This window comes from Strix aluco, chromosome 32 (genome assembly GCF_031877795.1).
Source record: "Strix aluco isolate bStrAlu1 chromosome 32, bStrAlu1.hap1, whole genome shotgun sequence".
In the NCBI taxonomy this organism is placed as follows: domain Eukaryota; kingdom Metazoa; phylum Chordata; class Aves; order Strigiformes; family Strigidae; genus Strix; species Strix aluco.
The window spans coordinates 1,633,662-1,703,070 of NC_133962.1; positions in this window are offsets into that span (position 1 = coordinate 1,633,662).

Genomic DNA, 69,409 nt, shown 5'->3' on the forward strand with positions numbered 1-69,409 from the left:
CACAAAAGCGATTCTGCGAAGCAATGTGAACACTTCTGCTTCCCAGGCACAGAGAAGGTGCTAGCAGGGAATTCTCTGCCTGCCTTTCCCCAGTGCTCTGCAAGCTCTCCAGGACAACAGCAAATCTGGGGCTCTCTGCTTTCTTTTCTTCTGAACAAGTGTTACTGTTTTCTGCACAAAAGCGATTCTGCGAAGCAATGTGAACACTTCTGCTTCCCAGGCACAGAGAAGGTGCTAGCAGGGAATTCTCTGCCTGCCTTTCCCCAGTGCTCTGCAAGCTCTCCAGGACAACATCAAATCTGGGGCTCTGTGCTTTCTTTTGTTCTGAACAAGTGTTACTGTTTTCTGCACAAAAGCGATTCTGCGAAGCAATGTGAACACTTCTGCTTCCCAGGCACAGAGAAGGTGCTAGCAGGGAATTCTCTGCCTGCCTTTCCCCAGTGCTCTGCAAGCTCTCCAGGACAACAGCAAATCTGGGGCTCTGTGCTTTCTTTTCTTCTGAACAAGTGTTAGTCTTTTCTGCACAAAAGCGATTCTGCGAAGCAATGTGAACACTTCTGCTTCCCAGGCACAGAGAAGGTGCTAGCAGGGAATTCTCTGCCTGCCTTTCCCCAGTGCTCTGCAAGCTCTCCAGGACAACATAAAATCTGGGGCTCTGTGCTTTCTTTTGTTCTGAACAAGTGTTACTGTTTTCTGCACAAAAGCGATTCTGCGAAGCAATGTGAACACTTCTGCTTCCCAGGCACAGAGAAGGTGCTAGCAGGGAATTCTCTGCCTGCCTTTCCCCAGTGCTCTGCAAGCTCTCCAGGACAACATCAAATCTGGGGCTCTGTGCTTTCTTTTGTTCTGAACAAGTGTTACTGTTTTCTGCACAAAAGCGATTCTGCGAAGCAATGTGAACACTTCTGCTTCCCAGGCACAGAGAAGGTGCTAGCAGGGAATTCTCTGCCTGCCTTTCCACAGTGCTCTGCAAGCTCTCCAGGACAACATAAAATCTGGGGCTCTGTGCTTTCTTTTGTTCTGAACAAGTGTTACTGTTTTCTGCACAAAAGCGATTCTGCGAAGCAATGTGAACACTTCTGCTTCCCAGGCACAGAGAAGGTGCTAGCAGGGAATTCTCTGCCTGCCTTTCCCCAGTGCTCTGCAAGCTCTCCAGGACAACAGCAAATCTGGGGCTCTCTGCTTTCTTTTCTTCTGAACAAGTGTTACTGTTTTCTGCACAAAAGCGATTCTGCGAAGCAATGTGAACACTTCTGCTTCCAGGGCACAGAGAAGGTGCTAGCAGGGAATTCTCTGCCTGCCTTTCCCCAGTGCTCTGCAAGCTCTCCAGGACAACATCAAATCTGGGGCTCTGTGCTTTCTTTTGTTCTGAACAAGTGTTACTGTTTTCTGCACAAAAGCGATTCTGCGAAGCAATGTGAACACTTCTGCTTCCCAGGCACAGAGAAGGTGCTAGCAGGGAATTCTCTGCCTGCCTTTCCCCAGTGCTCTGCAAGCTCTCCAGGACAACATAAAATCTGGGGCTCTGTGCTTTCTTTTGTTCTGAACAAGTGTTAGTCTTTTCTGCACAAAAGCGATTCTGCGAAGCAATGTGAACACTTCTGCTTCCCAGGCACAGAGAAGGTGCTAGCAGGGAATTCTCTGCCTGCCTTTCCACAGTGCTCTGCAAGCTCTCCAGGACAACATAAAATCTGGGGCTCTGTGCTTTCTTTTGTTCTGAACAAGTGTTACTGTTTTCTGCACAAAAGCGATTCTGCGAAGCAATGTGAACACTTCTGCTTCCCAGGCACAGAGAAGGTGCTAGCAGGGAATTCTCTGCCTGCCTTTCCCCAGTGCTCTGCAAGCTCTCCAGGACAACATCAAATCTGGGGCTCTGTGCTTTCTTTTGTTCTGAACAAGTGTTACTGTTTTCTGCACAAAAGCGATTCTGCGAAGCAATGTGAACACTTCTGCTTCCCAGGCACAGAGAAGGTGCTAGCAGGGAATTCTCTGCCTGCCTTTCCCCAGTGCTCTGCAAGCTCTCCAGGACAACAGCAAATCTGGGGCTCTCTGCTTTCTTTTCTTCTGAACAAGTGTTACTGTTTTCTGCACAAAAGCGATTCTGCGAAGCAATGTGAACACTTCTGCTTCCAGGGCACAGAGAAGGTGCTAGCAGGGAATTCTCTGCCTGCCTTTCCCCAGTGCTCTGCAAGCTCTCCAGGACAACATCAAATCTGGGGCTCTGTGCTTTCTTTTGTTCTGAACAAGTGTTACTGTTTTCTGCACAAAAGCGATTCTGCGAAGCAATGTGAACACTTCTGCTTCCCAGGCACAGAGAAGGTGCTAGCAGGGAATTCTCTGCCTGCCTTTCCCCAGTGCTCTGCAAGCTCTCCAGGACAACATCAAATCTGGGGCTCTGTGCTTTCTTTTGTTCTGAACAAGTGTTACTGTTTTCTGCACAAAAGCGATTCTGCGAAGCAATGTGAACACTTCTGCTTCCCAGGCACAGAGAAGGTGCTAGCAGGGAATTCTCTGCCTGCCTTTCCCCAGTGCTCTGCAAGCTCTCCAGGACAACAGCAAATCTGGGGCTCTCTGCTTTCTTTTCTTCTGAACAAGTGTTACTGTTTTCTGCACAAAAGCGATTCTGCGAAGCAATGTGAACACTTCTGCTTCCAGGGCACAGAGAAGGTGCTAGCAGGGAATTCTCTGCCTGCCTTTCCCCAGTGCTCTGCAAGCTCTCCAGGACAACATCAAATCTGGGGCTCTGTGCTTTCTTTTGTTCTGAACAAGTGTTACTGTTTTCTGCACAAAAGCGATTCTGCGAAGCAATGTGAACACTTCTGCTTCCCAGGCACAGAGAAGGTGCTAGCAGGGAATTCTCTGCCTGCCTTTCCCCAGTGCTCTGCAAGCTCTCCAGGACAACATAAAATCTGGGGCTCTGTGCTTTCTTTTGTTCTGAACAAGTGTTAGTCTTTTCTGCACAAAAGCGATTCTGCGAAGCAATGTGAACACTTCTGCTTCCCAGGCACAGAGAAGGTGCTAGCAGGGAATTCTCTGCCTGCCTTTCCACAGTGCTCTGCAAGCTCTCCAGGACAACATAAAATCTGGGGCTCTGTGCTTTCTTTTGTTCTGAACAAGTGTTACTGTTTTCTGCACAAAAGCGATTCTGCGAAGCAATGTGAACACTTCTGCTTCCCAGGCACAGAGAAGGTGCTAGCAGGGAATTCTCTGCCTGCCTTTCCCAGTGCTCTGCAAGCTCTCCAGGACAACATCAAATCTGGGGCTCTGTGCTTTCTTTCGTTCTGAACAAGTGTTAGTCTTTTCTGCACAAAAGCGATTCTGCGAAGCAATGTGAACACTTCTGCTTCCAGGGCACAGAGAAGGTGCTAGCAGGGAATTCTCTGCCTGCCTTTCCCCAGTGCTCTGCAAGCTCTCCAGGACAACATCAAATCTGGGGCTCTGTGCTTTCTTTTGTTCTGAACAAGTGTTAGTCTTTTCTGCACAAAAGCGATTCTGCGAAGCAATGTGAACTCTTCTGCTTCCCAGGCACAGAGAAGGTGCTAGCAGGGAATTCTCTGCCTGCCTTTCCCCAGTGCTCTGCAAGCTCTCCAGGACAACAGCAAATCTGGGGCTCTGTGCTTTCTTTCGTTCTGAACAAGTGTTACTGTTTTCTGCACAAAAGCGATTCTGCGAAGCAATGTGAACACTTCTGCTTCCCAGGCACAGAGAAGGTGCTAGCAGGGAATTCTCTGCCTGCCTTTCCCCAGTGCTCTGCAAGCTCTCCAGGACAACATCAAATCTGGGGCTCTGTGCTTTCTTTCGTTCTGAACAAGTGTTACTGTTTTCTGCACAAAAGCGATTCTGCGAAGCAATGTGAACACTTCTGCTTCCAGGGCACAGAGAAGGTGCTAGCAGGGAATTCTCTGCCTGCCTTTCCCCAGTGCTCTGCAAGCTCTCCAGGACAACATCAAATCTGGGGCTCTGTGCTTTCTTTTGTTCTGAACAAGTGTTAGTCTTTTCTGCACAAAAGCGATTCTGCGAAGCAATGTGAACTCTTCTGCTTCCCAGGCACAGAGAAGGTGCTAGCAGGGAATTCTCTGCCTGCCTTTCCCCAGTGCTCTGCAAGCTCTCCAGGACAACAGCAAATCTGGGGCTCTGTGCTTTCCTTCGTTCTGAACAAGTGTTAGTGTTTTCTGCACAAAAGCGATTCTGCGAAGCAATGTGAACAGGCACAGAGAAGGTGCTAGCAGGGAATTCTCTGCCTGCCTTTCCCCAGTGCTCTGCAAGCTCTCCAGGACAACATAAAATCTGGGGCTCTGTGCTTTCTTTTGTTCTGAACAAGTGTTACTGTTTTCTGCACAAAAGCGATTCTGCGAAGCAATGTGAACACTTCTGCTTCCCAGGCACAGAGAAGGTGCTAGCAGGGAATTCTCTGCCTGCCTTTCCCCAGTGCTCTGCAAGCTCTCCAGGACAACATCAAATCTGGGGCTCTGTGCTTTCTTTTGTTCTGAACAAGTGTTACTGTTTTCTGCACAAAAGCGATTCTGCGAAGCAATGTGAACACTTCTGCTTCCCAGGCACAGAGAAGGTGCTAGCAGGGAATTCTCTGCCTGCCTTTCCCCAGTGCTCTGCAAGCTCTCCAGGACAACAGCAAATCTGGGGCTCTCTGCTTTCTTTTCTTCTGAACAAGTGTTACTGTTTTCTGCACAAAAGCGATTCTGCGAAGCAATGTGAACACTTCTGCTTCCAGGGCACAGAGAAGGTGCTAGCAGGGAATTCTCTGCCTGCCTTTCCCCAGTGCTCTGCAAGCTCTCCAGGACAACATCAAATCTGGGGCTCTGTGCTTTCTTTTGTTCTGAACAAGTGTTACTGTTTTCTGCACAAAAGCGATTCTGCGAAGCAATGTGAACACTTCTGCTTCCCAGGCACAGAGAAGGTGCTAGCAGGGAATTCTCTGCCTGCCTTTCCCCAGTGCTCTGCAAGCTCTCCAGGACAACATAAAATCTGGGGCTCTGTGCTTTCTTTTGTTCTGAACAAGTGTTAGTCTTTTCTGCACAAAAGCGATTCTGCGAAGCAATGTGAACACTTCTGCTTCCCAGGCACAGAGAAGGTGCTAGCAGGGAATTCTCTGCCTGCCTTTCCACAGTGCTCTGCAAGCTCTCCAGGACAACATAAAATCTGGGGCTCTGTGCTTTCTTTTGTTCTGAACAAGTGTTACTGTTTTCTGCACAAAAGCGATTCTGCGAAGCAATGTGAACACTTCTGCTTCCCAGGCACAGAGAAGGTGCTAGCAGGGAATTCTCTGCCTGCCTTTCCCCAGTGCTCTGCAAGCTCTCCAGGACAACATCAAATCTGGGGCTCTGTGCTTTCTTTCGTTCTGAACAAGTGTTACTGTTTTCTGCACAAAAGCGATTCTGCGAAGCAATGTGAACACTTCTGCTTCCAGGGCACAGAGAAGGTGCTAGCAGGGAATTCTCTGCCTGCCTTTCCCCAGTGCTCTGCAAGCTCTCCAGGACAACATCAAATCTGGGGCTCTGTGCTTTCTTTTGTTCTGAACAAGTGTTAGTCTTTTCTGCACAAAAGCGATTCTGCGAAGCAATGTGAACTCTTCTGCTTCCCAGGCACAGAGAAGGTGCTAGCAGGGAATTCTCTGCCTGCCTTTCCCCAGTGCTCTGCAAGCTCTCCAGGACAACAGCAAATCTGGGGCTCTGTGCTTTCTTTCGTTCTGAACAAGTGTTACTGTTTTCTGCACAAAAGCGATTCTGCGAAGCAATGTGAACACTTCTGCTTCCCAGGCACAGAGAAGGTGCTAGCAGGGAATTCTCTGCCTGCCTTTCCCCAGTGCTCTGCAAGCTCTCCAGGACAACAGCAAATCTGGGCCTCTCTGCTTTCTTTTGTTCTGAACAAGTGTTACTGTTTTCTGCACAAAAGCGATTCTGCGAAGCAATGTGAACACTTCTGCTTCCCAGGCACAGAGAAGGTGCTAGCAGGGAATTCTCTGCCTGCCTTTCCCCAGTGCTCTGCAAGCTCTCCAGGACAACAGCAAATCTGGGGCTCTCTGCTTTCTTTCGTTCTGAACAAGTGTTACTGTTTTCTGCACAAAAGCGATTCTGCGAAGCAATGTGAACACTTCTGCTTCCAGGGCACAGAGAAGGTGCTAGCAGGGAATTCTCTGCCTGCCTTTCCCCAGTGCTCTGCAAGCTCTCCAGGACAACATCAAATCTGGGGCTCTGTGCTTTCTTTTGTTCTGAACAAGTGTTAGTCTTTTCTGCACAAAAGCGATTCTGCGAAGCAATGTGAACTCTTCTGCTTCCCAGGCACAGAGAAGGTGCTAGCAGGGAATTCTCTGCCTGCCTTTCCCCAGTGCTCTGCAAGCTCTCCAGGACAACAGCAAATCTGGGGCTCTGTGCTTTCTTTCGTTCTGAACAAGTGTTACTGTTTTCTGCACAAAAGCGATTCTGCGAAGCAATGTGAACACTTCTGCTTCCCAGGCACAGAGAAGGTGCTAGCAGGGAATTCTCTGCCTGCCTTTCCCCAGTGCTCTGCAAGCTCTCCAGGACAACAGCAATTCTGGGCCTCTCTGCTTTCTTTTCTTCTGAACAAGTGTTACTGTTTTCTGCACAAAAGCGATTCTGCGAAGCAATGTGAACACTTCTGCTTCCCAGGCACAGAGAAGGTGCTAGCAGGGAATTCTCTGCCTGCCTTTCCACAGTGCTCTGCAAGCTCTCCAGGACAACATCAAATCTGGGGCTCTGTGCTTTCTTTTGTTCTGAACAAGTGTTAGTGTTTTCTGCACAAAAGCGATTCTGCGAAGCAATGTGAACACTTCTGCTTCCCAGGCACAGAGAAGGTGCTAGCAGGGAATTCTCTGCCTGCCTTTCCCCAGTGCTCTGCAAGCTCTCCAGGACAACATAAAATCTGGGGCTCTGTGCTTTCTTTTGTTCTGAACAAGTGTTAGTCTTTTCTGCACAAAAGCGATTCTGCGAAGCAATGTGAACACTTCTGCTTCCCAGGCACAGAGAAGGTGCTAGCAGGGAATTCTCTGCCTGCCTTTCCCCAGTGCTCTGCAAGCTCTCCAGGACAACATAAAATCTGGGGCTCTGTGCTTTCTTTCGTTCTGAACAAGTGTTACTGTTTTCTGCACAAAAGCGATTCTGCGAAGCAATGTGAACACTTCTGCTTCCAGGGCACAGAGAAGGTGCTAGCAGGGAATTCTCTGCCTGCCTTTCCCCAGTGCTCTGCAAGCTCTCCAGGACAACATAAAATCTGGGGCTCTGTGCTTTCTTTTGTTCTGAACAAGTGTTACTGTTTTCTGCACAAAAGCGATTCTGCGAAGCAATGTGAACACTTCTGCTTCCAGGGCACAGAGAAGGTGCTAGCAGGGAATTCTCTGCCTGCCTTTCCCCAGTGCTCTGCAAGCTCTCCAGGACAACATAGAATCTGGGGCTCTGTGCTTTCTTTTGTTCTGAACAAGTGTTACTGTTTTCTGCACAAAAGCGATTCTGCGAAGCAATGTGAACACTTCTGCTTCCCAGGCACAGAGAAGGTGCTAGCAGGGAATTCTCTGCCTGCCTTTCCCCAGTGCTCTGCAAGCTCTCCAGGACAACAGCAAATCTGGGGCTCTGTGCTTTCTTTCCTTCTGAAAAAGTGTTACTGTTTTCTGCACAAAAGCGATTCTGCGAAGCAATGTGAACACTTCTGCTTCCCAGGCACAGAGAAGGTGCTAGCAGGGAATTCTCTGCCTGCCTTTCCCCAGTGCTCTGCAAGCTCTCCAGGACAACATAAAATCTGGGGCTCTGTGCTTTCTTTTGTTCTGAACAAGTGTTACTGTTTTCTGCACAAAAGCGATTCTGCGAAGCAATGTGAACACTTCTGCTTCCCAGGCACAGAGAAGGTGCTAGCAGGGAATTCTCTGCCTGCCTTTCCCCAGTGCTCTGCAAGCTCTCCAGGACAACATCAAATCTGGGGCTCTGTGCTTTCTTTCGTTCTGAACAAGTGTTACTGTTTTCTGCACAAAAGCGATTCTGCGAAGCAATGTGAACACTTCTGCTTCCAGGGCACAGAGAAGGTGCTAGCAGGGAATTCTCTGCCTGCCTTTCCCCAGTGCTCTGCAAGCTCTCCAGGACAACATCAAATCTGGGGCTCTGTGCTTTCTTTTCTTCTGAACAAGTGTTAGTCTTTTCTGCACAAAAGAGATTCTGCGAAGCAATGTGAACTCTTCTGCTTCCCAGGCACAGAGAAGGTGCTAGCAGGGAATTCTCTGCCTGCCTTTCCCCAGTGCTCTGCAAGCTCTCCAGGACAACAGCAAATCTGGGGCTCTGTGCTTTCTTTCGTTCTGAACAAGTGTTACTGTTTTCTGCACAAAAGCGATTCTGCGAAGCAATGTGAACACTTCTGCTTCCCAGGCACAGAGAAGGTGCTAGCAGGGAATTCTCTGCCTGCCTTTCCCCAGTGCTCTGCAAGCTCTCCAGGACAACAGCAAATCTGGGCCTCTCTGCTTTCTTTTCTTCTGAACAAGTGTTACTGTTTTCTGCACAAAAGCGATTCTGCGAAGCAATGTGAACACTTCTGCTTCCCAGGCACAGAGAAGGTGCTAGCAGGGAATTCTCTGCCTGCCTTTCCACAGTGCTCTGCAAGCTCTCCAGGACAACATCAAATCTGGGGCTCTGTGCTTTCTTTTGTTCTGAACAAGTGTTAGTGTTTTCTGCACAAAAGCGATTCTGCGAAGCAATGTGAACTCTTCTGCTTCCCAGGCACAGAGAAGGTGCTAGCAGGGAATTCTCTGCCTGCCTTTCCCCAGTGCTCTGCAAGCTCTCCAGGACAACAGCAAATCTGGGGCTCTGTGCTTTCTTTCGTTCTGAACAAGTGTTACTGTTTTCTGCACAAAAGCGATTCTGCGAAGCAATGTGAACACTTCTGCTTCCCAGGCACAGAGAAGGTGCTAGCAGGGAATTCTCTGCCTGCCTTTCCCCAGTGCTCTGCAAGCTCTCCAGGACAACAGCAAATCTGGGCCTCTCTGCTTTCTTTTCTTCTGAACAAGTGTTACTGTTTTCTGCACAAAAGCGATTCTGCGAAGCAATGTGAACACTTCTGCTTCCCAGGCACAGAGAAGGTGCTAGCAGGGAATTCTCTGCCTGCCTTTCCACAGTGCTCTGCAAGCTCTCCAGGACAACATCAAATCTGGGGCTCTGTGCTTTCTTTTGTTCTGAACAAGTGTTAGTGTTTTCTGCACAAAAGCGATTCTGCGAAGCAATGTGAACACTTCTGCTTCCCAGGCACAGAGAAGGTGCTAGCAGGGAATTCTCTGCCTGCCTTTCCCCAGTGCTCTGCAAGCTCTCCAGGACAACATAAAATCTGGGGCTCTGTGCTTTCTTTTGTTCTGAACAAGTGTTAGTCTTTTCTGCACAAAAGCGATTCTGCGAAGCAATGTGAACACTTCTGCTTCCCAGGCACAGAGAAGGTGCTAGCAGGGAATTCTCTGCCTGCCTTTCCCCAGTGCTCTGCAAGCTCTCCAGGACAACATCAAATCTGGGGCTCTGTGCTTTCTTTCGTTCTGAACAAGTGTTACTGTTTTCTGCACAAAAGCGATTCTGCGAAGCAATGTGAACACTTCTGCTTCCAGGGCACAGAGAAGGTGCTAGCAGGGAATTCTCTGCCTGCCTTTCCCCAGTGCTCTGCAAGCTCTCCAGGACAACATCAAATCTGGGGCTCTGTGCTTTCTTTTGTTCTGAACAAGTGTTAGTCTTTTCTGCACAAAAGCGATTCTGCGAAGCAATGTGAACTCTTCTGCTTCCCAGGCACAGAGAAGGTGCTAGCAGGGAATTCTCTGCCTGCCTTTCCCCAGTGCTCTGCAAGCTCTCCAGGACAACATAAAATCTGGGGCTCTGTGCTTTCTTTCGTTCTGAACAAGTGTTACTGTTTTCTGCACAAAAGCGATTCTGCGAAGCAATGTGAACACTTCTGCTTCCCAGGCACAGAGAAGGTGCTAGCAGGGAATTCTCTGCCTGCCTTTCCCCAGTGCTCTGCAAGCTCTCCAGGACAACAGCAAATCTGGGCCTCTCTGCTTTCTTTTCTTCTGAACAAGTGTTACTGTTTTCTGCACAAAAGCGATTCTGCGAAGCAATGTGAACACTTCTGCTTCCCAGGCACAGAGAAGGTGCTAGCAGGGAATTCTCTGCCTGCCTTTCCACAGTGCTCTGCAAGCTCTCCAGGACAACATCAAATCTGGGGCTCTGTGCTTTCTTTTGTTCTGAACAAGTGTTACTGTTTTCTGCACAAAAGCGATTCTGCGAAGCAATGTGAACACTTCTGCTTCCCAGGCACAGAGAAGGTGCTAGCAGGGAATTCTCTGCCTGCCTTTCCCCAGTGCTCTGCAAGCTCTCCAGGACAACATAAAATCTGGGGCTCTGTGCTTTCTTTTGTTCTGAACAAGTGTTAGTCTTTTCTGCACAAAAGCGATTCTGCGAAGCAATGTGAACACTTCTGCTTCCCAGGCACAGAGAAGGTGCTAGCAGGGAATTCTCTGCCTGCCTTTCCCCAGTGCTCTGCAAGCTCTCCAGGACAACATAAAATCTGGGGCTCTGTGCTTTCTTTCGTTCTGAACAAGTGTTACTGTTTTCTGCACAAAAGCGATTCTGCGAAGCAATGTGAACACTTCTGCTTCCAGGGCACAGAGAAGGTGCTAGCAGGGAATTCTCTGCCTGCCTTTCCCCAGTGCTCTGCAAGCTCTCCAGGACAACATAAAATCTGGGGCTCTGTGCTTTCTTTTGTTCTGAACAAGTGTTACTGTTTTCTGCACAAAAGCGATTCTGCGAAGCAATGTGAACACTTCTGCTTCCAGGGCACAGAGAAGGTGCTAGCAGGGAATTCTCTGCCTGCCTTTCCCCAGTGCTCTGCAAGCTCTCCAGGACAACATAGAATCTGGGGCTCTGTGCTTTCTTTTGTTCTGAACAAGTGATAGTCTTTTCTGCACAAAAGCGATTCTGCGAAGCAATGTGAACACTTCTGCTTCCCAGGCACAGAGAAGGTGCTAGCAGGGAATTCTCTGCCTGCCTTTCCCCAGTGCTCTGCAAGCTCTCCAGGACAACAGCAAATCTGGGGCTCTGTGCTTTCTTTCCTTCTGAAAAAGTGTTACTGTTTTCTGCACAAAAGCGATTCTGCGAAGCAATGTGAACACTTCTGCTTCCCAGGCACAGAGAAGGTGCTAGCAGGGAATTCTCTGCCTGCCTTTCCCCAGTGCTCTGCAAGCTCTCCAGGACAACAGCAAATCTGGGCCTCTCTGCTTTCTTTTCTTCTGAACAAGTGTTACTGTTTTCTGCACAAAAGCGATTCTGCGAAGCAATGTGAACACTTCTGCTTCCCAGGCACAGAGAAGGTGCTAGCAGGGAATTCTCTGCCTGCCTTTGCCCAGTGCTCTGCAAGCTCTCCAGGACAACAGCAAATCTGGGCCTCTCTGCTTTCTTTTCTTCTGAACAAGTGTTACTGTTTTCTGCACAAAAGCGATTCTGCGAAGCAATGTGAACACTTCTGCTTCCAGGGCACAGAGAAGGTGCTAGCAGGGAATTCTCTGCCTGCCTTTCCCCAGTGCTCTGCAAGCTCTCCAGGACAACATCAAATCTGGGGCTCTGTGCTTTCTTTCGTTCTGAACAAGTGTTACTGTTTTCTGCACAAAAGCGATTCTGCGAAGCAATGTGAACACTTCTGCTTCCCAGGCACAGAGAAGGTGCTAGCAGGGAATTCTCTGCCTGCCTTTCCCCAGTGCTCTGCAAGCTCTCCAGGACAACATCAAATCTGGGGCTCTGTGCTTTCTTTTGTTCTGAACAAGTGTTAGTCTTTTCTGCAGAAAAGCGATTCTGCGAAGCAATGTGAACACTTCTGCTTCCCAGGCACAGAGAAGGTGCTAGCAGGGAATTCTCTGCCTGCCTTTCCCCAGTGCTCTGCAAGCTCTCCAGGACAACATAAAATCTGGGGCTCTGTGCTTTCTTTTGTTCTGAACAAGTGTTAGTCTTTTCTGCACAAAAGCGATTCTGCGAAGCAATGTGAACACTTCTGCTTCCCAGGCACAGAGAAGGTGCTAGCAGGGAATTCTCTGCCTGCCTTTCCCCAGTGCTCTGCAAGCTCTCCAGGACAACATAAAATCTGGGGCTCTGTGCTTTCTTTTCTTCTGAACAAGTGTTAGTCTTTTCTGCACAAAAGCGATTCTGCGAAGCAATGTGAACTCTTCTGCTTCCCAGGCACAGAGAAGGTGCTAGCAGGGAATTCTCTGCCTGCCTTTCCCCAGTGCTCTGCAAGCTCTCCAGGACAACATCAAATCTGGGGCTCTGTGCTTTCTTTCCTTCTGAACAAGTGTTAGTCTTTTCTGCACAAAAGCGATTCTGCGAAGCAATGTGAACACTTCTGCTTCCCAGGCACAGAGAAGGTGCTAGCAGGGAATTCTCTGCCTGCCTTTCCCCAGTGCTCTGCAAGCTCTCCAGGACAACATCAAATCTGGGGCTCTGTGCTTTCTTTCGTTCTCAACAAGTGTTACTGTTTTCTGCACAAAAGCGATTCTGCGAAGCAATGTGAACACTTCTGCTTCCCAGGCACAGAGAAGGTGCTAGCAGGGAATTCTCTGCCTGCCTTTCCCCAGTGCTCTGCAAGCTCTCCAGGACAACATAAAATCTGGGGCTCTGTGCTTTCTTTTGTTCTGAACAAGTGTTACTGTTTTCTGCACAAAAGCGATTCTGCGAAGCAATGTGAACACTTCTGCTTCCCAGGCACAGAGAAGGTGCTAGCAGGGAATTCTCTGCCTGCCTTTCCCCAGTGCTCTGCAAGCTCTCCAGGACAACATAAAATCTGGGGCTCTGTGCTTTCTTTTCTTCTGAACAAGTGTTAGTCTTTTTCTGCACAAAAGCGATTCTGCGAAGCAATGTGAACACTTCTGCTTCCCAGGCACAGAGAAGGTGCTAGCAGGGAATTCTCTGCCTGCCTTTCCCCAGTGCTCTGCAAGCTCTCCAGGACAACAGCAAATCTGGGCCTCTGTGCTTTCTTTTGTTCTGAACAAGTGATAGTCTTTTCTGCACAAAAGCGATTCTGCGAAGCAATGTGAACACTTCTGCTTCCCAGGCACAGAGAAGGTGCTAGCAGGGAATTCTCTGCCTGCCTTTCCACAGTGCTCTGCAAGCTCTCCAGGACAACATGAAATCTGGGGCTCTGTGCTTTCTTTCGTTCTCAACAAGTGTTACTGTTTTCTGCACAAAAGCGATTCTGCGAAGCAATGTGAACACTTCTGCTTCCCAGGCACAGAGAAGGTGCTAGCAGGGAATTCTCTGCCTGCCTTTCCCCAGTGCTCTGCAAGCTCTCCAGGACAACAGCAAATCTGGGGCTCTGTGCTTTCCTTCGTTCTGAACAAGTGTTAGTGTTTTCTGCACAAAAGCGATTCTGCGAAGCAATGTGAACAGGCACAGAGAAGGTGCTAGCAGGGAATTCTCTGCCTGCCTTTCCCCAGTGCTCTGCAAGCTCTCCAGGACAACATAAAATCTGGGGCTCTGTGCTTTCTTTTGTTCTGAACAAGTGTTACTGTTTTCTGCACAAAAGCGATTCTGCGAAGCAATGTGAACACTTCTGCTTCCCAGGCACAGAGAAGGTGCTAGCAGGGAATTCTCTGCCTGCCTTTCCCCAGTGCTCTGCAAGCTCTCCAGGACAACAGCAAATCTGGGGCTCTCTGCTTTCTTTTCTTCTGAACAAGTGTTACTGTTTTCTGCACAAAAGCGATTCTGCGAAGCAATGTGAACACTTCTGCTTCCCAGGCACAGAGAAGGTGCTAGCAGGGAATTCTCTGCCTGCCTTTCCCCAGTGCTCTGCAAGCTCTCCAGGACAACATCAAATCTGGGGCTCTGTGCTTTCTTTTGTTCTGAACAAGTGTTACTGTTTTCTGCACAAAAGCGATTCTGCGAAGCAATGTGAACACTTCTGCTTCCCAGGCACAGAGAAGGTGCTAGCAGGGAATTCTCTGCCTGCCTTTCCCCAGTGCTCTGCAAGCTCTCCAGGACAACAGCAAATCTGGGGCTCTCTGCTTTCTTTTCTTCTGAACAAGTGTTACTGTTTTCTGCACAAAAGCGATTCTGCGAAGCAATGTGAACACTTCTGCTTCCAGGGCACAGAGAAGGTGCTAGCAGGGAATTCTCTGCCTGCCTTTCCCCAGTGCTCTGCAAGCTCTCCAGGACAACATCAAATCTGGGGCTCTGTGCTTTCTTTTGTTCTGAACAAGTGTTACTGTTTTCTGCACAAAAGCGATTCTGCGAAGCAATGTGAACACTTCTGCTTCCCAGGCACAGAGAAGGTGCTAGCAGGGAATTCTCTGCCTGCCTTTCCCCAGTGCTCTGCAAGCTCTCCAGGACAACATCAAATCTGGGGCTCTGTGCTTTCTTTTGTTCTGAACAAGTGTTACTGTTTTCTGCACAAAAGCGATTCTGCGAAGCAATGTGAACACTTCTGCTTCCCAGGCACAGAGAAGGTGCTAGCAGGGAATTCTCTGCCTGCCTTTCCCCAGTGCTCTGCAAGCTCTCCAGGACAACATCAAATCTGGGGCTCTGTGCTTTCTTTTGTTCTGAACAAGTGTTACTGTTTTCTGCACAAAAGCGATTCTGCGAAGCAATGTGAACACTTCTGCTTCCCAGGCACAGAGAAGGTGCTAGCAGGGAATTCTCTGCCTGCCTTTCCCCAGTGCTCTGCAAGCTCTCCAGGACAACAGCAAATCTGGGGCTCTCTGCTTTCTTTTCTTCTGAACAAGTGTTACTGTTTTCTGCACAAAAGCGATTCTGCGAAGCAATGTGAACACTTCTGCTTCCAGGGCACAGAGAAGGTGCTAGCAGGGAATTCTCTGCCTGCCTTTCCCCAGTGCTCTGCAAGCTCTCCAGGACAACATCAAATCTGGGGCTCTGTGCTTTCTTTTGTTCTGAACAAGTGTTACTGTTTTCTGCACAAAAGCGATTCTGCGAAGCAATGTGAACACTTCTGCTTCCCAGGCACAGAGAAGGTGCTAGCAGGGAATTCTCTGCCTGCCTTTCCCCAGTGCTCTGCAAGCTCTCCAGGACAACATAAAATCTGGGGCTCTGTGCTTTCTTTTGTTCTGAACAAGTGTTAGTCTTTTCTGCACAAAAGCGATTCTGCGAAGCAATGTGAACACTTCTGCTTCCCAGGCACAGAGAAGGTGCTAGCAGGGAATTCTCTGCCTGCCTTTCCACAGTGCTCTGCAAGCTCTCCAGGACAACATAAAATCTGGGGCTCTGTGCTTTCTTTTGTTCTGAACAAGTGTTACTGTTTTCTGCACAAAAGCGATTCTGCGAAGCAATGTGAACACTTCTGCTTCCCAGGCACAGAGAAGGTGCTAGCAGGGAATTCTCTGCCTGCCTTTCCCCAGTGCTCTGCAAGCTCTCCAGGACAACATCAAATCTGGGGCTCTGTGCTTTCTTTTGTTCTGAACAAGTGTTACTGTTTTCTGCACAAAAGCGATTCTGCGAAGCAATGTGAACACTTCTGCTTCCCAGGCACAGAGAAGGTGCTAGCAGGGAATTCTCTGCCTGCCTTTCCCCAGTGCTCTGCAAGCTCTCCAGGACAACAGCAAATCTGGGGCTCTCTGCTTTCTTTTCTTCTGAACAAGTGTTACTGTTTTCTGCACAAAAGCGATTCTGCGAAGCAATGTGAACACTTCTGCTTCCAGGGCACAGAGAAGGTGCTAGCAGGGAATTCTCTGCCTGCCTTTCCCCAGTGCTCTGCAAGCTCTCCAGGACAACATCAAATCTGGGGCTCTGTGCTTTCTTTTGTTCTGAACAAGTGTTACTGTTTTCTGCACAAAAGCGATTCTGCGAAGCAATGTGAACACTTCTGCTTCCCAGGCACAGAGAAGGTGCTAGCAGGGAATTCTCTGCCTGCCTTTCCCCAGTGCTCTGCAAGCTCTCCAGGACAACATCAAATCTGGGGCTCTGTGCTTTCTTTTGTTCTGAACAAGTGTTACTGTTTTCTGCACAAAAGCGATTCTGCGAAGCAATGTGAACACTTCTGCTTCCCAGGCACAGAGAAGGTGCTAGCAGGGAATTCTCTGCCTGCCTTTCCCCAGTGCTCTGCAAGCTCTCCAGGACAACAGCAAATCTGGGGCTCTCTGCTTTCTTTTCTTCTGAACAAGTGTTACTGTTTTCTGCACAAAAGCGATTCTGCGAAGCAATGTGAACACTTCTGCTTCCAGGGCACAGAGAAGGTGCTAGCAGGGAATTCTCTGCCTGCCTTTCCCCAGTGCTCTGCAAGCTCTCCAGGACAACATCAAATCTGGGGCTCTGTGCTTTCTTTTGTTCTGAACAAGTGTTACTGTTTTCTGCACAAAAGCGATTCTGCGAAGCAATGTGAACACTTCTGCTTCCCAGGCACAGAGAAGGTGCTAGCAGGGAATTCTCTGCCTGCCTTTCCCCAGTGCTCTGCAAGCTCTCCAGGACAACATAAAATCTGGGGCTCTGTGCTTTCTTTTGTTCTGAACAAGTGTTAGTCTTTTCTGCACAAAAGCGATTCTGCGAAGCAATGTGAACACTTCTGCTTCCCAGGCACAGAGAAGGTGCTAGCAGGGAATTCTCTGCCTGCCTTTCCACAGTGCTCTGCAAGCTCTCCAGGACAACATAAAATCTGGGGCTCTGTGCTTTCTTTTGTTCTGAACAAGTGTTACTGTTTTCTGCACAAAAGCGATTCTGCGAAGCAATGTGAACACTTCTGCTTCCCAGGCACAGAGAAGGTGCTAGCAGGGAATTCTCTGCCTGCCTTTCCCCAGTGCTCTGCAAGCTCTCCAGGACAACATCAAATCTGGGGCTCTGTGCTTTCTTTCGTTCTGAACAAGTGTTAGTCTTTTCTGCACAAAAGCGATTCTGCGAAGCAATGTGAACACTTCTGCTTCCAGGGCACAGAGAAGGTGCTAGCAGGGAATTCTCTGCCTGCCTTTCCCCAGTGCTCTGCAAGCTCTCCAGGACAACATCAAATCTGGGGCTCTGTGCTTTCTTTTGTTCTGAACAAGTGTTAGTCTTTTCTGCACAAAAGCGATTCTGCGAAGCAATGTGAACTCTTCTGCTTCCCAGGCACAGAGAAGGTGCTAGCAGGGAATTCTCTGCCTGCCTTTCCCCAGTGCTCTGCAAGCTCTCCAGGACAACAGCAAATCTGGGGCTCTGTGCTTTCTTTCGTTCTGAACAAGTGTTACTGTTTTCTGCACAAAAGCGATTCTGCGAAGCAATGTGAACACTTCTGCTTCCCAGGCACAGAGAAGGTGCTAGCAGGGAATTCTCTGCCTGCCTTTCCCCAGTGCTCTGCAAGCTCTCCAGGACAACATCAAATCTGGGGCTCTGTGCTTTCTTTCGTTCTGAACAAGTGTTACTGTTTTCTGCACAAAAGCGATTCTGCGAAGCAATGTGAACACTTCTGCTTCCAGGGCACAGAGAAGGTGCTAGCAGGGAATTCTCTGCCTGCCTTTCCCCAGTGCTCTGCAAGCTCTCCAGGACAACATCAAATCTGGGGCTCTGTGCTTTCTTTTGTTCTGAACAAGTGTTAGTCTTTTCTGCACAAAAGCGATTCTGCGAAGCAATGTGAACTCTTCTGCTTCCCAGGCACAGAGAAGGTGCTAGCAGGGAATTCTCTGCCTGCCTTTCCCCAGTGCTCTGCAAGCTCTCCAGGACAACAGCAAATCTGGGGCTCTGTGCTTTCCTTCGTTCTGAACAAGTGTTAGTGTTTTCTGCACAAAAGCGATTCTGCGAAGCAATGTGAACAGGCACAGAGAAGGTGCTAGCAGGGAATTCTCTGCCTGCCTTTCCCCAGTGCTCTGCAAGCTCTCCAGGACAACATAAAATCTGGGGCTCTGTGCTTTCTTTTGTTCTGAACAAGTGTTACTGTTTTCTGCACAAAAGCGATTCTGCGAAGCAATGTGAACACTTCTGCTTCCCAGGCACAGAGAAGGTGCTAGCAGGGAATTCTCTGCCTGCCTTTCCCCAGTGCTCTGCAAGCTCTCCAGGACAACATCAAATCTGGGGCTCTGTGCTTTCTTTTGTTCTGAACAAGTGTTACTGTTTTCTGCACAAAAGCGATTCTGCGAAGCAATGTGAACACTTCTGCTTCCCAGGCACAGAGAAGGTGCTAGCAGGGAATTCTCTGCCTGCCTTTCCCCAGTGCTCTGCAAGCTCTCCAGGACAACAGCAAATCTGGGGCTCTCTGCTTTCTTTTCTTCTGAACAAGTGTTAGTCTTTTTCTGCACAAAAGCGATTCTGCGAAGCAATGTGAACACTTCTGCTTCCAGGGCACAGAGAAGGTGCTAGCAGGGAATTCTCTGCCTGCCTTTCCCCAGTGCTCTGCAAGCTCTCCAGGACAACATCAAATCTGGGGCTCTGTGCTTTCTTTTGTTCTGAACAAGTGTTACTGTTTTCTGCACAAAAGCGATTCTGCGAAGCAATGTGAACACTTCTGCTTCCCAGGCACAGAGAAGGTGCTAGCAGGGAATTCTCTGCCTGCCTTTCCCCAGTGCTCTGCAAGCTCTCCAGGACAACATAAAATCTGGGGCTCTGTGCTTTCTTTTGTTCTGAACAAGTGTTAGTCTTTTCTGCACAAAAGCGATTCTGCGAAGCAATGTGAACACTTCTGCTTCCCAGGCACAGAGAAGGTGCTAGCAGGGAATTCTCTGCCTGCCTTTCCACAGTGCTCTGCAAGCTCTCCAGGACAACATAAAATCTGGGGCTCTGTGCTTTCTTTTGTTCTGAACAAGTGTTACTGTTTTCTGCACAAAAGCGATTCTGCGAAGCAATGTGAACACTTCTGCTTCCCAGGCACAGAGAAGGTGCTAGCAGGGAATTCTCTGCCTGCCTTTCCCCAGTGCTCTGCAAGCTCTCCAGGACAACATCAAATCTGGGGCTCTGTGCTTTCTTTCGTTCTGAACAAGTGTTACTGTTTTCTGCACAAAAGCGATTCTGCGAAGCAATGTGAACACTTCTGCTTCCAGGGCACAGAGAAGGTGCTAGCAGGGAATTCTCTGCCTGCCTTTCCCCAGTGCTCTGCAAGCTCTCCAGGACAACATCAAATCTGGGGCTCTGTGCTTTCTTTTGTTCTGAACAAGTGTTAGTCTTTTCTGCACAAAAGCGATTCTGCGAAGCAATGTGAACTCTTCTGCTTCCCAGGCACAGAGAAGGTGCTAGCAGGGAATTCTCTGCCTGCCTTTCCCCAGTGCTCTGCAAGCTCTCCAGGACAACAGCAAATCTGGGGCTCTGTGCTTTCTTTCGTTCTGAACAAGTGTTACTGTTTTCTGCACAAAAGCGATTCTGCGAAGCAATGTGAACACTTCTGCTTCCCAGGCACAGAGAAGGTGCTAGCAGGGAATTCTCTGCCTGCCTTTCCCCAGTGCTCTGCAAGCTCTCCAGGACAACAGCAAATCTGGGCCTCTCTGCTTTCTTTTCTTCTGAACAAGTGTTACTGTTTTCTGCACAAAAGCGATTCTGCGAAGCAATGTGAACACTTCTGCTTCCCAGGCACAGAGAAGGTGCTAGCAGGGAATTCTCTGCCTGCCTTTCCCCAGTGCTCTGCAAGCTCTCCAGGACAACAGCAAATCTGGGGCTCTCTGCTTTCTTTCGTTCTGAACAAGTGTTACTGTTTTCTGCACAAAAGCGATTCTGCGAAGCAATGTGAACACTTCTGCTTCCAGGGCACAGAGAAGGTGCTAGCAGGGAATTCTCTGCCTGCCTTTCCCCAGTGCTCTGCAAGCTCTCCAGGACAACATCAAATCTGGGGCTCTGTGCTTTCTTTTGTTCTGAACAAGTGTTAGTCTTTTCTGCACAAAAGCGATTCTGCGAAGCAATGTGAACTCTTCTGCTTCCCAGGCACAGAGAAGGTGCTAGCAGGGAATTCTCTGCCTGCCTTTCCCCAGTGCTCTGCAAGCTCTCCAGGACAACAGCAAATCTGGGGCTCTGTGCTTTCTTTCGTTCTGAACAAGTGTTACTGTTTTCTGCACAAAAGCGATTCTGCGAAGCAATGTGAACACTTCTGCTTCCCAGGCACAGAGAAGGTGCTAGCAGGGAATTCTCTGCCTGCCTTTCCCCAGTGCTCTGCAAGCTCTCCAGGACAACAGCAATTCTGGGCCTCTCTGCTTTCTTTTCTTCTGAACAAGTGTTACTGTTTTCTGCACAAAAGCGATTCTGCGAAGCAATGTGAACACTTCTGCTTCCCAGGCACAGAGAAGGTGCTAGCAGGGAATTCTCTGCCTGCCTTTCCACAGTGCTCTGCAAGCTCTCCAGGACAACATCAAATCTGGGGCTCTGTGCTTTCTTTTGTTCTGAACAAGTGTTAGTGTTTTCTGCACAAAAGCGATTCTGCGAAGCAATGTGAACACTTCTGCTTCCCAGGCACAGAGAAGGTGCTAGCAGGGAATTCTCTGCCTGCCTTTCCCCAGTGCTCTGCAAGCTCTCCAGGACAACATAAAATCTGGGGCTCTGTGCTTTCTTTTGTTCTGAACAAGTGTTAGTCTTTTCTGCACAAAAGCGATTCTGCGAAGCAATGTGAACACTTCTGCTTCCCAGGCACAGAGAAGGTGCTAGCAGGGAATTCTCTGCCTGCCTTTCCCCAGTGCTCTGCAAGCTCTCCAGGACAACATAAAATCTGGGGCTCTGTGCTTTCTTTCGTTCTGAACAAGTGTTACTGTTTTCTGCACAAAAGCGATTCTGCGAAGCAATGTGAACACTTCTGCTTCCAGGGCACAGAGAAGGTGCTAGCAGGGAATTCTCTGCCTGCCTTTCCCCAGTGCTCTGCAAGCTCTCCAGGACAACATAAAATCTGGGGCTCTGTGCTTTCTTTTGTTCTGAACAAGTGTTACTGTTTTCTGCACAAAAGCGATTCTGCGAAGCAATGTGAACACTTCTGCTTCCAGGGCACAGAGAAGGTGCTAGCAGGGAATTCTCTGCCTGCCTTTCCCCAGTGCTCTGCAAGCTCTCCAGGACAACATAGAATCTGGGGCTCTGTGCTTTCTTTTGTTCTGAACAAGTGATAGTCTTTTCTGCACAAAAGCGATTCTGCGAAGCAATGTGAACACTTCTGCTTCCCAGGCACAGAGAAGGTGCTAGCAGGGAATTCTCTGCCTGCCTTTCCCCAGTGCTCTGCAAGCTCTCCAGGACAACAGCAAATCTGGGGCTCTGTGCTTTCTTTCCTTCTGAAAAAGTGTTACTGTTTTCTGCACAAAAGCGATTCTGCGAAGCAATGTGAACACTTCTGCTTCCCAGGCACAGAGAAGGTGCTAGCAGGGAATTCTCTGCCTGCCTTTCCCCAGTGCTCTGCAAGCTCTCCAGGACAACATAAAATCTGGGGCTCTGTGCTTTCTTTTGTTCTGAACAAGTGTTACTGTTTTCTGCACAAAAGCGATTCTGCGAAGCAATGTGAACACTTCTGCTTCCCAGGCACAGAGAAGGTGCTAGCAGGGAATTCTCTGCCTGCCTTTCCCCAGTGCTCTGCAAGCTCTCCAGGACAACATCAAATCTGGGGCTCTGTGCTTTCTTTCGTTCTGAACAAGTGTTACTGTTTTCTGCACAAAAGCGATTCTGCGAAGCAATGTGAACACTTCTGCTTCCAGGGCACAGAGAAGGTGCTAGCAGGGAATTCTCTGCCTGCCTTTCCCCAGTGCTCTGCAAGCTCTCCAGGACAACATCAAATCTGGGGCTCTGTGCTTTCTTTTCTTCTGAACAAGTGTTAGTCTTTTCTGCACAAAAGAGATTCTGCGAAGCAATGTGAACTCTTCTGCTTCCCAGGCACAGAGAAGGTGCTAGCAGGGAATTCTCTGCCTGCCTTTCCCCAGTGCTCTGCAAGCTCTCCAGGACAACAGCAAATCTGGGGCTCTGTGCTTTCTTTCGTTCTGAACAAGTGTTACTGTTTTCTGCACAAAAGCGATTCTGCGAAGCAATGTGAACACTTCTGCTTCCCAGGCACAGAGAAGGTGCTAGCAGGGAATTCTCTGCCTGCCTTTCCCCAGTGCTCTGCAAGCTCTCCAGGACAACAGCAAATCTGGGCCTCTCTGCTTTCTTTTCTTCTGAACAAGTGTTACTGTTTTCTGCACAAAAGCGATTCTGCGAAGCAATGTGAACACTTCTGCTTCCCAGGCACAGAGAAGGTGCTAGCAGGGAATTCTCTGCCTGCCTTTCCACAGTGCTCTGCAAGCTCTCCAGGACAACATCAAATCTGGGGCTCTGTGCTTTCTTTTGTTCTGAACAAGTGTTAGTGTTTTCTGCACAAAAGCGATTCTGCGAAGCAATGTGAACTCTTCTGCTTCCCAGGCACAGAGAAGGTGCTAGCAGGGAATTCTCTGCCTGCCTTTCCCCAGTGCTCTGCAAGCTCTCCAGGACAACAGCAAATCTGGGGCTCTGTGCTTTCTTTCGTTCTGAACAAGTGTTACTGTTTTCTGCACAAAAGCGATTCTGCGAAGCAATGTGAACACTTCTGCTTCCCAGGCACAGAGAAGGTGCTAGCAGGGAATTCTCTGCCTGCCTTTCCCCAGTGCTCTGCAAGCTCTCCAGGACAACAGCAAATCTGGGCCTCTCTGCTTTCTTTTCTTCTGAACAAGTGTTACTGTTTTCTGCACAAAAGCGATTCTGCGAAGCAATGTGAACACTTCTGCTTCCCAGGCACAGAGAAGGTGCTAGCAGGGAATTCTCTGCCTGCCTTTCCACAGTGCTCTGCAAGCTCTCCAGGACAACATCAAATCTGGGGCTCTGTGCTTTCTTTTGTTCTGAACAAGTGTTAGTGTTTTCTGCACAAAAGCGATTCTGCGAAGCAATGTGAACACTTCTGCTTCCCAGGCACAGAGAAGGTGCTAGCAGGGAATTCTCTGCCTGCCTTTCCCCAGTGCTCTGCAAGCTCTCCAGGACAACATAAAATCTGGGGCTCTGTGCTTTCTTTTGTTCTGAACAAGTGTTAGTCTTTTCTGCACAAAAGCGATTCTGCGAAGCAATGTGAACACTTCTGCTTCCCAGGCACAGAGAAGGTGCTAGCAGGGAATTCTCTGCCTGCCTTTCCCCAGTGCTCTGCAAGCTCTCCAGGACAACATAAAATCTGGGGCTCTGTGCTTTCTTTCGTTCTGAACAAGTGTTACTGTTTTCTGCACAAAAGCGATTCTGCGAAGCAATGTGAACACTTCTGCTTCCAGGGCACAGAGAAGGTGCTAGCAGGGAATTCTCTGCCTGCCTTTCCCCAGTGCTCTGCAAGCTCTCCAGGACAACATAAAATCTGGGGCTCTGTGCTTTCTTTTGTTCTGAACAAGTGTTACTGTTTTCTGCACAAAAGCGATTCTGCGAAGCAATGTGAACACTTCTGCTTCCAGGGCACAGAGAAGGTGCTAGCAGGGAATTCTCTGCCTGCCTTTCCCCAGTGCTCTGCAAGCTCTCCAGGACAACATAGAATCTGGGGCTCTGTGCTTTCTTTTGTTCTGAACAAGTGATAGTCTTTTCTGCACAAAAGCGATTCTGCGAAGCAATGTGAACACTTCTGCTTCCCAGGCACAGAGAAGGTGCTAGCAGGGAATTCTCTGCCTGCCTTTCCCCAGTGCTCTGCAAGCTCTCCAGGACAACAGCAAATCTGGGGCTCTGTGCTTTCTTTCCTTCTGAAAAAGTGTTACTGTTTTCTGCACAAAAGCGATTCTGCGAAGCAATGTGAACACTTCTGCTTCCCAGGCACAGAGAAGGTGCTAGCAGGGAATTCTCTGCCTGCCTTTCCCCAGTGCTCTGCAAGCTCTCCAGGACAACATAAAATCTGGGGCTCTGTGCTTTCTTTTGTTCTGAACAAGTGTTACTGTTTTCTGCACAAAAGCGATTCTGCGAAGCAATGTGAACACTTCTGCTTCCCAGGCACAGAGAAGGTGCTAGCAGGGAATTCTCTGCCTGCCTTTCCCCAGTGCTCTGCAAGCTCTCCAGGACAACATCAAATCTGGGGCTCTGTGCTTTCTTTCGTTCTGAACAAGTGTTACTGTTTTCTGCACAAAAGCGATTCTGCGAAGCAATGTGAACACTTCTGCTTCCAGGGCACAGAGAAGGTGCTAGCAGGGAATTCTCTGCCTGCCTTTCCCCAGTGCTCTGCAAGCTCTCCAGGACAACATCAAATCTGGGGCTCTGTGCTTTCTTTTGTTCTGAACAAGTGTTAGTCTTTTCTGCACAAAAGCGATTCTGCGAAGCAATGTGAACTCTTCTGCTTCCCAGGCACAGAGAAGGTGCTAGCAGGGAATTCTCTGCCTGCCTTTCCCCAGTGCTCTGCAAGCTCTCCAGGACAACAGCAAATCTGGGGCTCTGTGCTTTCTTTCGTTCTGAACAAGTGTTACTGTTTTCTGCACAAAAGCGATTCTGCGAAGCAATGTGAACACTTCTGCTTCCCAGGCACAGAGAAGGTGCTAGCAGGGAATTCTCTGCCTGCCTTTCCCCAGTGCTCTGCAAGCTCTCCAGGACAACAGCAAATCTGGGCCTCTCTGCTTTCTTTTCTTCTGAACAAGTGTTACTGTTTTCTGCACAAAAGCGATTCTGCGAAGCAATGTGAACACTTCTGCTTCCCAGGCACAGAGAAGGTGCTAGCAGGGAATTCTCTGCCTGCCTTTCCACAGTGCTCTGCAAGCTCTCCAGGACAACATCAAATCTGGGGCTCTGTGCTTTCTTTTGTTCTGAACAAGTGTTACTGTTTTCTGCACAAAAGCGATTCTGCGAAGCAATGTGAACACTTCTGCTTCCCAGGCACAGAGAAGGTGCTAGCAGGGAATTCTCTGCCTGCCTTTCCCCAGTGCTCTGCAAGCTCTCCAGGACAACATAAAATCTGGGGCTCTGTGCTTTCTTTTGTTCTGAACAAGTGTTAGTCTTTTCTGCACAAAAGCGATTCTGCGAAGCAATGTGAACACTTCTGCTTCCCAGGCACAGAGAAGGTGCTAGCAGGGAATTCTCTGCCTGCCTTTCCCCAGTGCTCTGCAAGCTCTCCAGGACAACATAAAATCTGGGGCTCTGTGCTTTCTTTCGTTCTGAACAAGTGTTACTGTTTTCTGCACAAAAGCGATTCTGCGAAGCAATGTGAACACTTCTGCTTCCAGGGCACAGAGAAGGTGCTAGCAGGGAATTCTCTGCCTGCCTTTCCCCAGTGCTCTGCAAGCTCTCCAGGACAACATAAAATCTGGGGCTCTGTGCTTTCTTTTGTTCTGAACAAGTGTTACTGTTTTCTGCACAAAAGCGATTCTGCGAAGCAATGTGAACACTTCTGCTTCCAGGGCACAGAGAAGGTGCTAGCAGGGAATTCTCTGCCTGCCTTTCCCCAGTGCTCTGCAAGCTCTCCAGGACAACATAGAATCTGGGGCTCTGTGCTTTCTTTTGTTCTGAACAAGTGATAGTCTTTTCTGCACAAAAGCGATTCTGCGAAGCAATGTGAACACTTCTGCTTCCCAGGCACAGAGAAGGTGCTAGCAGGGAATTCTCTGCCTGCCTTTCCCCAGTGCTCTGCAAGCTCTCCAGGACAACAGCAAATCTGGGGCTCTGTGCTTTCTTTCCTTCTGAAAAAGTGTTACTGTTTTCTGCACAAAAGCGATTCTGCGAAGCAATGTGAACACTTCTGCTTCCCAGGCACAGAGAAGGTGCTAGCAGGGAATTCTCTGCCTGCCTTTCCCCAGTGCTCTGCAAGCTCTCCAGGACAACATCAAATCTGGGCCTCTCTGCTTTCTTTTCTTCTGAACAAGTGTTACTGTTTTCTGCACAAAAGCGATTCTGCGAAGCAATGTGAACACTTCTGCTTCCCAGGCACAGAGAAGGTGCTAGCAGGGAATTCTCTGCCTGCCTTTGCCCAGTGCTCTGCAAGCTCTCCAGGACAACAGCAAATCTGGGCCTCTCTGCTTTCTTTTCTTCTGAACAAGTGTTACTGTTTTCTGCACAAAAGCGATTCTGCGAAGCAATGTGAACACTTCTGCTTCCAGGGCACAGAGAAGGTGCTAGCAGGGAATTCTCTGCCTGCCTTTCCCCAGTGCTCTGCAAGCTCTCCAGGACAACATCAAATCTGGGGCTCTGTGCTTTCTTTCGTTCTGAACAAGTGTTACTGTTTTCTGCACAAAAGCGATTCTGCGAAGCAATGTGAACACTTCTGCTTCCCAGGCACAGAGAAGGTGCTAGCAGGGAAGTCTCTGCCTGCCTTTCCCCAGTGCTCTGCAAGCTCTCCAGGACAACATCAAATCTGGGGCTCTGTGCTTTCTTTTGTTCTGAACAAGTGTTAGTCTTTTCTGCAGAAAAGCGATTCTGCGAAGCAATGTGAACACTTCTGCTTCCCAGGCACAGAGAAGGTGCTAGCAGGGAATTCTCTGCCTGCCTTTCCCCAGTGCTCTGCAAGCTCTCCAGGACAACATAAAATCTGGGGCTCTGTGCTTTCTTTTGTTCTGAACAAGTGTTAGTCTTTTCTGCACAAAAGCGATTCTGCGAAGCAATGTGAACACTTCTGCTTCCCAGGCACAGAGAAGGTGCTAGCAGGGAATTCTCTGCCTGCCTTTCCCCAGTGCTCTGCAAGCTCTCCAGGACAACATAAAATCTGGGGCTCTGTGCTTTCTTTTCTTCTGAACAAGTGTTAGTCTTTTCTGCACAAAAGCGATTCTGCGAAGCAATGTGAACTCTTCTGCTTCCCAGGCACAGAGAAGGTGCTAGCAGGGAATTCTCTGCCTGCCTTTCCCCAGTGCTCTGCAAGCTCTCCAGGACAACATCAAATCTGGGGCTCTGTGCTTTCTTTCCTTCTGAACAAGTGTTAGTCTTTTCTGCACAAAAGCGATTCTGCGAAGCAATGTGAACACTTCTGCTTCCCAGGCACAGAGAAGGTGCTAGCAGGGAATTCTCTGCCTGCCTTTCCCCAGTGCTCTGCAAGCTCTCCAGGACAACATCAAATCTGGGGCTCTGTGCTTTCTTTCGTTCTCAACAAGTGTTACTGTTTTCTGCACAAAAGCGATTCTGCGAAGCAATGTGAACACTTCTGCTTCCCAGGCACAGAGAAGGTGCTAGCAGGGAATTCTCTGCCTGCCTTTCCCCAGTGCTCTGCAAGCTCTCCAGGACAACATAAAATCTGGGGCTCTGTGCTTTCTTTTGTTCTGAACAAGTGTTACTGTTTTCTGCACAAAAGCGATTCTGCGAAGCAATGTGAACACTTCTGCTTCCCAGGCACAGAGAAGGTGCTAGCAGGGAATTCTCTGCCTGCCTTTCCCCAGTGCTCTGCAAGCTCTCCAGGACAACATAAAATCTGGGGCTCTGTGCTTTCTTTTCTTCTGAACAAGTGTTAGTCTTTTTCTGCACAAAAGCGATTCTGCGAAGCAATGTGAACACTTCTGCTTCCCAGGCACAGAGAAGGTGCTAGCAGGGAATTCTCTGCCTGCCTTTCCCCAGTGCTCTGCAAGCTCTCCAGGACAACAGCAAATCTGGGCCTCTGTGCTTTCTTTTGTTCTGAACAAGTGATAGTCTTTTCTGCACAAAAGCGATTCTGCGAAGCAATGTGAACACTTCTGCTTCCCAGGCACAGAGAAGGTGCTAGCAGGGAATTCTCTGCCTGCCTTTCCACAGTGCTCTGCAAGCTCTCCAGGACAACATGAAATCTGGGGCTCTGTGCTTTCTTTCGTTCTCAACAAGTGTTACTGTTTTCTGCACAAAAGCGATTCTGCGAAGCAATGTGAACACTTCTGCTTCCCAGGCACAGAGAAGGTGCTAGCAGGGAATTCTCTGCCTGCCTTTCCCCAGTGCTCTGCAAGCTCTCCAGGACAACAGCAAATCTGGGGCTCTGTGCTTTCCTTCGTTCTGAACAAGTGTTAGTGTTTTCTGCACAAAAGCGATTCTGCGAAGCAATGTGAACAGGCACAGAGAAGGTGCTAGCAGGGAATTCTCTGCCTGCCTTTCCCCAGTGCTCTGCAAGCTCTCCAGGACAACATAAAATCTGGGGCTCTGTGCTTTCTTTTGTTCTGAACAAGTGTTACTGTTTTCTGCACAAAAGCGATTCTGCGAAGCAATGTGAACACTTCTGCTTCCCAGGCACAGAGAAGGTGCTAGCAGGGAATTCTCTGCCTGCCTTTCCCCAGTGCTCTGCAAGCTCTCCAGGACAACAGCAAATCTGGGGCTCTCTGCTTTCTTTTCTTCTGAACAAGTGTTACTGTTTTCTGCACAAAAGCGATTCTGCGAAGCAATGTGAACACTTCTGCTTCCCAGGCACAGAGAAGGTGCTAGCAGGGAATTCTCTGCCTGCCTTTCCCCAGTGCTCTGCAAGCTCTCCAGGACAACATCAAATCTGGGGCTCTGTGCTTTCTTTTGTTCTGAACAAGTGTTACTGTTTTCTGCACAAAAGCGATTCTGCGAAGCAATGTGAACACTTCTGCTTCCCAGGCACAGAGAAGGTGCTAGCAGGGAATTCTCTGCCTGCCTTTCCCCAGTGCTCTGCAAGCTCTCCAGGACAACAGCAAATCTGGGGCTCTCTGCTTTCTTTTCTTCTGAACAAGTGTTACTGTTTTCTGCACAAAAGCGATTCTGCGAAGCAATGTGAACACTTCTGCTTCCCAGGCACAGAGAAGGTGCTAGCAGGGAATTCTCTGCCTGCCTTTCCCCAGTGCTCTGCAAGCTCTCCAGGACAACATCAAATCTGGGGCTCTGTGCTTTCTTTTGTTCTGAACAAGTGTTACTGTTTTCTGCACAAAAGCGATTCTGCGAAGCAATGTGAACACTTCTGCTTCCCAGGCACAGAGAAGGTGCTAGCAGGGAATTCTCTGCCTGCCTTTCCCCAGTGCTCTGCAAGCTCTCCAGGACAACATAAAATCTGGGGCTCTGTGCTTTCTTTTGTTCTGAACAAGTGTTAGTCTTTTCTGCACAAAAGCGATTCTGCGAAGCAATGTGAACACTTCTGCTTCCCAGGCACAGAGAAGGTGCTAGCAGGGAATTCTCTGCCTGCCTTTCCCCAGTGCTCTGCAAGCTCTCCAGGACAACATCAAATCTGGGGCTCTGTGCTTTCTTTTGTTCTGAACAAGTGTTACTGTTTTCTGCACAAAAGCGATTCTGCGAAGCAATGTGAACACTTCTGCTTCCAGGGCACAGAGAAGGTGCTAGCAGGGAATTCTCTGCCTGCCTTTCCCCAGTGCTCTGCAAGCTCTCCAGGACAACAGCAAATCTGGGGCTCTGTGCTTTCTTTCGTTCTGAACAAGTGTTACTGTTTTCTGCACAAAAGCGATTCTGCGAAGCAATGTGAACACTTCTGCTTCCAGGGCACAGAGAAGGTGCTAGCAGGGAATTCTCTGCCTGCCTTTCCCCAGTGCTCTGCAAGCTCTCCAGGACAACATAAAATCTGGGGCTCTGTGCTTTCTTTTGTTCTGAACAAGTGTTACTGTTTTCTGCACAAAAGCGATTCTGCGAAGCAATGTGAACACTTCTGCTTCCAGGGCACAGAGAAGGTGCTAGCAGGGAATTCTCTGCCTGCCTTTCCCCAGTGCTCTGCAAGCTCTCCAGGACAACATAGAATCTGGGGCTCTGTGCTTTCTTTCGTTCTGAACAAGTGTTACTGTTTTCTGCACAAAAGCGATTCTGCGAAGCAATGTGAACACTTCTGCTTCCAGGGCACAGAGAAGGTGCTAGCAGGGAATTCTCTGCCTGCCTTTCCCCAGTGCTCTGCAAGCTCTCCAGGACAACATAAAATCTGGGGCTCTGTGCTTTCTTTCGTTCTGAACAAGTGTTACTGTTTTCTGCACAAAAGCGATTCTGCGAAGCAATGTGAACACTTCTGCTTCCAGGGCACAGAGAAGGTGCTAGCAGGGAATTCTCTGCCTGCCTTTCCCCAGTGCTCTGCAAGCTCTCCAGGACAACATAAAATCTGGGGCTCTGTGCTTTCTTTTGTTCTGAACAAGTGTTACTGTTTTCTGCACAAAAGCGATTCTGCGAAGCAATGTGAACTCTTCTGCTTCCCAGGCACAGAGAAGGTGCTAGCAGGGAATTCTCTGCCTGCCTTTCCCCAGTGCTCTGCAAGCTCTCCAGGACAACAGCAAATCTGGGGCTCTGTGCTTTCTTTCGTTCTGAACAAGTGTTACTGTTTTCTGCACAAAAGCGATTCTGCGAAGCAATGTGAACACTTCTGCTTCCCAGGCACAGAGAAGGTGCTAGCAGGGAATTCTCTGCCTGCCTTTCCCCAGTGCTCTGCAAGCTCTCCAGGACAACAGCAAATCTGGGCCTCTCTGCTTTCTTTTCTTCTGAACAAGTGTTACTGTTTTCTGCACAAAAGCGATTCTGCGAAGCAATGTGAACACTTCTGCTTCCCAGGCACAGAGAAGGTGCTAGCAGGGAATTCTCTGCCTGCCTTTCCACAGTGCTCTGCAAGCTCTCCAGGACAACATCAAATCTGGGGCTCTGTGCTTTCTTTTGTTCTGAACAAGTGTTAGTGTTTTCTGCACAAAAGCGATTCTGCGAAGCAATGTGAACACTTCTGCTTCCCAGGCACAGAGAAGGTGCTAGCAGGGAATTCTCTGCCTGCCTTTCCCCAGTGCTCTGCAAGCTCTCCAGGACAACATAAAATCTGGGGCTCTGTGCTTTCTTTTCTTCTGAACAAGTGTTAGTCTTTTTCTGCACAAAAGCGATTCTGCGAAGCAATGTGAACACTTCTGCTTCCCAGGCACAGAGAAGGTGCTAGCAGGGAATTCTCTGCCTGCCTTTCCCCAGTGCTCTGCAAGCTCTCCAGGACAACAGCAAATCTGGGGCTCTGTGCTTTCTTTCGTTCTGAACAAGTGTTACTGTTTTCTGCACAAAAGCGATTCTGCGAAGCAATGTGAACACTTCTGCTTCCAGGGCACAGAGAAGGTGCTAGCAGGGAATTCTCTGCCTGCCTTTCCCCAGTGCTCTGCAAGCTCTCCAGGACAACATAAAATCTGGGGCTCTGTGCTTTCTTTTGTTCTGAACAAGTGTTACTGTTTTCTGCACAAAAGCGATTCTGCGAAGCAATGTGAACACTTCTGCTTCCAGGGCACAGAGAAGGTGCTAGCAGGGAATTCTCTGCCTGCCTTTCCCCAGTGCTCTGCAAGCTCTCCAGGACAACATAGAATCTGGGGCTCTGTGCTTTCTTTTGTTCTGAACAAGTGTTACTGTTTTCTGCACAAAAGCGATTCTGCGAAGCAATGTGAACACTTCTGCTTCCCAGGCACAGAGAAGGTGCTAGCAGGGAATTCTCTGCCTGCCTTTCCACAGTGCTCTGCAAGCTCTCCAGGACAACATCAAATCTGGGGCTCTGTGCTTTCTTTTGTTCTGAACAAGTGTTAGTGTTTTCTGCACAAAAGCGATTCTGCGAAGCAATGTGAACACTTCTGCTTCCCAGGCACAGAGAAGGTGCTAGCAGGGAATTCTCTGCCTGCCTTTCCCCAGTGCTCTGCAAGCTCTCCAGGACAACATAAAATCTGGGGCTCTGTGCTTTCTTTTGTTCTGAACAAGTGTTACTGTTTTCTGCACAAAAGCGATTCTGCGAAGCAATGTGAACACTTCTGCTTCCCAGGCACAGAGAAGGTGCTAGCAGGGAATTCTCTGCCTGCCTTTCCCCAGTGCTCTGCAAGCTCTCCAGGACAACATAAAATCTGGGGCTCTGTGCTTTCTTTCGTTCTGAACAAGTGTTACTGTTTTCTGCACAAAAGCGATTCTGCGAAGCAATGTGAACACTTCTGCTTCCAGGGCACAGAGAAGGTGCTAGCAGGGAATTCTCTGCCTGCCTTTCCCCAGTGCTCTGCAAGCTCTCCAGGACAACATAAAATCTGGGGCTCTGTGCTTTCTTTTGTTCTGAACAAGTGTTACTGTTTTCTGCACAAAAGCGATTCTGCGAAGCAATGTGAACACTTCTGCTTCCAGGGCACAGAGAAGGTGCTAGCAGGGAATTCTCTGCCTGCCTTTCCCCAGTGCTCTGCAAGCTCTCCAGGACAACATAGAATCTGGGGCTCTGTGCTTTCTTTTGTTCTGAACAAGTGATAGTCTTTTCTGCACAAAAGCGATTCTGCGAAGCAATGTGAACACTTCTGCTTCCCAGGCACAGAGAAGGTGCTAGCAGGGAATTCTCTGCCTGCCTTTCCCCAGTGCTCTGCAAGCTCTCCAGGACAATAGCAAATCTGGGGCTCTGTGCTTTCTTTCCTTCTGAAAAAGTGTTACTGTTTTCTGCACAAAAGCGATTCTGCGAAGCAATGTGAACACTTCTGCTTCCCAGGCACAGAGAAGGTGCTAGCAGGGAATTCTCTGCCTGCCTTTCCCCAGTGCTCTGCAAGCTCTCCAGGACAACATAAAATCTGGGGCTCTGTGCTTTCTTTTGTTCTGAACAAGTGTTACTGTTTTCTGCACAAAAGCGATTCTGCGAAGCAATGTGAACACTTCTGCTTCCCAGGCACAGAGAAGGTGCTAGCAGGGAATTCTCTGCCTGCCTTTCCCCAGTGCTCTGCAAGCTCTCCAGGACAACAGCAAATCTGGGGCTCTCTGCTTTCTTTTCTTCTGAACAAGTGTTACTGTTTTCTGCACAAAAGCGATTCTGCGAAGCAATGTGAACACTTCTGCTTCCAGGGCACAGAGAAGGTGCTAGCAGGGAATTCTCTGCCTGCCTTTCCCCAGTGCTCTGCAAGCTCTCCAGGACAACATAAAATCTGGGGCTCTGTGCTTTCTTTTGTTCTGAACAAGTGTTACTGTTTTCTGCACAAAAGCGATTCTGCGAAGCAATGTGAACACTTCTGCTTCCCAGGCACAGAGAAGGTGCTAGCAGGGAATTCTCTGCCTGCCTTTCCCCAGTGCTCTGCAAGCTCTCCAGGACAACATAAAATCTGGGGCTCTGTGCTTTCTTTTGTTCTGAACAAGTGTTAGTCTTTTCTGCACAAAAGCGATTCTGCGAAGCAATGTGAACACTTCTGCTTCCCAGGCACAGAGAAGGTGCTAGCAGGGAATTCTCTGCCTGCCTTTCCCCAGTGCTCTGCAAGCTCTCCAGGACAACATAAAATCTGGGGCTCTGTGCTTTCTTTTGTTCTGAACAAGTGTTACTGTTTTCTGCACAAAAGCGATTCTGCGAAGCAATGTGAACACTTCTGCTTCCCAGGCACAGAGAAGGTGCTAGCAGGGAATTCTCTGCCTGCCTTTCCCCAGTGCTCTGCAAGCTCTCCAGGACAACATCAAATCTGGGGCTCTGTGCTTTCTTTCGTTCTGAACAAGTGTTACTGTTTTCTGCACAAAAGCGATTCTGCGAAGCAATGTGAACACTTCTGCTTCCCAGGCATAGAGAAGGTGGTAGCAAGGAATTCTCTGCCTGCCTTTCCCCAGTGCTCTGCAAGCTCTCCAGGACAACAGCAAATCTGGGGCTCTGTGCTTTCTTTTGTTCTGAACAAGTGTTAGTCTTTTCTGCACAAAAGCGATTCTGCGAAGCAATGTGAACTCTTCTGCTTCCCAGGCACAGAGAAGGTGCTAGCAGGGAATTCTCTGCCTGCCTTTCCCCAGTGCTCTGCAAGCTCTCCAGGACAACATCAAATCTGGGGCTCTGTGCTTTCTTTTGTTCTGAACAAGTGTTACTGTTTTCTGCACAAAAGCGATTCTTCGAAGCAATGTGAACACTTCTGCTTCCCAGGCACAGAGAAGGTGCTAGCAGGGAATTCTCTGCCTGCCTTTCCACAGTGCTCTGCAAGCTCTCCAGGACAACAGCAAATCTGGGCCTCTGTGCTTTCTTTCGTTCTGAACAAGTGTTACTGTTTTCTGCACAAAAGCGATTCTGCGAAGCAATGTGAACACTTCTGCTTCCCGGGCACAGAGAAGGTACTAGCAGGGAATTCTCTGCCTGCCTTTCCCCAGTGCTCTGCAAGCTCTCCAGGACAACATCAAATCTGGGGCTCTGTGCTTTCTTTTGTTCTGAACAAGTGTTACTGTTTTCTGCACAAAAGCGATTCTGCGAAGCAATGTGAACACTTCTGCTTCCCAGGCACAGAGAAGGTGCTAGCAGGGAATTCTCTGCCTGCCTTTCCCCAGTGCTCTGCAAGCTCTCCAGGACAACATAAAATCTGGGGCTCTGTGCTTTCTTTTGTTCTGAACAAGTGTTAGTCTTTTCTGCACAAAAGCGATTCTGCGAAGCAATGTGAACACTTCTGCTTCCCAGGCACAGAGAAGGTGCTAGCAGGGAATTCTCTGCCTGCCTTTCCCCAGTGCTCTGCAAGCTCTCCAGGACAACATAAAATCTGGGGCTCTGTGCTTTCTTTTGTTCTGAACAAGTGTTACTGTTTTCTGCACAAAAGCGATTCTGCGAAGCAATGTGAACACTTCTGCTTCCCAGGCACAGAGAAGGTGCTAGCAGGGAATTCTCTGCCTGCCTTTCCCCAGTGCTCTGCAAGCTCTCCAGGACAACATCAAATCTGGGGCTCTGTGCTTTCTTTCGTTCTGAACAAGTGTTACTGTTTTCTGCACAAAAGCGATTCTGCGAAGCAATGTGAACACTTCTGCTTCCCAGGCATAGAGAAGGTGGTAGCAAGGAATTCTCTGCCTGCCTTTCCCCAGTGCTCTGCAAGCTCTCCAGGACAACAGCAAATCTGGGGCTCTGTGCTTTCTTTTGTTCTGAACAAGTGTTAGTCTTTTCTGCACAAAAGCGATTCTGCGAAGCAATGTGAACTCTTCTGCTTCCCAGGCACAGAGAAGGTGCTAGCAGGGAATTCTCTGCCTGCCTTTCCCCAGTGCTCTGCAAGCTCTCCAGGACAACATAAAATCTGGGGCTCTGTGCTTTCTTTTGTTCTGAACAAGTGTTACTGTTTTCTGCACAAAAGCGATTCTGCGAAGCAATGTGAACACTTCTGCTTCCCAGGCACAGAGAAGGTGCTAGCAGGGAATTCTCTGCCTGCCTTTCCCCAGTGCTCTGCAAGCTCTCCAGGACAACATAAAATCTGGGGCTCTGTGCTTTCTTTCGTTCTGAACAAGTGTTACTGTTTTCTGCACAAAAGCGATTCTGCGAAGCAATGTGAACACTTCTGCTTCCAGGGCACAGAGAAGGTGCTAGCAGGGAATTCTCTGCCTGCCTTTCCCCAGTGCTCTGCAAGCTCTCCAGGACAACATAAAATCTGGGGCTCTGTGCTTTCTTTTGTTCTGAACAAGTGTTACTGTTTTCTGCACAAAAGCGATTCTGCGAAGCAATGTGAACACTTCTGCTTCCAGGGCACAGAGAAGGTGCTAGCAGGGAATTCTCTGCCTGCCTTTCCCCAGTGCTCTGCAAGCTCTCCAGGACAACATAGAATCTGGGGCTCTGTGCTTTCTTTTGTTCTGAACAAGTGATAGTCTTTTCTGCACAAAAGCGATTCTGCGAAGCAATGTGAACTCTTCTGCTTCCCAGGCACAGAGAAGGTGCTAGCAGGGAATTCTCTGCCTGCCTTTCCCCAGTGCTCTGCAAGCTCTCCAGGACAACAGCAAATCTGGGGCTCTGTGCTTTCTTTTGTTCTGAACAAGTGATAGTCTTTTCTGCACAAAAGCGATTCTGCGAAGCAATGTGAACACTTCTGCTTCCCAGGCACAGAGAAGGTGCTAGCAGGGAATTCTCTGCCTGCCTTTCCCCAGTGCTCTGCAAGCTCTCCAGGACAACATAAAATCTGGGGCTCTGTGCTTTCTTTTGTTCTGAACAAGTGTTACTGTTTTCTGCACAAAAGCGATTCTGCGAAGCAATGTGAACACTTCTGCTTCCCAGGCACAGAGAAGGTGCTAGCAGGGAATTCTCTGCCTGCCTTTCCCCAGTGCTCTGCAAGCTCTCCAGGACAACAGCAAATCTGGGGCTCTCTGCTTTCTTTTCTTCTGAACAAGTGTTACTGTTTTCTGCACAAAAGCGATTCTGCGAAGCAATGTGAACACTTCTGCTTCCAGGGCACAGAGAAGGTGCTAGCAGGGAATTCTCTGCCTGCCTTTCCCCAGTGCTCTGCAAGCTCTCCAGGACAACATAAAATCTGGGGCTCTGTGCTTTCTTTTGTTCTGAACAAGTGTTACTGTTTTCTGCACAAAAGCGATTCTGCGAAGCAATGTGAACACTTCTGCTTCCCAGGCACAGAGAAGGTGCTAGCAGGGAATTCTCTGCCTGCCTTTCCCCAGTGCTCTGCAAGCTCTCCAGGACAACATAAAATCTGGGGCTCTGTGCTTTCTTTTGTTCTGAACAAGTGTTAGTCTTTTCTGCACAAAAGCGATTCTGCGAAGCAATGTGAACACTTCTGCTTCCCAGGCACAGAGAAGGTGCTAGCAGGGAATTCTCTGCCTGCCTTTCCCCAGTGCTCTGCAAGCTCTCCAGGACAACATAAAATCTGGGGCTCTGTGCTTTCTTTTGTTCTGAACAAGTGTTACTGTTTTCTGCACAAAAGCGATTCTGCGAAGCAATGTGAACACTTCTGCTTCCCAGGCACAGAGAAGGTGCTAGCAGGGAATTCTCTGCCTGCCTTTCCCCAGTGCTCTGCAAGCTCTCCAGGACAACATCAAATCTGGGGCTCTGTGCTTTCTTTCGTTCTGAACAAGTGTTACTGTTTTCTGCACAAAAGCGATTCTGCGAAGCAATGTGAACACTTCTGCTTCCCAGGCATAGAGAAGGTGGTAGCAAGGAATTCTCTGCCTGCCTTTCCCCAGTGCTCTGCAAGCTCTCCAGGACAACAGCAAATCTGGGGCTCTGTGCTTTCTTTTGTTCTGAACAAGTGTTAGTCTTTTCTGCACAAAAGCGATTCTGCGAAGCAATGTGAACTCTTCTGCTTCCCAGGCACAGAGAAGGTGCTAGCAGGGAATTCTCTGCCTGCCTTTCCCCAGTGCTCTGCAAGCTCTCCAGGACAACATAAAATCTGGGGCTCTGTGCTTTCTTTTGTTCTGAACAAGTGTTACTGTTTTCTGCACAAAAGCGATTCTTCGAAGCAATGTGAACACTTCTGCTTCCCAGGCACAGAGAAGGTGCTAGCAGGGAATTCTCTGCCTGCCTTTCCACAGTGCTCTGCAAGCTCTCCAGGACAACAGCAAATCTGGGCCTCTGTGCTTTCTTTCGTTCTGAACAAGTGTTACTGTTTTCTGCACAAAAGCGATTCTGCGAAGCAATGTGAACACTTCTGCTTCCCGGGCACAGAGAAGGTACTAGCAGGGAATTCTCTGCCTGCCTTTCCCCAGTGCTCTGCAAGCTCTCCAGGACAACATCAAATCTGGGGCTCTGTGCTTTCTTTTGTTCTGAACAAGTGTTACTGTTTTCTGCACAAAAGCGATTCTGCGAAGCAATGTGAACACTTCTGCTTCCCAGGCACAGAGAAGGTGCTAGCAGGGAATTCTCTGCCTGCCTTTCCCCAGTGCTCTGCAAGCTCTCCAGGACAACATAGAATCTGGGGCTCTGTGCTTTCTTTTGTTCTGAACAAGTGTTACTGTTTTCTGCACAAAAGCGATTCTGCGAAGCAATGTGAACACTTCTGCTTCCAGGGCACAGAGAAGGTGCTAGCAGGGAATTCTCTGCCTGCCTTTCCCCAGTGCTCTGCAAGCTCTCCAGGACAACATAAAATCTGGGGCTCTGTGCTTTCTTTCGTTCTGAACAAGTGTTACTGTTTTCTGCACAAAAGTGATTCTGCGAAGCAATGTGAACACTTCTGCTTCCCAGGCACAGAGAAGGTGCTAGCAGGGAATTCTCTGCCTGCGTTTCCCCAGTGCTCTGCAAGCCCTCCAGGACAACAGCAAATCTGGGCCTCTGTGCTTTCTTTTCTTCTGAACAAGTGATAGTCTTTTCTGCACAAAAGCGATTCTGCGAAGCAATGTGAACACTTCTGCTTCCCAGGCACAGAGAAGGTGCTAGCAGGGAATTCTCTGCCTGCCTTTCCCCAGTGCTCTGCAAGCTCTCCAGGACAACATAAAATCTGGGGCTCTGTGCTTTCTTTTGTTCTGAACAAGTGTTACTGTTTTCTGCACAAAAGCGATTCTGCGAAGCAATGTGAACACTTCTGCTTCCCAGGCACAGAGAAGGTGCTAGCAGGGAATTCTCTGCCTGCCTTTGCCCAGTGCTCTGCAAGCTCTCCAGGACAACATCAAATCTGGGGCTCTGTGCTTTCTTTTGTTCTGAACAAGTGATAGTCTTTTCTGCACAAAAGCGATTCTGCGAAGCAATGTGAACACTTCTGCTTCCCAGGCACAGAGAAGGTGCTAGCAGGGAATTCTCTGCCTGCCTTTCCCCAGTGCTCTGCAAGCTCTCCAGGACAACATCAAATCTGGGGCTCTGTGCTTTCTTTCGTTCTGAACAAGTGTTACTGTTTTCTGCACAAAAGCGATTCTGCGAAGCAATGTGAACACTTCTGCTTCCCAGGCATAGAGAAGGTGGTAGCAGGGAATTCTCTGCCTGCCTTTCCCCAGTGCTCTGCAAGCTCTCCAGGACAACATCAAATCTGGGGCTCTGTGCTTTCTTTTGTTCTGAACAAGTGTTAGTCTTTTCTGCACAAAAGCGATTCTGCGAAGCAATGTGAACTCTTCTGCTTCCCAGGCACAGAGAAGGTGCTAGCAGGGAATTCTCTGCCTGCCTTTCCCCAGTGCTCTGCAAGCTCTCCAGGACAACATAAAATCTGGGGCTCTGTGCTTTCTTTTGTTCTGAACAAGTGTTACTGTTTTCTGCACAAAAGCGATTCTTCGAAGCAATGTGAACACTTCTGCTTCCCAGGCACAGAGAAGGTGCTAGCAGGGAATTCTCTGCCTGCCTTTCCACAGTGCTCTGCAAGCTCTCCAGGACAACAGCAAATCTGGGCCTCTGTGCTTTCTTTCGTTCTGAACAAGTGTTACTGTTTTCTGCACAAAAGCGATTCTGCGAAGCAATGTGAACACTTCTGCTTCCCGGGCACAGAGAAGGTACTAGCAGGGAATTCTCTGCCTGCCTTTCCCCAGTGCTCTGCAAGCTCTCCAGGACAACATCAAATCTGGGGCTCTGTGCTTTCTTTTGTTCTGAACAAGTGTTACTGTTTTCTGCACAAAAGCGATTCTGCGAAGCAATGTGAACACTTCTGCTTCCCAGGCACAGAGAAGGTGCTAGCAGGGAATTCTCTGCCTGCCTTTCCCCAGTGCTCTGCAAGCTCTCCAGGACAACATAAAATCTGGGGCTCTGTGCTTTCTTTTGTTCTGAACAAGTGTTAGTCTTTTCTGCACAAAAGCGATTCTGCGAAGCAATGTGAACACTTCTGCTTCCCAGGCACAGAGAAGGTGCTAGCAGGGAATTCTCTGCCTGCCTTTCCCCAGTGCTCTGCAAGCTCTCCAGGACAACATCAAATCTGGGGCTCTGTGCTTTCTTTCGTTCTGAACAAGTGTTACTGTTTTCTGCACAAAAGCGATTCTGCGAAGCAATGTGAACACTTCTGCTTCCCAGGCACAGAGAAGGTGCTAGCAGGGAATTCTCTGCCTGCCTTTCCCCAGTGCTCTGCAAGCCCTCCAGGACAACATAAAATCTGGGGCTCTGTGCTTTCTTTTGTTCTGAACAAGTGTTACTGTTTTCTGCACAAAAGCGATTCTGCGAAGCAATGTGAACACTTCTGCTTCCCAGGCACAGAGAAGGTGCTAGCAGGGAATTCTCTGCCTGCCTTTCCCCAGTGCTCTGCAAGCTCTCCAGGACAACATCAAATCTGGGGCTCTGTGCTTTCTTTCGTTCTGAACAAGTGTTACTGTTTTCTGCACAAAAGCGATTCTGCGAAGCAATGTGAACACTTCTGCTTCCCAGGCACAGAGAAGGTGCTAGCAGGGAATTCTCTGCCTGCCTTTCCCCAGTGCTCTGCAAGCTCTCCAGGACAACATAGAATCTGGGGCTCTGTGCTTTCTTTTGTTCTGAACAAGTGTTACTGTTTTCTGCACAAAAGCGATTCTGCGAAGCAATGTGAACACTTCTGCTTCCAGGGCACAGAGAAGGTGCTAGCAGGGAATTCTCTGCCTGCCTTTCCCCAGTGCTCTGCAAGCTCTCCAGGACAACATCAAATCTGGGGCTCTGTGCTTTCTTTTGTTCTGAACAAGTGTTACTGTTTTCTGCACAAAAGCGATTCTGCGAAGCAATGTGAACACTTCTGCTTCCCAGGCACAGAGAAGGTGCTAGCAGGGAATTCTCTGCCTGCGTTTCCCCAGTGCTCTGCAAGCCCTCCAGGACAACAGCAAATCTGGGCCTCTGTGCTTTCTTTTCTTCTGAACAAGTTTACTGTTTTCTGCACAAAAGCGATTCTGCGAAGCAATGTGAACACTTCTGCTTCCCAGGCACAGAGAAGGTGCTAGCAGGGAATTCTCTGCCTGCCTTTCCCCAGTGCTCTGCAAGCTCTCCAGGACAACATAAAATCTGGGGCTCTGTGCTTTCTTTTGTTCTGAACAAGTGTTAGTCTTTTCTGCACAAAAGCGATTCTGCGAAGCAATGTGAACACTTCTGCTTCCCAGGCACAGAGAAGGTGCTAGCAGGGAATTCTCTGCCTGCCTTTCCCCAGTGCTCTGCAAGCTCTCCAGGACAACATCAAATCTGGGGCTCTGTGCTTTCTTTCGTTCTGAACAAGTGTTACTGTTTTCTGCACAAAAGCGATTCTGCGAAGCAATGTGAACACTTCTGCTTCCAGGGCACAGAGAAGGTGCTAGCAGGGAATTCTCTGCCTGCCTTTCCCCAGTGCTCTGCAAGCTCTCCAGGACAACATCAAATCTGGGGCTCTGTGCTTTCTTTTGTTCTGAACAAGTGTTAGTCTTTTCTGCACAAAAGCGATTCTGCGAAGCAATGTGAACTCTTCTGCTTCCCAGGCACAGAGAAGGTGCTAGCAGGGAATTCTCTGCCTGCCTTTCCCCAGTGCTCTGCAAGCTCTCCAGGACAACAGCAAATCTGGGGCTCTGTGCTTTCTTTCGTTCTGAACAAGTGTTACTGTTTTCTGCACAAAAGCGATTCTGCGAAGCAATGTGAACACTTCTGCTTCCCAGGCACAGAGAAGGTGCTAGCAGGGAATTCTCTGCCTGCCTTTCCCCAGTGCTCTGCAAGCTCTCCAGGACAACAGCAAATCTGGGCCTCTCTGCTTTCTTTTCTTCTGAACAAGTGTTACTGTTTTCTGCACAAAAGCGATTCTGCGAAGCAATGTGAACACTTCTGCTTCCCAGGCACAGAGAAGGTGCTAGCAGGGAATTCTCTGCCTGCCTTTCCACAGTGCTCTGCAAGCTCTCCAGGACAACATCAAATCTGGGGCTCTGTGCTTTCTTTTGTTCTGAACAAGTGTTACTGTTTTCTGCACAAAAGCGATTCTGCGAAGCAATGTGAACACTTCTGCTTCCCAGGCACAGAGAAGGTGCTAGCAGGGAATTCTCTGCCTGCCTTTCCCCAGTGCTCTGCAAGCTCTCCAGGACAACATAAAATCTGGGGCTCTGTGCTTTCTTTTGTTCTGAACAAGTGTTAGTCTTTTCTGCACAAAAGCGATTCTGCGAAGCAATGTGAACACTTCTGCTTCCCAGGCACAGAGAAGGTGCTAGCAGGGAATTCTCTGCCTGCCTTTCCCCAGTGCTCTGCAAGCTCTCCAGGACAACATAAAATCTGGGGCTCTGTGCTTTCTTTCGTTCTGAACAAGTGTTACTGTTTTCTGCACAAAAGCGATTCTGCGAAGCAATGTGAACACTTCTGCTTCCAGGGCACAGAGAAGGTGCTAGCAGGGAATTCTCTGCCTGCCTTTCCCCAGTGCTCTGCAAGCTCTCCAGGACAACATAAAATCTGGGGCTCTGTGCTTTCTTTTGTTCTGAACAAGTGTTACTGTTTTCTGCACAAAAGCGATTCTGCGAAGCAATGTGAACACTTCTGCTTCCAGGGCACAGAGAAGGTGCTAGCAGGGAATTCTCTGCCTGCCTTTCCCCAGTGCTCTGCAAGCTCTCCAGGACAACATAGAATCTGGGGCTCTGTGCTTTCTTTTGTTCTGAACAAGTGATAGTCTTTTCTGCACAAAAGCGATTCTGCGAAGCAATGTGAACACTTCTGCTTCCCAGGCACAGAGAAGGTGCTAGCAGGGAATTCTCTGCCTGCCTTTCCCCAGTGCTCTGCAAGCTCTCCAGGACAACAGCAAATCTGGGGCTCTGTGCTTTCTTTCCTTCTGAAAAAGTGTTACTGTTTTCTGCACAAAAGCGATTCTGCGAAGCAATGTGAACACTTCTGCTTCCCAGGCACAGAGAAGGTGCTAGCAGGGAATTCTCTGCCTGCCTTTCCCCAGTGCTCTGCAAGCTCTCCAGGACAACATCAAATCTGGGCCTCTCTGCTTTCTTTTCTTCTGAACAAGTGTTACTGTTTTCTGCACAAAAGCGATTCTGCGAAGCAATGTGAACACTTCTGCTTCCCAGGCACAGAGAAGGTGCTAGCAGGGAATTCTCTGCCTGCCTTTGCCCAGTGCTCTGCAAGCTCTCCAGGACAACAGCAAATCTGGGCCTCTCTGCTTTCTTTTCTTCTGAACAAGTGTTACTGTTTTCTGCACAAAAGCGATTCTGCGAAGCAATGTGAACACTTCTGCTTCCAGGGCACAGAGAAGGTGCTAGCAGGGAATTCTCTGCCTGCCTTTCCCCAGTGCTCTGCAAGCTCTCCAGGACAACATCAAATCTGGGGCTCTGTGCTTTCTTTCGTTCTGAACAAGTGTTACTGTTTTCTGCACAAAAGCGATTCTGCGAAGCAATGTGAACACTTCTGCTTCCCAGGCACAGAGAAGGTGCTAGCAGGGAAGTCTCTGCCTGCCTTTCCCCAGTGCTCTGCAAGCTCTCCAGGACAACATCAAATCTGGGGCTCTGTGCTTTCTTTTGTTCTGAACAAGTGTTAGTCTTTTCTGCAGAAAAGCGATTCTGCGAAGCAATGTGAACACTTCTGCTTCCCAGGCACAGAGAAGGTGCTAGCAGGGAATTCTCTGCCTGCCTTTCCCCAGTGCTCTGCAAGCTCTCCAGGACAACATAAAATCTGGGGCTCTGTGCTTTCTTTTGTTCTGAACAAGTGTTAGTCTTTTCTGCACAAAAGCGATTCTGCGAAGCAATGTGAACACTTCTGCTTCCCAGGCACAGAGAAGGTGCTAGCAGGGAATTCTCTGCCTGCCTTTCCCCAGTGCTCTGCAAGCTCTCCAGGACAACATAAAATCTGGGGCTCTGTGCTTTCTTTTCTTCTGAACAAGTGTTAGTCTTTTCTGCACAAAAGCGATTCTGCGAAGCAATGTGAACTCTTCTGCTTCCCAGGCACAGAGAAGGTGCTAGCAGGGAATTCTCTGCCTGCCTTTCCCCAGTGCTCTGCAAGCTCTCCAGGACAACATCAAATCTGGGGCTCTGTGCTTTCTTTCCTTCTGAACAAGTGTTAGTCTTTTCTGCACAAAAGCGATTCTGCGAAGCAATGTGAACACTTCTGCTTCCCAGGCACAGAGAAGGTGCTAGCAGGGAATTCTCTGCCTGCCTTTCCCCAGTGCTCTGCAAGCTCTCCAGGACAACATCAAATCTGGGGCTCTGTGCTTTCTTTCGTTCTCAACAAGTGTTACTGTTTTCTGCACAAAAGCGATTCTGCGAAGCAATGTGAACACTTCTGCTTCCCAGGCACAGAGAAGGTGCTAGCAGGGAATTCTCTGCCTGCCTTTCCCCAGTGCTCTGCAAGCTCTCCAGGACAACATAAAATCTGGGGCTCTGTGCTTTCTTTTGTTCTGAACAAGTGTTACTGTTTTCTGCACAAAAGCGATTCTGCGAAGCAATGTGAACACTTCTGCTTCCCAGGCACAGAGAAGGTGCTAGCAGGGAATTCTCTGCCTGCCTTTCCCCAGTGCTCTGCAAGCTCTCCAGGACAACATAAAATCTGGGGCTCTGTGCTTTCTTTTCTTCTGAACAAGTGTTAGTCTTTTTCTGCACAAAAGCGATTCTGCGAAGCAATGTGAACACTTCTGCTTCCCAGGCACAGAGAAGGTGCTAGCAGGGAATTCTCTGCCTGCCTTTCCCCAGTGCTCTGCAAGCTCTCCAGGACAACAGCAAATCTGGGCCTCTGTGCTTTCTTTTGTTCTGAACAAGTGATAGTCTTTTCTGCACAAAAGCGATTCTGCGAAGCAATGTGAACACTTCTGCTTCCCAGGCACAGAGAAGGTGCTAGCAGGGAATTCTCTGCCTGCCTTTCCACAGTGCTCTGCAAGCTCTCCAGGACAACATGAAATCTGGGGCTCTGTGCTTTCTTTCGTTCTCAACAAGTGTTACTGTTTTCTGCACAAAAGCGATTCTGCGAAGCAATGTGAACACTTCTGCTTCCCAGGCACAGAGAAGGTGCTAGCAGGGAATTCTCTGCCTGCCTTTCCCCAGTGCTCTGCAAGCTCTCCAGGACAACAGCAAATCTGGGGCTCTGTGCTTTCCTTCGTTCTGAACAAGTGTTAGTGTTTTCTGCACAAAAGCGATTCTGCGAAGCAATGTGAACAGGCACAGAGAAGGTGCTAGCAGGGAATTCTCTGCCTGCCTTTCCCCAGTGCTCTGCAAGCTCTCCAGGACAACATAAAATCTGGGGCTCTGTGCTTTCTTTTGTTCTGAACAAGTGTTACTGTTTTCTGCACAAAAGCGATTCTGCAAAGCAATGTGAACACTTCTGCTTCCCAGGCACAGAGAAGGTGCTAGCAGGGAATTCTCTGCCTGCCTTTCCCCAGTGCTCTGCAAGCTCTCCAGGACAACAGCAAATCTGGGGCTCTCTGCTTTCTTTTCTTCTGAACAAGTGTTACTGTTTTCTGCACAAAAGCGATTCTGCGAAGCAATGTGAACACTTCTGCTTCCCAGGCACAGAGAAGGTGCTAGCAGGGAATTCTCTGCCTGCCTTTCCCCAGTGCTCTGCAAGCTCTCCAGGACAACATCAAATCTGGGGCTCTGTGCTTTCTTTTGTTCTGAACAAGTGTTACTGTTTTCTGCACAAAAGCGATTCTGCGAAGCAATGTGAACACTTCTGCTTCCCAGGCACAGAGAAGGTGCTAGCAGGGAATTCTCTGCCTGCCTTTCCCCAGTGCTCTGCAAGCTCTCCAGGACAACAGCAAATCTGGGGCTCTCTGCTTTCTTTTCTTCTGAACAAGTGTTACTGTTTTCTGCACAAAAGCGATTCTGCGAAGCAATGTGAACACTTCTGCTTCCCAGGCACAGAGAAGGTGCTAGCAGGGAATTCTCTGCCTGCCTTTCCCCAGTGCTCTGCAAGCTCTCCAGGACAACATCAAATCTGGGGCTCTGTGCTTTCTTTTGTTCTGAACAAGTGTTACTGTTTTCTGCACAAAAGCGATTCTGCGAAGCAATGTGAACACTTCTGCTTCCCAGGCACAGAGAAGGTGCTAGCAGGGAATTCTCTGCCTGCCTTTCCCCAGTGCTCTGCAAGCTCTCCAGGACAACATAAAATCTGGGGCTCTGTGCTTTCTTTTGTTCTGAACAAGTGTTAGTCTTTTCTGCACAAAAGCGATTCTGCGAAGCAATGTGAACACTTCTGCTTCCCAGGCACAGAGAAGGTGCTAGCAGGGAATTCTCTGCCTGCCTTTCCCCAGTGCTCTGCAAGCTCTCCAGGACAACATCAAATCTGGGGCTCTGTGCTTTCTTTTGTTCTGAACAAGTGTTACTGTTTTCTGCACAAAAGCGATTCTGCGAAGCAATGTGAACACTTCTGCTTCCAGGGCACAGAGAAGGTGCTAGCAGGGAATTCTCTGCCTGCCTTTCCCCAGTGCTCTGCAAGCTCTCCAGGACAACAGCAAATCTGGGGCTCTGTGCTTTCTTTCGTTCTGAACAAGTGTTACTGTTTTCTGCACAAAAGCGATTCTGCGAAGCAATGTGAACACTTCTGCTTCCAGGGCACAGAGAAGGTGCTAGCAGGGAATTCTCTGCCTGCCTTTCCCCAGTGCTCTGCAAGCTCTCCAGGACAACATAAAATCTGGGGCTCTGTGCTTTCTTTTGTTCTGAACAAGTGTTACTGTTTTCTGCACAAAAGCGATTCTGCGAAGCAATGTGAACACTTCTGCTTCCAGGGCACAGAGAAGGTGCTAGCAGGGAATTCTCTGCCTGCCTTTCCCCAGTGCTCTGCAAGCTCTCCAGGACAACATAGAATCTGGGGCTCTGTGCTTTCTTTCGTTCTGAACAAGTGTTACTGTTTTCTGCACAAAAGCGATTCTGCGAAGCAATGTGAACACTTCTGCTTCCAGGGCACAGAGAAGGTGCTAGCAGGGAATTCTCTGCCTGCCTTTCCCCAGTGCTCTGCAAGCTCTCCAGGACAACATAAAATCTGGGGCTCTGTGCTTTCTTTCGTTCTGAACAAGTGTTACTGTTTTCTGCACAAAAGCGATTCTGCGAAGCAATGTGAACACTTCTGCTTCCAGGGCACAGAGAAGGTGCTAGCAGGGAATTCTCTGCCTGCCTTTCCCCAGTGCTCTGCAAGCTCTCCAGGACAACATAAAATCTGGGGCTCTGTGCTTTCTTTTGTTCTGAACAAGTGTTACTGTTTTCTGCACAAAAGCGATTCTGCGAAGCAATGTGAACTCTTCTGCTTCCCAGGCACAGAGAAGGTGCTAGCAGGGAATTCTCTGCCTGCCTTTCCCCAGTGCTCTGCAAGCTCTCCAGGACAACAGCAAATCTGGGGCTCTGTGCTTTCTTTCGTTCTGAACAAGTGTTACTGTTTTCTGCACAAAAGCGATTCTGCGAAGCAATGTGAACACTTCTGCTTCCCAGGCACAGAGAAGGTGCTAGCAGGGAATTCTCTGCCTGCCTTTCCCCAGTGCTCTGCAAGCTCTCCAGGACAACAGCAAATCTGGGCCTCTCTGCTTTCTTTTCTTCTGAACAAGTGTTACTGTTTTCTGCACAAAAGCGATTCTGCGAAGCAATGTGAACACTTCTGCTTCCCAGGCACAGAGAAGGTGCTAGCAGGGAATTCTCTGCCTGCCTTTCCACAGTGCTCTGCAAGCTCTCCAGGACAACATCAAATCTGGGGCTCTGTGCTTTCTTTTGTTCTGAACAAGTGTTAGTGTTTTCTGCACAAAAGCGATTCTGCGAAGCAATGTGAACACTTCTGCTTCCCAGGCACAGAGAAGGTGCTAGCAGGGAATTCTCTGCCTGCCTTTCCCCAGTGCTCTGCAAGCTCTCCAGGACAACATAAAATCTGGGGCTCTGTGCTTTCTTTTCTTCTGAACAAGTGTTAGTCTTTTTCTGCACAAAAGCGATTCTGCGAAGCAATGTGAACACTTCTGCTTCCCAGGCACAGAGAAGGTGCTAGCAGGGAATTCTCTGCCTGCCTTTCCCCAGTGCTCTGCAAGCTCTCCAGGACAACAGCAAATCTGGGGCTCTGTGCTTTCTTTCGTTCTGAACAAGTGTTACTGTTTTCTGCACAAAAGCGATTCTGCGAAGCAATGTGAACACTTCTGCTTCCAGGGCACAGAGAAGGTGCTAGCAGGGAATTCTCTGCCTGCCTTTCCCCAGTGCTCTGCAAGCTCTCCAGGACAACATAAAATCTGGGGCTCTGTGCTTTCTTTTGTTCTGAACAAGTGTTACTGTTTTCTGCACAAAAGCGATTCTGCGAAGCAATGTGAACACTTCTGCTTCCAGGGCACAGAGAAGGTGCTAGCAGGGAATTCTCTGCCTGCCTTTCCCCAGTGCTCTGCAAGCTCTCCAGGACAACATAGAATCTGGGGCTCTGTGCTTTCTTTTGTTCTGAACAAGTGTTACTGTTTTCTGCACAAAAGCGATTCTGCGAAGCAATGTGAACACTTCTGCTTCCCAGGCACAGAGAAGGTGCTAGCAGGGAATTCTCTGCCTGCCTTTCCACAGTGCTCTGCAAGCTCTCCAGGACAACATCAAATCTGGGGCTCTGTGCTTTCTTTTGTTCTGAACAAGTGTTAGTGTTTTCTGCACAAAAGCGATTCTGCGAAGCAATGTGAACACTTCTGCTTCCCAGGCACAGAGAAGGTGCTAGCAGGGAATTCTCTGCCTGCCTTTCCCCAGTGCTCTGCAAGCTCTCCAGGACAACATAAAATCTGGGGCTCTGTGCTTTCTTTTGTTCTGAACAAGTGTTACTGTTTTCTGCACAAAAGCGATTCTGCGAAGCAATGTGAACACTTCTGCTTCCCAGGCACAGAGAAGGTGCTAGCAGGGAATTCTCTGCCTGCCTTTCCCCAGTGCTCTGCAAGCTCTCCAGGACAACATAAAATCTGGGGCTCTGTGCTTTCTTTCGTTCTGAACAAGTGTTACTGTTTTCTGCACAAAAGCGATTCTGCGAAGCAATGTGAACACTTCTGCTTCCAGGGCACAGAGAAGGTGCTAGCAGGGAATTCTCTGCCTGCCTTTCCCCAGTGCTCTGCAAGCTCTCCAGGACAACATAAAATCTGGGGCTCTGTGCTTTCTTTTGTTCTGAACAAGTGTTACTGTTTTCTGCACAAAAGCGATTCTGCGAAGCAATGTGAACACTTCTGCTTCCAGGGCACAGAGAAGGTGCTAGCAGGGAATTCTCTGCCTGCCTTTCCCCAGTGCTCTGCAAGCTCTCCAGGACAACATAGAATCTGGGGCTCTGTGCTTTCTTTTGTTCTGAACAAGTGATAGTCTTTTCTGCACAAAAGCGATTCTGCGAAGCAATGTGAACACTTCTGCTTCCCAGGCACAGAGAAGGTGCTAGCAGGGAATTCTCTGCCTGCCTTTCCCCAGTGCTCTGCAAGCTCTCCAGGACAATAGCAAATCTGGGGCTCTGTGCTTTCTTTCCTTCTGAAAAAGTGTTACTGTTTTCTGCACAAAAGCGATTCTGCGAAGCAATGTGAACACTTCTGCTTCCCAGGCACAGAGAAGGTGCTAGCAGGGAATTCTCTGCCTGCCTTTCCCCAGTGCTCTGCAAGCTCTCCAGGACAACATAAAATCTGGGGCTCTGTGCTTTCTTTTGTTCTGAACAAGTGTTACTGTTTTCTGCACAAAAGCGATTCTGCGAAGCAATGTGAACACTTCTGCTTCCCAGGCACAGAGAAGGTGCTAGCAGGGAATTCTCTGCCTGCCTTTCCCCAGTGCTCTGCAAGCTCTCCAGGACAACAGCAAATCTGGGGCTCTCTGCTTTCTTTTCTTCTGAACAAGTGTTACTGTTTTCTGCACAAAAGCGATTCTGCGAAGCAATGTGAACACTTCTGCTTCCAGGGCACAGAGAAGGTGCTAGCAGGGAATTCTCTGCCTGCCTTTCCCCAGTGCTCTGCAAGCTCTCCAGGACAACATAAAATCTGGGGCTCTGTGCTTTCTTTTGTTCTGAACAAGTGTTACTGTTTTCTGCACAAAAGCGATTCTGCGAAGCAATGTGAACACTTCTGCTTCCCAGGCACAGAGAAGGTGCTAGCAGGGAATTCTCTGCCTGCCTTTCCCCAGTGCTCTGCAAGCTCTCCAGGACAACATAAAATCTGGGGCTCTGTGCTTTCTTTTGTTCTGAACAAGTGTTAGTCTTTTCTGCACAAAAGCGATTCTGCGAAGCAATGTGAACACTTCTGCTTCCCAGGCACAGAGAAGGTGCTAGCAGGGAATTCTCTGCCTGCCTTTCCCCAGTGCTCTGCAAGCTCTCCAGGACAACATAAAATCTGGGGCTCTGTGCTTTCTTTTGTTCTGAACAAGTGTTACTGTTTTCTGCACAAAAGCGATTCTGCGAAGCAATGTGAACACTTCTGCTTCCCAGGCACAGAGAAGGTGCTAGCAGGGAATTCTCTGCCTGCCTTTCCCCAGTGCTCTGCAAGCTCTCCAGGACAACATCAAATCTGGGGCTCTGTGCTTTCTTTCGTTCTGAACAAGTGTTACTGTTTTCTGCACAAAAGCGATTCTGCGAAGCAATGTGAACACTTCTGCTTCCCAGGCATAGAGAAGGTGGTAGCAAGGAATTCTCTGCCTGCCTTTCCCCAGTGCTCTGCAAGCTCTCCAGGACAACAGCAAATCTGGGGCTCTGTGCTTTCTTTTGTTCTGAACAAGTGTTAGTCTTTTCTGCACAAAAGCGATTCTGCGAAGCAATGTGAACTCTTCTGCTTCCCAGGCACAGAGAAGGTGCTAGCAGGGAATTCTCTGCCTGCCTTTCCCCAGTGCTCTGCAAGCTCTCCAGGACAACATCAAATCTGGGGCTCTGTGCTTTCTTTTGTTCTGAACAAGTGTTACTGTTTTCTGCACAAAAGCGATTCTTCGAAGCAATGTGAACACTTCTGCTTCCCAGGCACAGAGAAGGTGCTAGCAGGGAATTCTCTGCCTGCCTTTCCACAGTGCTCTGCAAGCTCTCCAGGACAACAGCAAATCTGGGCCTCTGTGCTTTCTTTCGTTCTGAACAAGTGTTACTGTTTTCTGCACAAAAGCGATTCTGCGAAGCAATGTGAACACTTCTGCTTCCCGGGCACAGAGAAGGTACTAGCAGGGAATTCTCTGCCTGCCTTTCCCCAGTGCTCTGCAAGCTCTCCAGGACAACATCAAATCTGGGGCTCTGTGCTTTCTTTTGTTCTGAACAAGTGTTACTGTTTTCTGCACAAAAGCGATTCTGCGAAGCAATGTGAACACTTCTGCTTCCCAGGCACAGAGAAGGTGCTAGCAGGGAATTCTCTGCCTGCCTTTCCCCAGTGCTCTGCAAGCTCTCCAGGACAACATAAAATCTGGGGCTCTGTGCTTTCTTTTGTTCTGAACAAGTGTTAGTCTTTTCTGCACAAAAGCGATTCTGCGAAGCAATGTGAACACTTCTGCTTCCCAGGCACAGAGAAGGTGCTAGCAGGGAATTCTCTGCCTGCCTTTCCCCAGTGCTCTGCAAGCTCTCCAGGACAACATAAAATCTGGGGCTCTGTGCTTTCTTTTGTTCTGAACAAGTGTTACTGTTTTCTGCACAAAAGCGATTCTGCGAAGCAATGTGAACACTTCTGCTTCCCAGGCACAGAGAAGGTGCTAGCAGGGAATTCTCTGCCTGCCTTTCCCCAGTGCTCTGCAAGCTCTCCAGGACAACATCAAATCTGGGGCTCTGTGCTTTCTTTCGTTCTGAACAAGTGTTACTGTTTTCTGCACAAAAGCGATTCTGCGAAGCAATGTGAACACTTCTGCTTCCCAGGCATAGAGAAGGTGGTAGCAAGGAATTCTCTGCCTGCCTTTCCCCAGTGCTCTGCAAGCTCTCCAGGACAACAGCAAATCTGGGGCTCTGTGCTTTCTTTTGTTCTGAACAAGTGTTAGTCTTTTCTGCACAAAAGCGATTCTGCGAAGCAATGTGAACTCTTCTGCTTCCCAGGCACAGAGAAGGTGCTAGCAGGGAATTCTCTGCCTGCCTTTCCCCAGTGCTCTGCAAGCTCTCCAGGACAACATAAAATCTGGGGCTCTGTGCTTTCTTTTGTTCTGAACAAGTGTTACTGTTTTCTGCACAAAAGCGATTCTGCGAAGCAATGTGAACACTTCTGCTTCCCAGGCACAGAGAAGGTGCTAGCAGGGAATTCTCTGCCTGCCTTTCCCCAGTGCTCTGCAAGCTCTCCAGGACAACATAAAATCTGGGGCTCTGTGCTTTCTTTCGTTCTGAACAAGTGTTACTGTTTTCTGCACAAAAGCGATTCTGCGAAGCAATGTGAACACTTCTGCTTCCAGGGCACAGAGAAGGTGCTAGCAGGGAATTCTCTGCCTGCCTTTCCCCAGTGCTCTGCAAGCTCTCCAGGACAACATAAAATCTGGGGCTCTGTGCTTTCTTTTGTTCTGAACAAGTGTTACTGTTTTCTGCACAAAAGCGATTCTGCGAAGCAATGTGAACACTTCTGCTTCCAGGGCACAGAGAAGGTGCTAGCAGGGAATTCTCTGCCTGCCTTTCCCCAGTGCTCTGCAAGCTCTCCAGGACAACATAGAATCTGGGGCTCTGTGCTTTCTTTTGTTCTGAACAAGTGATAGTCTTTTCTGCACAAAAGCGATTCTGCGAAGCAATGTGAACTCTTCTGCTTCCCAGGCACAGAGAAGGTGCTAGCAGGGAATTCTCTGCCTGCCTTTCCCCAGTGCTCTGCAAGCTCTCCAGGACAACAGCAAATCTGGGGCTCTGTGCTTTCTTTTGTTCTGAACAAGTGATAGTCTTTTCTGCACAAAAGCGATTCTGCGAAGCAATGTGAACACTTCTGCTTCCCAGGCACAGAGAAGGTGCTAGCAGGGAATTCTCTGCCTGCCTTTCCCCAGTGCTCTGCAAGCTCTCCAGGACAACATAAAATCTGGGGCTCTGTGCTTTCTTTTGTTCTGAACAAGTGTTACTGTTTTCTGCACAAAAGCGATTCTGCGAAGCAATGTGAACACTTCTGCTTCCCAGGCACAGAGAAGGTGCTAGCAGGGAATTCTCTGCCTGCCTTTCCCCAGTGCTCTGCAAGCTCTCCAGGACAACAGCAAATCTGGGGCTCTCTGCTTTCTTTTCTTCTGAACAAGTGTTACTGTTTTCTGCACAAAAGCGATTCTGCGAAGCAATGTGAACACTTCTGCTTCCAGGGCACAGAGAAGGTGCTAGCAGGGAATTCTCTGCCTGCCTTTCCCCAGTGCTCTGCAAGCTCTCCAGGACAACATAAAATCTGGGGCTCTGTGCTTTCTTTTGTTCTGAACAAGTGTTACTGTTTTCTGCACAAAAGCGATTCTGCGAAGCAATGTGAACACTTCTGCTTCCCAGGCACAGAGAAGGTGCTAGCAGGGAATTCTCTGCCTGCCTTTCCCCAGTGCTCTGCAAGCTCTCCAGGACAACATAAAATCTGGGGCTCTGTGCTTTCTTTTGTTCTGAACAAGTGTTAGTCTTTTCTGCACAAAAGCGATTCTGCGAAGCAATGTGAACACTTCTGCTTCCCAGGCACAGAGAAGGTGCTAGCAGGGAATTCTCTGCCTGCCTTTCCCCAGTGCTCTGCAAGCTCTCCAGGACAACATAAAATCTGGGGCTCTGTGCTTTCTTTTGTTCTGAACAAGTGTTACTGTTTTCTGCACAAAAGCGATTCTGCGAAGCAATGTGAACACTTCTGCTTCCCAGGCACAGAGAAGGTGCTAGCAGGGAATTCTCTGCCTGCCTTTCCCCAGTGCTCTGCAAGCTCTCCAGGACAACATCAAATCTGGGGCTCTGTGCTTTCTTTCGTTCTGAACAAGTGTTACTGTTTTCTGCACAAAAGCGATTCTGCGAAGCAATGTGAACACTTCTGCTTCCCAGGCATAGAGAAGGTGGTAGCAAGGAATTCTCTGCCTGCCTTTCCCCAGTGCTCTGCAAGCTCTCCAGGACAACAGCAAATCTGGGGCTCTGTGCTTTCTTTTGTTCTGAACAAGTGTTAGTCTTTTCTGCACAAAAGCGATTCTGCGAAGCAATGTGAACTCTTCTGCTTCCCAGGCACAGAGAAGGTGCTAGCAGGGAATTCTCTGCCTGCCTTTCCCCAGTGCTCTGCAAGCTCTCCAGGACAACATAAAATCTGGGGCTCTGTGCTTTCTTTTGTTCTGAACAAGTGTTACTGTTTTCTGCACAAAAGCGATTCTTCGAAGCAATGTGAACACTTCTGCTTCCCAGGCACAGAGAAGGTGCTAGCAGGGAATTCTCTGCCTGCCTTTCCACAGTGCTCTGCAAGCTCTCCAGGACAACAGCAAATCTGGGCCTCTGTGCTTTCTTTCGTTCTGAACAAGTGTTACTGTTTTCTGCACAAAAGCGATTCTGCGAAGCAATGTGAACACTTCTGCTTCCCGGGCACAGAGAAGGTACTAGCAGGGAATTCTCTGCCTGCCTTTCCCCAGTGCTCTGCAAGCTCTCCAGGACAACATCAAATCTGGGGCTCTGTGCTTTCTTTTGTTCTGAACAAGTGTTACTGTTTTCTGCACAAAAGCGATTCTGCGAAGCAATGTGAACACTTCTGCTTCCCAGGCACAGAGAAGGTGCTAGCAGGGAATTCTCTGCCTGCCTTTCCCCAGTGCTCTGCAAGCTCTCCAGGACAACATAGAATCTGGGGCTCTGTGCTTTCTTTTGTTCTGAACAAGTGTTACTGTTTTCTGCACAAAAGCGATTCTGCGAAGCAATGTGAACACTTCTGCTTCCAGGGCACAGAGAAGGTGCTAGCAGGGAATTCTCTGCCTGCCTTTCCCCAGTGCTCTGCAAGCTCTCCAGGACAACATAAAATCTGGGGCTCTGTGCTTTCTTTCGTTCTGAACAAGTGTTACTGTTTTCTGCACAAAAGCGATTCTGCGAAGCAATGTGAACACTTCTGCTTCCCAGGCACAGAGAAGGTGCTAGCAGGGAATTCTCTGCCTGCGTTTCCCCAGTGCTCTGCAAGCCCTCCAGGACAACAGCAAATCTGGGCCTCTGTGCTTTCTTTTCTTCTGAACAAGTGATAGTCTTTTCTGCACAAAAGCGATTCTGCGAAGCAATGTGAACACTTCTGCTTCCCAGGCACAGAGAAGGTGCTAGCAGGGAATTCTCTGCCTGCCTTTCCCCAGTGCTCTGCAAGCTCTCCAGGACAACATAAAATCTGGGGCTCTGTGCTTTCTTTTGTTCTGAACAAGTGTTACTGTTTTCTGCACAAAAGCGATTCTGCGAAGCAATGTGAACACTTCTGCTTCCCAGGCACAGAGAAGGTGCTAGCAGGGAATTCTCTGCCTGCCTTTGCCCAGTGCTCTGCAAGCTCTCCAGGACAACATCAAATCTGGGGCTCTGTGCTTTCTTTTGTTCTGAACAAGTGATAGTCTTTTCTGCACAAAAGCGATTCTGCGAAGCAATGTGAACACTTCTGCTTCCCAGGCACAGAGAAGGTGCTAGCAGGGAATTCTCTGCCTGCCTTTCCCCAGTGCTCTGCAAGCTCTCCAGGACAACATCAAATCTGGGGCTCTGTGCTTTCTTTCGTTCTGAACAAGTGTTACTGTTTTCTGCACAAAAGCGATTCTGCGAAGCAATGTGAACACTTCTGCTTCCCAGGCATAGAGAAGGTGGTAGCAGGGAATTCTCTGCCTGCCTTTCCCCAGTGCTCTGCAAGCTCTCCAGGACAACATCAAATCTGGGGCTCTGTGCTTTCTTTTGTTCTGAACAAGTGTTAGTCTTTTCTGCACAAAAGCGATTCTGCGAAGCAATGTGAACTCTTCTGCTTCCCAGGCACAGAGAAGGTGCTAGCAGGGAATTCTCTGCCTGCCTTTCCCCAGTGCTCTGCAAGCTCTCCAGGACAACATAAAATCTGGGGCTCTGTGCTTTCTTTTGTTCTGAACAAGTGTTACTGTTTTCTGCACAAAAGCGATTCTTCGAAGCAATGTGAACACTTCTGCTTCCCAGGCACAGAGAAGGTGCTAGCAGGGAATTCTCTGCCTGCCTTTCCACAGTGCTCTGCAAGCTCTCCAGGACAACAGCAAATCTGGGCCTCTGTGCTTTCTTTCGTTCTGAACAAGTGTTACTGTTTTCTGCACAAAAGCGATTCTGCGAAGCAATGTGAACACTTCTGCTTCCCGGGCACAGAGAAGGTACTAGCAGGGAATTCTCTGCCTGCCTTTCCCCAGTGCTCTGCAAGCTCTCCAGGACAACATCAAATCTGGGGCTCTGTGCTTTCTTTTGTTCTGAACAAGTGTTACTGTTTTCTGCACAAAAGCGATTCTGCGAAGCAATGTGAACACTTCTGCTTCCCAGGCACAGAGAAGGTGCTAGCAGGGAATTCTCTGCCTGCCTTTCCCCAGTGCTCTGCAAGCTCTCCAGGACAACATAAAATCTGGGGCTCTGTGCTTTCTTTTGTTCTGAACAAGTGTTAGTCTTTTCTGCACAAAAGCGATTCTGCGAAGCAATGTGAACACTTCTGCTTCCCAGGCACAGAGAAGGTGCTAGCAGGGAATTCTCTGCCTGCCTTTCCCCAGTGCTCTGCAAGCTCTCCAGGACAACATCAAATCTGGGGCTCTGTGCTTTCTTTCGTTCTGAACAAGTGTTACTGTTTTCTGCACAAAAGCGATTCTGCGAAGCAATGTGAACACTTCTGCTTCCCAGGCACAGAGAAGGTGCTAGCAGGGAATTCTCTGCCTGCCTTTCCCCAGTGCTCTGCAAGCCCTCCAGGACAACATAAAATCTGGGGCTCTGTGCTTTCTTTTGTTCTGAACAAGTGTTACTGTTTTCTGCACAAAAGCGATTCTGCGAAGCAATGTGAACACTTCTGCTTCCCAGGCACAGAGAAGGTGCTAGCAGGGAATTCTCTGCCTGCCTTTCCCCAGTGCTCTGCAAGCTCTCCAGGACAACATCAAATCTGGGGCTCTGTGCTTTCTTTCGTTCTGAACAAGTGTTACTGTTTTCTGCACAAAAGCGATTCTGCGAAGCAATGTGAACACTTCTGCTTCCCAGGCACAGAGAAGGTGCTAGCAGGGAATTCTCTGCCTGCCTTTCCCCAGTGCTCTGCAAGCTCTCCAGGACAACATAGAATCTGGGGCTCTGTGCTTTCTTTTGTTCTGAACAAGTGTTACTGTTTTCTGCACAAAAGCGATTCTGCGAAGCAATGTGAACACTTCTGCTTCCAGGGCACAGAGAAGGTGCTAGCAGGGAATTCTCTGCCTGCCTTTCCCCAGTGCTCTGCAAGCTCTCCAGGACAACATCAAATCTGGGGCTCTGTGCTTTCTTTTGTTCTGAACAAGTGTTACTGTTTTCTGCACAAAAGCGATTCTGCGAAGCAATGTGAACACTTCTGCTTCCCAGGCACAGAGAAGGTGCTAGCAGGGAATTCTCTGCCTGCGTTTCCCCAGTGCTCTGCAAGCCCTCCAGGACAACAGCAAATCTGGGCCTCTGTGCTTTCTTTTCTTCTGAACAAGTTTACTGTTTTCTGCACAAAAGCGATTCTGCGAAGCAATGTGAACACTTCTGCTTCCCAGGCACAGAGAAGGTGCTAGCAGGGAATTCTCTGCCTGCCTTTCCCCAGTGCTCTGCAAGCTCTCCAGGACAACATAAAATCTGGGGCTCTGTGCTTTCTTTTGTTCTGAACAAGTGTTAGTCTTTTCTGCACAAAAGCGATTCTGCGAAGCAATGTGAACACTTCTGCTTCCCAGGCACAGAGAAGGTGCTAGCAGGGAATTCTCTGCCTGCCTTTCCCCAGTGCTCTGCAAGCTCTCCAGGACAACATCAAATCTGGGGCTCTGTGCTTTCTTTCCTTCTGAACAAGTGTTACTGTTTTCTGCACAAAAGCGATTCTGCGAAGCAATGTGAACACTTCTGCTTCCCAGGCACAGAGAAGGTGCTAGCAGGGAATTCTCTGCCTGCCTTTCCCCAGTGCTCTGCAAGCCCTCCAGGACAACATAAAATCTGGGGCTCTGTGCTTTCTTTTGTTCTGAACAAGTGTTACTGTTTTCTGCACAAAAGCGATTCTGCGAAGCAATGTGAACACTTCTGCTTCCCAGGCACAGAGAAGGTGCTAGCAGGGAATTCTCTGCCTGCCTTTCCCCAGTGCTCTGCAAGCTCTCCAGGACAACATCAAATCTGGGGCTCTGTGCTTTCTTTCGTTCTGAACAAGTGTTACTGTTTTCTGCACAAAAGCGATTCTGCGAAGCAATGTGAACACTTCTGCTTCCCAGGCACAGAGAAGGTGCTAGCAGGGAATTCTCTGCCTGCGTTTCCCCAGTGCTCTGCAAGCCCTCCAGGACAACAGCAAATCTGGGTCTCTCTGCTTTCTTTTCTTCTGAACAAGTGTTACTGTTTTCTGCACAAAAGCGATTCTGCGAAGCAATGTGAACACTTCTGCTTCCAGGGCACAGAGAAGGTGCTAGCAGGGAATTCTCTGCCTGCCTTTCCCCAGTGCTCTGCAAGCTCTCCAGGACAACATAAAATCTGGGGCTCTGTGCTTTCTTTTGTTCTGAACAAGTGTTACTGTTTTCTGCACAAAAGCGATTCTGCGAAGCAATGTGAACACTTCTGCTTCCCAGGCACAGAGAAGGTGCTAGCAGGGAATTCTCTGCCTGCCTTTCCCCAGTGCTCTGCAAGCTCTCCAGGACAACATCAAATCTGGGGCTCTGTGCTTTCTTTCCTTCTGAACAAGTGTTAGTGTTTTCTGCACAAAAGCGATTCTGCGAAGCAATGTGAACACTTCTGCTTCCCAGGCACAGAGAAGGTGCTAGCAGGGAATTCTCTGCCTGCCTTTCCCCAGTGCTCTGCAAGTTCTCCAGGACAACATCAAATCTGGGGCTCTGTGCTTTCTTTTGTTCTGAACAAGTGTTACTGTTTTCTGCACAAAAGCGATTCTGCGAAGCAATGTGAACACTTCTGCTTCCCAGGCACAGAGAAGGTGCTAGCAGGGAATTCTCTGCCTGCCTTTCCCCAGTGCTCTGCAAGCTCTCCAGGACAACATAGAATCTGGGGCTCTGTGCTTTCTTTCGTTCTGAACAAGTGTTACTGTTTTCTGCACAAAAGCGATTCTGCGAAGCAATGTGAACACTTCTGCTTCCAGGGCACAGAGAAGGTGCTAGCAGGGAATTCTCTGCCTGCCTTTCCCCAGTGCTCTGCAAGCTCTCCAGGACAACATAGAATCTGGGGCTCTGTGCTTTCTTTTGTTCTGAACAAGTGATAGTCTTTTCTGCACAAAAGCGATTCTGCGAAGCAATGTGAACACTTCTGCTTCCCAGGCACAGAGAAGGTGCTAGCAGGGAATTCTCTGCCTGCCTTTCCCCAGTGCTCTGCAAGCTCTCCAGGACAACAGCAAATCTGGGGCTCTGTGCTTTCCTTCGTTCTGAACAAGTGTTAGTGTTTTCTGCACAAAAGCGATTCTGCGAAGCAATGTGAACAGGCACAGAGAAGGTGCTAGCAGGGAATTCTCTGCCTGCCTTTCCCCAGTGCTCTGCAAGCTCTCCAGGACAACATAAAATCTGGGGCTCTGTGCTTTCTTTTGTTCTGAACAAGTGTTACTGTTTTCTGCACAAAAGCGATTCTGCGAAGCAATGTGAACACTTCTGCTTCCCAGGCACAGAGAAGGTGCTAGCAGGGAATTCTCTGCCTGCCTTTCCCCAGTGCTCTGCAAGCTCTCCAGGACAACAGCAAATCTGGGGCTCTGTGCTTTCTTTTCTTCTGAACAAGTGTTACTGTTTTCTGCACAAAAGCGATTCTGCGAAGCAATGTGAACACTTCTGCTTCCCAGGCACAGAGAAGGTGCTAGCAGGGAATTCTCTGCCTGCCTTTCCCCAGTGCTCTGCAAGCTCTCCAGGACAACATAAAATCTGGGGCTCTGTGCTTTCTTTTGTTCTGAACAAGTGTTACTGTTTTCTGCACAAAAGCGATTCTGCGAAGCAATGTGAACACTTCTGCTTCCCAGGCACAGAGAAGGTGCTAGCAGGGAATTCTCTGCCTGCCTTTCCCCAGTGCTCTGCAAGCTCTCCAGGACAACAGCAAATCTGGGGCTCTCTGCTTTCTTTTCTTCTGAACAAGTGTTACTGTTTTCTGCACAAAAGCGATTCTGCGAAGCAATGTGAACACTTCTGCTTCCAGGGCACAGAGAAGGTGCTAGCAGGGAATTCTCTGCCTGCCTTTCCCCAGTGCTCTGCAAGCTCTCCAGGACAACATCAAATCTGGGGCTCTGTGCTTTCTTTTGTTCTGAACAAGTGTTACTGTTTTCTGCACAAAAGCGATTCTGCGAAGCAATGTGAACACTTCTGCTTCCCAGGCACAGAGAAGGTGCTAGCAGGGAATTCTCTGCCTGCCTTTCCACAGTGCTCTGCAAGCTCTCCAGGACAACATGAAATCTGGGGCTCTGTGCTTTCTTTCGTTCTCAACAAGTGTTACTGTTTTCTGCACAAAAGCGATTCTGCGAAGCAATGTGAACACTTCTGCTTCCCAGGCACAGAGAAGGTGCTAGCAGGGAATTCTCTGCCTGCCTTTCCCCAGTGCTCTGCAAGCTCTCCAGGACAACAGCAAATCTGGGGCTCTGTGCTTTCCTTCGTTCTGAACAAGTGTTAGTGTTTTCTGCACAAAAGCGATTCTGCGAAGCAATTTGAACAGGCACAGAGAAGGTGCTAGCAGGGAATTCTCTGCCTGCCTTTCCCCAGTGCTCTGCAAGCTCTCCAGGACAACATAAAATCTGGGGCTCTGTGCTTTCTTTTGTTCTGAACAAGTGTTAGTCTTTTCTGCACAAAAGCGATTCTGCGAAGCAATGTGAACTCTTCTGCTTCCCAGGCACAGAGAAGGTGCTAGCAGGGAATTCTCTGCCTGCCTTTCCCCAGTGCTCTGCAAGCTCTCCAGGACAACATAAAATCTGGGGCTCTGTGCTTTCTTTTGTTCTGAACAAGTGTTACTGTTTTCTGCACAAAAGCGATTCTTCGAAGCAATGTGAACACTTCTGCTTCCCAGGCACAGAGAAGGTGCTAGCAGGGAATTCTCTGCCTGCCTTTCCACAGTGCTCTGCAAGCTCTCCAGGACAACAGCAAATCTGGGCCTCTGTGCTTTCTTTCGTTCTGAACAAGTGTTACTGTTTTCTGCACAAAAGCGATTCTGCGAAGCAATGTGAACACTTCTGCTTCCCAGGCACAGAGAAGGTGCTAGCAGGGAATTCTCTGCCTGCCTTTCCCCAGTGCTCTGCAAGCTCTCCAGGACAACATAAAATCTGGGGCTCTGTGCTTTCTTTTGTTCTGAACAAGTGTTAGTCTTTTCTGCACAAAAGCGATTCTGCGAAGCAATGTGAACACTTCTGCTTCCCAGGCACAGAGAAGGTGCTAGCAGGGAATTCTCTGCCTGCCTTTCCCCAGTGCTCTGCAAGCTCTCCAGGACAACATCAAATCTGGGGCTCTGTGCTTTCTTTCCTTCTGAACAAGTGTTACTGTTTTCTGCACAAAAGCGATTCTGCGAAGCAATGTGAACACTTCTGCTTCCCAGGCACAGAGAAGGTGCTAGCAGGGAATTCTCTGCCTGCCTTTCCCCAGTGCTCTGCAAGCCCTCCAGGACAACATAAAATCTGGGGCTCTGTGCTTTCTTTTGTTCTGAACAAGTGTTACTGTTTTCTGCACAAAAGCGATTCTGCGAAGCAATGTGAACACTTCTGCTTCCCAGGCACAGAGAAGGTGCTAGCAGGGAATTCTCTGCCTGCCTTTCCCCAGTGCTCTGCAAGCTCTCCAGGACAACATCAAATCTGGGGCTCTGTGCTTTCTTTCGTTCTGAACAAGTGTTACTGTTTTCTGCACAAAAGCGATTCTGCGAAGCAATGTGAACACTTCTGCTTCCCAGGCACAGAGAAGGTGCTAGCAGGGAATTCTCTGCCTGCGTTTCCCCAGTGCTCTGCAAGCCCTCCAGGACAACAGCAAATCTGGGTCTCTCTGCTTTCTTTTCTTCTGAACAAGTGTTACTGTTTTCTGCACAAAAGCGATTCTGCGAAGCAATGTGAACACTTCTGCTTCCAGGGCACAGAGAAGGTGCTAGCAGGGAATTCTCTGCCTGCCTTTCCCCAGTGCTCTGCAAGCTCTCCAGGACAACATAAAATCTGGGGCTCTGTGCTTTCTTTTGTTCTGAACAAGTGTTACTGTTTTCTGCACAAAAGCGATTCTGCGAAGCAATGTGAACACTTCTGCTTCCCAGGCACAGAGAAGGTGCTAGCAGGGAATTCTCTGCCTGCCTTTCCCCAGTGCTCTGCAAGCTCTCCAGGACAACATCAAATCTGGGGCTCTGTGCTTTCTTTCCTTCTGAACAAGTGTTAGTGTTTTCTGCACAAAAGCGATTCTGCGAAGCAATGTGAACACTTCTGCTTCCCAGGCACAGAGAAGGTGCTAGCAGGGAATTCTCTGCCTGCCTTTCCCCAGTGCTCTGCAAGTTCTCCAGGACAACATCAAATCTGGGGCTCTGTGCTTTCTTTTGTTCTGAACAAGTGTTACTGTTTTCTGCACAAAAGCGATTCTGCGAAGCAATGTGAACACTTCTGCTTCCCAGGCACAGAGAAGGTGCTAGCAGGGAATTCTCTGCCTGCCTTTCCCCAGTGCTCTGCAAGCTCTCCAGGACAACATAGAATCTGGGGCTCTGTGCTTTCTTTCGTTCTGAACAAGTGTTACTGTTTTCTGCACAAAAGCGATTCTGCGAAGCAATGTGAACACTTCTGCTTCCAGGGCACAGAGAAGGTGCTAGCAGGGAATTCTCTGCCTGCCTTTCCCCAGTGCTCTGCAAGCTCTCCAGGACAACATAGAATCTGGGGCTCTGTGCTTTCTTTTGTTCTGAACAAGTGATAGTCTTTTCTGCACAAAAGCGATTCTGCGAAGCAATGTGAACACTTCTGCTTCCCAGGCACAGAGAAGGTGCTAGCAGGGAATTCTCTGCCTGCCTTTCCCCAGTGCTCTGCAAGCTCTCCAGGACAACAGCAAATCTGGGGCTCTGTGCTTTCCTTCGTTCTGAACAAGTGTTAGTGTTTTCTGCACAAAAGCGATTCTGCGAAGCAATGTGAACAGGCACAGAGAAGGTGCTAGCAGGGAATTCTCTGCCTGCCTTTCCCCAGTGCTCTGCAAGCTCTCCAGGACAACATAAAATCTGGGGCTCTGTGCTTTCTTTTGTTCTGAACAAGTGTTACTGTTTTCTGCACAAAAGCGATTCTGCGAAGCAATGTGAACACTTCTGCTTCCCAGGCACAGAGAAGGTGCTAGCAGGGAATTCTCTGCCTGCCTTTCCCCAGTGCTCTGCAAGCTCTCCAGGACAACAGCAAATCTGGGGCTCTGTGCTTTCTTTTCTTCTGAACAAGTGTTACTGTTTTCTGCACAAAAGCGATTCTGCGAAGCAATGTGAACACTTCTGCTTCCCAGGCACAGAGAAGGTGCTAGCAGGGAATTCTCTGCCTGCCTTTCCCCAGTGCTCTGCAAGCTCTCCAGGACAACATAAAATCTGGGGCTCTGTGCTTTCTTTTGTTCTGAACAAGTGTTACTGTTTTCTGCACAAAAGCGATTCTGCGAAGCAATGTGAACACTTCTGCTTCCCAGGCACAGAGAAGGTGCTAGCAGGGAATTCTCTGCCTGCCTTTCCCCAGTGCTCTGCAAGCTCTCCAGGACAACAGCAAATCTGGGGCTCTCTGCTTTCTTTTCTTCTGAACAAGTGTTACTGTTTTCTGCACAAAAGCGATTCTGCGAAGCAATGTGAACACTTCTGCTTCCAGGGCACAGAGAAGGTGCTAGCAGGGAATTCTCTGCCTGCCTTTCCCCAGTGCTCTGCAAGCTCTCCAGGACAACATCAAATCTGGGGCTCTGTGCTTTCTTTTGTTCTGAACAAGTGTTACTGTTTTCTGCACAAAAGCGATTCTGCGAAGCAATGTGAACACTTCTGCTTCCCAGGCACAGAGAAGGTGCTAGCAGGGAATTCTCTGCCTGCCTTTCCACAGTGCTCTGCAAGCTCTCCAGGACAACATGAAATCTGGGGCTCTGTGCTTTCTTTCGTTCTCAACAAGTGTTACTGTTTTCTGCACAAAAGCGATTCTGCGAAGCAATGTGAACACTTCTGCTTCCCAGGCACAGAGAAGGTGCTAGCAGGGAATTCTCTGCCTGCCTTTCCCCAGTGCTCTGCAAGCTCTCCAGGACAACAGCAAATCTGGGGCTCTGTGCTTTCCTTCGTTCTGAACAAGTGTTAGTGTTTTCTGCACAAAAGCGATTCTGCGAAGCAATTTGAACAGGCACAGAGAAGGTGCTAGCAGGGAATTCTCTGCCTGCCTTTCCCCAGTGCTCTGCAAGCTCTCCAGGACAACATAAAATCTGGGGCTCTGTGCTTTCTTTTGTTCTGAACAAGTGTTAGTCTTTTCTGCACAAAAGCGATTCTGCGAAGCAATGTGAACTCTTCTGCTTCCCAGGCACAGAGAAGGTGCTAGCAGGGAATTCTCTGCCTGCCTTTCCCCAGTGCTCTGCAAGCTCTCCAGGACAACATAAAATCTGGGGCTCTGTGCTTTCTTTTGTTCTGAACAAGTGTTACTGTTTTCTGCACAAAAGCGATTCTTCGAAGCAATGTGAACACTTCTGCTTCCCAGGCACAGAGAAGGTGCTAGCAGGGAATTCTCTGCCTGCCTTTCCACAGTGCTCTGCAAGCTCTCCAGGACAACAGCAAATCTGGGCCTCTGTGCTTTCTTTCGTTCTGAACAAGTGTTACTGTTTTCTGCACAAAAGCGATTCTGCGAAGCAATGTGAACACTTCTGCTTCCCGGGCACAGAGAAGGTACTAGCAGGGAATTCTCTGCCTGCCTTTCCCCAGTGCTCTGCAAGCTCTCCAGGACAACATCAAATCTGGGCCTCTGTGCTTTCTTTTGTTCTGAACAAGTGTTACTGTTTTCTGCACAAAAGCGATTCTGCGAAGCAATGTGAACACTTCTGCTTCCCAGGCACAGAGAAGGTGCTAGCAGGGAATTCTCTGCCTGCCTTTCCCCAGTGCTCTGCAAGCTCTCCAGGACAACATAAAATCTGGGGCTCTGTGCTTTCTTTTGTTCTGAACAAGTGTTAGTCTTTTCTGCACAAAAGCGATTCTGCGAAGCAATGTGAACACTTCTGCTTCCCAGGCACAGAGAAGGTGCTAGCAGGGAATTCTCTGCCTGCCTTTCCCCAGTGCTCTGCAAGCTCTCCAGGACAACATCAAATCTGGGGCTCTGTGCTTTCTTTCGTTCTGAACAAGTGTTACTGTTTTCTGCACAAAAGCGATTCTGCGAAGCAATGTGAACACTTCTGCTTCCCAGGCACAGAGAAGGTGCTAGCAGGGAATTCTCTGCCTGCCTTTCCCCAGTGCTCTGCAAGCCCTCCAGGACAACATAAAATCTGGGGCTCTGTGCTTTCTTTTGTTCTGAACAAGTGTTAGTGTTTTCTGCACAAAAGCGATTCTGCGAAGCAATGTGAACACTTCTGCTTCCCAGGCACAGAGAAGGTGCTAGCAGGGAATTCTCTGCCTGCCTTTCCCCAGTGCTCTGCAAGCTCTCCAGGACAACATCAAATCTGGGGCTCTGTGCTTTCTTTCGTTCTGAACAAGTGTTACTGTTTTCTGCACAAAAGCGATTCTGCGAAGCAATGTGAACACTTCTGCTTCCCAGGCACAGAGAAGGTGCTAGCAGGGAATTCTCTGCCTGCCTTTCCCCAGTGCTCTGCAAGCTCTCCAGGACAACATAGAATCTGGGGCTCTGTGCTTTCTTTTGTTCTGAACAAGTGTTACTGTTTTCTGCACAAAAGCGATTCTGCGAAGCAATGTGAACACTTCTGCTTCCAGGGCACAGAGAAGGTGCTAGCAGGGAATTCTCTGCCTGCCTTTCCCCAGTGCTCTGCAAGCTCTCCAGGACAACATCAAATCTGGGGCTCTGTGCTTTCTTTCGTTCTGAACAAGTGTTACTGTTTTCTGCACAAAAGCGATTCTGCGAAGCAATGTGAACACTTCTGCTTCCCAGGCACAGAGAAGGTGCTAGCAGGGAATTCTCTGCCTGCGTTTCCCCAGTGCTCTGCAAGCCCTCCAGGACAACAGCAAATCTGGGCCTCTCTGCTTTCTTTTCTTCTGAACAAGTTTACTGTTTTCTGCACAAAAGCGATTCTGCGAAGCAATGTGAACACTTCTGCTTCCCAGGCACAGAGAAGGTGCTAGCAGGGAATTCTCTGCCTGCCTTTCCCCAGTGCTCTGCAAGCTCTCCAGGACAACATCAAATCTGGGGCTCTGTGCTTTCTTTTGTTCTGAACAAGTGTTACTGTTTTCTGCACAAAAGCGATTCTGCGAAGCAATGTGAACACTTCTGCTTCCCAGGCACAGAGAAGGTGCTAGCAGGGAATTCTCTGCCTGCCTTTCCACAGTGCTCTGCAAGCTCTCCAGGACAACAGCAAATCTGGGCCTCTGTGCTTTCTTTCGTTCTGAACAAGTGTTACTGTTTTCTGCACAAAAGCGATTCTGCGAAGCAATGTGAACACTTCTGCTTCCCGGGCACAGAGAAGGTACTAGCAGGGAATTCTCTGCCTGCCTTTCCCCAGTGCTCTGCAAGCTCTCCAGGACAACATCAAATCTGGGGCTCTGTGCTTTCTTTTGTTCTGAACAAGTGTTACTGTTTTCTGCACAAAAGCGATTCTGCGAAGCAATGTGAACACTTCTGCTTCCCAGGCACAGAGAAGGTGCTAGCAGGGAATTCTCTGCCTGCCTTTCCCCAGTGCTCTGCAAGCTCTCCAGGACAACATAAAATCTGGGGCTCTGTGCTTTCTTTTGTTCTGAACAAGTGTTAGTCTTTTCTGCACAAAAGCGATTCTGCGAAGCAATGTGAACACTTCTGCTTCCCAGGCACAGAGAAGGTGCTAGCAGGGAATTCTCTGCCTGCCTTTCCCCAGTGCTCTGCAAGCTCTCCAGGACAACATCAAATCTGGGGCTCTGTGCTTTCTTTCGTTCTGAACAAGTGTTACTGTTTTCTGCACAAAAGCGATTCTGCGAAGCAATGTGAACACTTCTGCTTCCCAGGCACAGAGAAGGTGCTAGCAGGGAATTCTCTGCCTGCCTTTCCCCAGTGCTCTGCAAGCCCTCCAGGACAACATAAAATCTGGGGCTCTGTGCTTTCTTTTGTTCTGAACAAGTGTTACTGTTTTCTGCACAAAAGCGATTCTGCGAAGCAATGTGAACACTTCTGCTTCCCAGGCACAGAGAAGGTGCTAGCAGGGAATTCTCTGCCTGCCTTTCCCCAGTGCTCTGCAAGCTCTCCAGGACAACATCAAATCTGGGGCTCTGTGCTTTCTTTCGTTCTGAACAAGTGTTACTGTTTTCTGCACAAAAGCGATTCTGCGAAGCAATGTGAACACTTCTGCTTCCCAGGCACAGAGAAGGTGCTAGCAGGGAATTCTCTGCCTGCCTTTCCCCAGTGCTCTGCAAGCTCTCCAGGACAACATAGAATCTGGGTCTCTCTGCTTTCTTTTCTTCTGAACAAGTGTTACTGTTTTCTGCACAAAAGCGATTCTGCGAAGCAATGTGAACACTTCTGCTTCCAGGGCACAGAGAAGGTGCTAGCAGGGAATTCTCTGCCTGCCTTTCCCCAGTGCTCTGCAAGCTCTCCAGGACAACATCAAATCTGGGGCTCTGTGCTTTCTTTTGTTCTGAACAAGTGTTACTGTTTTCTGCACAAAAGCGATTCTGCGAAGCAATGTGAACACTTCTGCTTCCCAGGCACAGAGAAGGTGCTAGCAGGGAATTCTCTGCCTGCCTTTCCCCAGTGCTCTGCAAGCTCTCCAGGACAACATCAAATCTGGGGCTCTGTGCTTTCTTTCCTTCTGAACAAGTGTTAGTGTTTTCTGCACAAAAGCGATTCTGCGAAGCAATGTGAACACTTCTGCTTCCCAGGCACAGAGAAGGTGCTAGCAGGGAATTCTCTGCCTGCCTTTCCCCAGTGCTCTGCAAGCTCTCCAGGACAACATAAAATCTGGGGCTCTGTGCTTTCTTTTGTTCTGAACAAGTGTTACTGTTTTCTGCACAAAAGCGATTCTGCGAAGCAATGTGAACACTTCTGCTTCCCAGGCACAGAGAAGGTGCTAGCAGGGAATTCTCTGCCTGCCTTTCCCCAGTGCTCTGCAAGCTCTCCAGGACAACATAGAATCTGGGGCTCTGTGCTTTCTTTCGTTCTGAACAAGTGTTACTGTTTTCTGCACAAAAGCGATTCTGCGAAGCAATGTGAACACTTCTGCTTCCAGGGCACAGAGAAGGTGCTAGCAGGGAATTCTCTGCCTGCCTTTCCCCAGTGCTCTGCAAGCTCTCCAGGACAACATAGAATCTGGGGCTCTGTGCTTTCTTTTGTTCTGAACAAGTGATAGTCTTTTCTGCACAAAAGCGATTCTGCGAAGCAATGTGAACACTTCTGCTTCCCAGGCACAGAGAAGGTGCTAGCAGGGAATTCTCTGCCTGCCTTTCCACAGTGCTCTGCAAGCTCTCCAGGACAACATGAAATCTGGGGCTCTGTGCTTTCTTTCGTTCTCAACAAGTGTTACTGTTTTCTGCACAAAAGCGATTCTGCGAAGCAATGTGAACACTTCTGCTTCCCAGGCACAGAGAAGGTGCTAGCAGGGAATTCTCTGCCTGCCTTTCCCCAGTGCTCTGCAAGCTCTCCAGGACAACAGCAAATCTGGGGCTCTGTGCTTTCCTTCGTTCTGAACAAGTGTTAGTGTTTTCTGCACAAAAGCGATTCTGCGAAGCAATGTGAACAGGCACAGAGAAGGTGCTAGCAGGGAATTCTCTGCCTGCCTTTCCCCAGTGCTCTGCAAGCTCTCCAGGACAACATAAAATCTGGGGCTCTGTGCTTTCTTTTGTTCTGAACAAGTGTTACTGTTTTCTGCACAAAAGCGATTCTGCGAAGCAATGTGAACACTTCTGCTTCCCAGGCACAGAGAAGGTGCTAGCAGGGAATTCTCTGCCTGCCTTTCCCCAGTGCTCTGCAAGCTCTCCAGGACAACAGCAAATCTGGGGCTCTGTGCTTTCTTTTCTTCTGAACAAGTGTTACTGTTTTCTGCACAAAAGCGATTCTGCGAAGCAATGTGAACACTTCTGCTTCCCAGGCACAGAGAAGGTGCTAGCAGGGAATTCTCTGCCTGCCTTTCCCCAGTGCTCTGCAAGCTCTCCAGGACAACAGCAAATCTGGGGCTCTCTGCTTTCTTTTCTTCTGAACAAGTGTTACTGTTTTCTGCACAAAAGCGATTCTGCGAAGCAATGTGAACACTTCTGCTTCCAGGGCACAGAGAAGGTGCTAGCAGGGAATTCTCTGCCTGCCTTTCCCCAGTGCTCTGCAAGCTCTCCAGGACAACATCAAATCTGGGGCTCTGTGCTTTCTTTTGTTCTGAACAAGTGTTACTGTTTTCTGCACAAAAGCGATTCTGCGAAGCAATGTGAACACTTCTGCTTCCCAGGCACAGAGAAGGTGCTAGCAGGGAATTCTCTGCCTGCCTTTCCCCAGTGCTCTGCAAGCTCTCCAGGACAACATGAAATCTGGGGCTCTGTGCTTTCTTTCGTTCTCAACAAGTGTTACTGTTTTCTGCACAAAAGCGATTCTGCGAAGCAATGTGAACACTTCTGCTTCCCAGGCACAGAGAAGGTGCTAGCAGGGAATTCTCTGCCTGCCTTTCCCCAGTGCTCTGCAAGCTCTCCAGGACAACATAGAATCTGGGGCTCTGTGCTTTCTTTTGTTCTGAACAAGTGTTACTGTTTTCTGCACAAAAGCGATTCTGCGAAGCAATGTGAACACTTCTGCTTCCAGGGCACAGAGAAGGTGCTAGCAGGGAATTCTCTGCCTGCCTTTCCCCAGTGCTCTGCAAGCTCTCCAGGACAACATCAAATCTGGGGCTCTGTGCTTTCTTTCGTTCTGAACAAGTGTTACTGTTTTCTGCACAAAAGCGATTCTGCGAAGCAATGTGAACACTTCTGCTTCCCAGGCACAGAGAAGGTGCTAGCAGGGAATTCTCTGCCTGCGTTTCCCCAGTGCTCTGCAAGCCCTCCAGGACAACAGCAAATCTGGGTCTCTCTGCTTTCTTTTCTTCTGAACAAGTGTTACTGTTTTCTGCACAAAAGCGATTCTGCGAAGCAATGTGAACACTTCTGCTTCCAGGGCACAGAGAAGGTGCTAGCAGGGAATTCTCTGCCTGCCTTTCCCCAGTGCTCTGCAAGCTCTCCA